Here is a 71,800-nt window from a genome sequence, read left to right as displayed (position 1 = left end):
ATCATAGTGCTCATTCTGGCAAGCACCATCAACGAAGCCGAACTTGTTTTTTGCCAACAGCGCGATGCGCATCGATCTGCTCCAGATGTTGTAGTTCTCTAATCCAACTAGCTGATGATAGATTATCGGAGTACCAGGAGTGTCTGATGGATACAAGAAGAGAGGATGATTAAAATCAATCGTATCTAATTCGTACATTGGAGGCATGGTAATGGAGATTGTCGAATGAAATCCCTAGAAAACTGATTTGGGGAAAGACGATGGAGAAGAGAGTTGTTGTGGAATGAGACCGAGCCAGACTTACTCGATTTAGAAATGGGCCAAGCAGAGTAACCCAACAAGGAACAACCTGGAAACTGATACCATGTTAAAAATAATGCCTCATGTGTATTATTATTCAGCTGAACTTTAATTTATAATACACTGTACAAGCAATAACTTAAGAACTAGAAAATAACTGCTTCTAACAAACTCCTAACAGCCTATCAACTAACTTCTAACAAACTAACTAATCATATGCAGGGGCGTGGCTTGGGCGACGCAAACTGCGCGACCGCGCAGGGCCCCCAAAAAATGGGGGCCCAAAAAAGTATATATATAGTGGCGTTTTCCCAATAAACGCCACTATAGATGGACTTATTGCGACATTTTTTCAAAAAAAACCATTATTATTGCGCAACCTAAAAAATGCCCAAAAAAATATATATATATATAGTGGCGTTTTCCAATAAACACCACTATAGATGGATCTATTATGACTTTTTTTCTTCAAAAAACGCCACTATTGTTGCCCCGAAATCGAATATATCTAAAAAATAGGGCCCCTTTATAAGAATTTATATAGGGCCCCCGAAAACTTAGCCACGACCTTGATCATATGCTATCTTAACAAGCCTATACTTTCGCAATCAATGAAACACCCAAAAATGGTGTAAAAAAAATTATTTTAGGGTTTTGAATCCAAAAAAAATCCCTTAGATCGATTATGGTAATCGGTTGTTTGATCGGATGTAGTGGTTGATCGTTTTCCGTTTGGTCGATTGTTGTAGGAGAAGGGAGAAAAAGGGGAGAAGAGAGAAAAAGGGAGGAGAGAAGATGATGCACTATTATGTTCTTTTTTCTCTCTGTTTTTTTTAATATAAAATATTTTAAAAAAATCAAACATGTCAAAACGTAACCCAAGTAATTTAACGGTAATTTTTAACGACGGTTAATGTACACGCTCCTAAAATGGTAACGTAGAAAAATTTAAGCATCTATTTTCAACAAAAAAAAAATTACAAACTAAAATATTTTTCAAGACAATTTAGATACCTACTTTTATATTAATCCTATAATAATCAATAGCACTAACATGAATCATTTCATTATATCATTTAAAATTTATTTGAAAATGTTTTTTTTATATAAAAAGTGAGAGGAATCGAATTCCTTTAGACTGGGATAATATAAAAAAGGAATAATACTTTGTCCTTGGATTTGGGACGTGTAAAAACGTCGCTTTGCCACGTTTCCACTCTCCAACAAAAGTGTCTTGTACTTCACGTCTGTCCTTTCTTTTTCAAGATACAAGAATGATCACCCCATTTCATTTTTATTCACCTTTTATCCTGAAATTTAAAAAACTTATATTTCTGTCACTTATAACTTCAATTTATTATATTTTAATTATTTACGTTATCAATTAGTTATATTTTAGTTGCTAAGTTAACGGTTAGTTTCGCGATGTAACATGTTAGTAAAGAGAATTAATTTTTAATTTGAACCTTAAATTTTAGATAAATTAATAACTTAACCCTTAAACTTCAAATAAAATACTAACTTTACACTTAAATTTATATTAAATATCTTTAAAATTTCTACAAAATATCAACTTGATTATTGAATTCGCCCAATGCACATACTATTATCGTCGGTTAGCGTAAATTATTGTCATTAACGATCGTTGAATTCTAAAATTTTTAATTTACTTTTTTTAATATCTTAAACGTGAATTTAATGTGTTTTACTAGAAAATGTCTCCACTTGATATATTATGATAAAAAGTAAGATTCGTGTAATGCCCTCCTCTCTTTCTTCACTTTGGATTCTTTATTCCCAAATATTGCATAACTCACAAAACACCATCTCTGAACTCATCGACATTTGAGATATATCAAATGTTTATGAATTATTTTTAATTTGTAGGTTGTTTTTCTATTCCTTGTTTGCTTTCAATTAGTGGTTGAAATTACTTTTTTCCCCAGAGAAATAATAGAGTTTTTTTGAATGTTTATTTGCTTATTTTAGGGACTTTGGTACCTGGAAGTTCTGTTGATTCACAAGGTTAGTAAAGTTTCTCGATTCAAGAAGAAAATCCATATATACAAGAAATTACTCTCTTTTCTTTTATCTATAAAACCAACAATTTTCTTTTAAAAAGCTACCTTTCATTTGAAAAATAAGTGGGTTATAATATATCATCTAATATATATACATATCAAAGTTTTTGTTAACTAAATTATGCAAGATTATATTTGAAACATAACATTGGTGATTAAGATATTTGTTGCTATCTTTTTAAATTTTAGATTCGAACACGACATATATAAATATATAAACATTTATATAAAAATCTTTTGACATACGTTGTTTTGTATTAACCCATATTAATATATAAAAAAATAATACGTACTCCTGAGTTGAATTCAAATTGGGCTGGATAATTCATAGTGAGCTAAGGGCCGGATCGTTCCTAGTGAGCTAATGATACAAATCATTATGTTTTTTTTTTTGACTCGTTAGGTTAGGCAGAAAAATTAGTTGGTCAGTTAAAAAGTTATTTTTTAATCTACGGTAAAAATACAAGATAAATTCATCACGTGAAAATAATTAATTCTGATAAAATATATTTTTTATTAAAATTTATTACGTCGGAGAAAAATTTTGAATAAATAAAATTCGTTGCAAATTGATGCTTCACTATCCTGATTATTTATGGAAGCAAAATTTCTCTGGTAAATTATTTAGAAGGGCAACGCTAAGGGGTCGCAAATATATTAAAACGGATAAAGAAGACGTAGGAATTAAAAAAAGAAAAGAGTCGGGGAGATATGATGTCCTCATATCTGCAACCACAGCCTTTCGTCAATGGAAGTCTCCTATTTTCCTCTTCTAACCTTCAATTTCCTCATCGCTCTCCCACCATCTTCAGGTCAACTTCCCCCTACGTTTTCTCTATTACCCACATCTCCTTTTGCTCCTTATTTTCTTCCATTTAATTTTACTCTCGTGTTACCGGTGGTTTTTTCCTCTTCTATTTTTACGCTCTGGGTTTATCATAATTTTGATTATAATATAACCCGTGAAAGTAGCTGCTTCACTATTTCGATCAAGCTAATACTCTAATGCTTTGTTTAATTGATGCTTCACTATCCTGATTATTATAAAACCGTTGTGTCGATGATTGATGAAAGGGAAACTGTGAAACGGGTTTATGCTAAAATTCGTTGCTAATTGACTATGCTCTTGGACCTCTTGACTTAGCTTTGTGAAATCGATAGTTCCTTTGCCAACGAAGACGTTATTTTCCACTCTTTGCTGAAATAGTTTAGTTAAAAGCAAAAGGTTTAGCATATGCATTGCGCTTCATATAGGTGCTCTAAGATTTCTGACACGAATATTGTTGGGAAACGTTTTTAATTTAACGTGTTAAAACCTCTGTAATTATCCACGTTATGTGATAAAATTTAATGTGATAACTCCCGATTTGTATCTTAGGGCCATTTCAATTCTACAATTTCGATCTATTTTCAGGTGGAGATCTGGAAGAGACCAAGGTTCAAATCTAGTTACCAGTAGAACCAAGGGCCAAGCATTTCAAATCTTGGCCAATCCTAATGTATGCTTCAATCAAGGCTTCTTCATGTATATTGCCAGTATATTTGGTTTTTTGATTATGGTCAAAGATTTGTAGGTATGTGATTATTGATTTGGTGAATAAGTGCTTCATGGTAGTAAAGTTCTCCATGTCTAGATGAGTGTAGAAGTAAAACCTGAAACTGTGGCCTTATCATTGTGTTATGACTTGATTTTTATATCAGTTGTATGGAGATAGAAATGATATTTTATTTTTTTCTGTGCTTGTTGAAAATCGTCTATGACCAAATGTTTTCTAACTACATTTGGCTTTGTTTCTTTGCATCACTCATGGCTGTAAACCATAAATTAATAAATGATTGGTATCAAATAAAAGTTCTAAAGAAGATATAGATTATGCTGTTAATAGCTTAGTCAGGAAAGCACTGATTGTGCCTGTAAATGATGTTAGTTATTCAATCTGTTATATGCAATGTCTAACACATGAGAATCAAGCAATTCAAAATATTAAGTTAGTTTATTAAAACATTATCTGTGTAGTTCAGAATCAGGTAATTTAATGCCATGCCTTGTTACTTGATTTTGTTCACCTTTTATTTTATTGGCAGAAGATTCTTTACTGTATTAAGATCCCTTTAAATGGGTTGGGAGTTGCAACCTATCCACTATACTCATTTTCTCTTGTCATTTATTTTCATGTAATGCAATGAGCTTGCAGTTTGGAGAGAAAAAATAATATTATTTCTTCTTCCACAGTTCTCTTTGTATGCCACATATTCAACTGCTAGTAATTAAAAGAAAACATACTACTTTTTATATCAAATTGTATTTGATCGTTATTTTTTTCCCCTTTTTCCTTCTTTCTTTCTTTTCCATTTTGTATCTAATAGGTATCTTCAGGTAAAGGAGATCCGGGTAATGAAGTCATCATGGTTGACCCTTTGGAAGCAAAACGGTTAGCTGCCAAACAAATGGAACAAATTAAGGCTAACGGGAAAATAAAGGTAAAGGGGATCTTATTGTAATGAGAATTTAGCATATTTTCTCTTGTATATTCATATGGTATTACTAAGAATAAATTGGTGGCATGCAACTCCCCGTTGAATTTCTAATAGAAAATTTTGTATTTAACAAATTTTACTAGAACCTCTGGTCGTCCCTTCATATTCTGCTTGCAAGTGTGATATTCTGAACGTCAACTCTTTCCAAGTGTGGTATTCTGGTGAGCTATGGTTTATCCAAGCTGCTACTTAGGGCCCGTTGTATTTTTGTCAACAATGTAATTTTGTTTTTACAAGTTTATGAGAAGACTGAATGCCGTAGTCATAGGGCATGATTTTGCATCAAAATGCTTTCTTAAAGGTGTTGTCTGGAACTATTCTTGTTCTTTAGAGAAGACGCCAAATCGAAGCAATTAATGGGGCATGGGCAATGATTGGTCTCACAGCAGGCTTAGTTATTGAAGGACAAACAGGCAAAAGTATTCTTGAGCAGGTAAACTGAAGGAAACAGAATAACTCCCCTTTCATTTGGCTGCATTGCCGATACATTACTCATTGATTTTTTTGTTTTAACTCAGCTGGTGGGGTATTTATTGGTGATCATCCACGTTTTCGTGCGATAGCCTTGTGGGCTCTTTGGAAAATTTGGGAGGAGTTGGGGTCGATATTGAAATTATTTTTTTTAACTTCAAACATGTGAGGATTATCAAACAGTTCTTTCATCATGTTGACTTTGTAATTTTTTTTATTTGTATGTCACCAGGTTTCCACGAATCTGTTTATAACAAATGTAATCATTCTTTATAGCAAATGGCATCATTATTTCTTCTAGCGCAAATTACTCCTTGCTTTGTATAATTAGGCATCAGGTTCTTCATACCAGGTTTTCCAGGGTCTTACTGTGTTTTCAGTTAATGGTGATAGTGAGATATACTTGGAGTGATTCTTTTTGTTAGTAAATGATTTTAGACGTAGAATTTTTTTGACCATGTCAGTGTCTGACACGTCCATACGAGACGCTTCTGAAATCCGGTTAAGTTACGTGTTATGTATGCTTTTGAATTCCACGGGGTCATTGTCTCTGGTATATTCTGTTGTATAAGTTCCCAATCACCCTGAAATATAATTGTGGCTGCAGAGCCAGCATATATACAAGATAAATCCAAATTCAAACTTTATGCTCGAAAAAAGGGGAACAAATGTAGTTGGGGTATTTTCACAAGCATCAATGTTGAACCTGTCGGAAAAACTCGGTCTTCTTATCCTCTACTCCTCAACTGCTACCTCGTTCAAGGGCCATACCTGTCAATTTCGTAAAAGTCAATGTTCTTGTACTTCTGAGATATAATCTCTGCTTGAACTTTTCTTGCAGTATTGGTTGCACATCCCACAAGAATAAGAACTGAAGTGCCTGCAAATCCTCGGAATGCAGTCAAGTGTGTTGTTTGCTCAATCACGGAAAGACCAGCAGCTAGGATTGCAAAAAAAATACCGAACCTAGAACTGATATCGGCTAAGAACCTATATACCTGCAAACATGATTCCATGGAAAAATAGGAATGTTGTTAAGTTCGAACTACAGTTTAAATTCAGCTAAAACCCGTTTTCAATACATTACATTAAAATTACTTCAAGACACTAAGCCACTAATGACAGTTTATTTTGAGAAAAGCAAATTACTGTCTTTGGATAAGCTGCGGTACTTTTTCCAGGTCGGACCAGTGGAATTGAAGCACCTTGCCGCTTCAGTTGTTCGCTAACATCATCAGGGTCCAATTGTAGAAAAGTGTAGTAGTAATTGAAGAAGGCTACAACAAGATATTGGTAGGAAGGTAGAGAGAACCTACAAACATTTACAAGGAATTCACTAGAAGCACCCTTATATTTATGACTTACCACTATTTGTGTCAATGCAATCTATTCGGAGAAGACAAAATATTACACGATAACTGGCCGTTTCTCTCAGAAAATATAACGGACTATAGAGCCAAGAAATCTCTGGTATCAATCCAGTATAAATTTTCATTCTTTAAGAACTTCTAAACCGTCAAAATAGTCTTACCTCCAGGATTCAAAGCCATTGCAGCCTTTTTTAGCACAGATATTCCAGTAAATCTTGCCCAAGTACCAGGAAGCGCAAGGGATGACGTAGAAAATATAATTGGTATCACTCCAGGACTGTTTACCTGGTTTGCCATAGCAATTGAATTGAATACAAAAACTAGACACTACATGTCGAAGATAGGGCAGGTACAACACCCAGAGAGAGTGTGAAGAACAAAATTACCATCACAATGTCAGAAACTTCGCTACCAATTAAATAAATGTAAATATTTGAGTTCAATCAAACACTACGAGGTTAGCAACTGAAATTTTAACAAGTTAAAAACTGTCATCAAAGATGATGGAAAGATTAACTAGCTAGATATGAATAAACACCTAATATTCAAAACTGTATTTATCAGAAAGCATGGGGACAGTAGGAAGAGAGAGAAAGAGAGAAAACTTTTCACAGGAAATAGGTACACAACTTCCAGAGAAATGATGACAGTGGTCAGTGGTAAAGGGATGGAGAAACAGCTACTTTCTACAGAAACTAACAAGCAACAGGAAGAACTAGATAGGCCGCTTCACGCTATCTACATTCAGCTAGACATGTTCTGAATAAGCTGCATAATATATGTTTATTTGTACAGCAATACGTGGGGTTACCAGTCTTCAACATCTAAGGTTAACAGAGTGCCTTGTAATTTCATCAAGAAGAAAATTGGTGGGAAGAATGCCAGCAAAGCACCTCTTGCTACTTTTAAGTTGCTGGTAGTACCAGACTCAATAGAATGTGGTTAAGGATCTAACAACTATATCTTTATTTTTTCCGGTTATTTATCATCCAGCCATACAAAATCTTGACAAATATGTTAACATACAATCTCCGAAGCCCAAATTATATGAAACTCAAAGTACACACCTCTATTGAGGATATGCAATTAAAATTAACTGCAAACTCATGGCTAAACAACTTGAAAGCACAGTTACAATAGAAGAATGATAAACACGTGATCTTTGTATATAAGATGCACCTACGGAAACACCTTAAGTTATTTCAAAGCTTTCTTTATAGGAAATCCATTTTCAAAGACATGATCAACATGATAAGAGTACAACATTGTCATTAAGATCACAAGCCTTAAGCAAAACAGGTTTACCTGTACTTCAGCTACCTCTCAATGGACTACAATAGTGAATGATGATGGAGATTATGCCTCAATAAAAGAATATCAACCCTAAGAATTAGTACGAGCACCTAGGGAGCTCGAGTTGGGTTTTGGGTGGACAGTTGAACTAGCTCTGCAAACCTAGTTTCTGAGTGTTGCAACTGGTTTGGGATAAGACAGGTTGAAGGACAGAGGCCAAGAAGAAGCTTCTCTGACCGTTATCAACAGTATCCTATAGTTTGGATCAACAGATTTTCTGGGTCTAAATCTTATAATAACAAGTGAAAATGTGAAATTCATTAGTGGCAAGGGCTCCTCTTCGGTTTGTCCATGGATTTTACTATGCAGACCGACAAACCAATACAAGAGTTTTCTCAGTGTTGGCTCAAATTGAGCCCACAGACCAACCCATTGTATTTTTAAGCTGAACAGTATATCCCACTCTCATAGCATCTAATAAAACACGGATTTTTTAGGCCCAATACCCCCAAGCCGGTCAATTTTTTAGGATATTGGGCCAACAGACGAGTTCCATCAGATATTATTTTTAAATTATCCCGAGGTAGTGGGTTTCACGTGAACTATTATTTTATTGTCATTAAAATGACTCGTCACGCCAAGGTGACGAGTCTACTAAAAATTATTTTTTTAAAATTAAAAAAAAAATTATAAATTAAAAAAAAATTAGGTGGAACTTGTCACCTCGACGTGAAGAGTTCCTTCAAATTCAAAAATGCTAGCCGTTGGTCAATTGGCAAACGAGGCAATGGTCAACAACGGTCACTTGGAACAGTCACCTCGAGGTGATGAGTCCGACAGGGGAAAATTTAAAAAAGAAAATTGAATTTATTTATATTTTACAAAGTACAAAGTAAATAAATAATTACAAGAAACAAATTTTTACACAAAAATTAAAAAGAAAATTTATTTATATTTTCTAAGTTCTTGGCGATGCCGCGGAGTGGTCGAATGATAATGCTACAGGGCTCGTCGAGTACGACGGGGTCGTAGACCTTCATCGTCGTCGCCGTCTGGTCGAGGAGGTGTACTCAACACATTTTGCGATCCATCTTCAAAATGCGGTGATGGATTTATGACATTTGACGCCATCATTGTCGTAACTGCTTCGACTTGGCTGTTACTTTGTTGACCATATAAGATATGGTCTCACTCATCTACAACCGCATGTTATGTCGAAGATGTTTGAGTGTATTGTGGTGCATCCCATGAACCTCCAACCTAATTCGGTCGAGTCTCGACTGAAGTATGAAATAAATGATAGAAACCGAAACTAGTATGAGATGCATAATAGTACCCTTCAACTGTTGATACTGAAGCGGAAAAAGAAAACGACAATGCTTCCTTCTTGGACTTGGCGCATGTAGCCTGATGATGTTTTCATTCTCCCCTCTCTTCCAGTGTCGTGAGATATGGTTTCCCCATTTGCTTCGTAAGTTAAGAGATATGGAGAATGGTCGAAATCTAGGTTCAGCGGTGCAATGTTGTCACGCGGGGGGAGCAATAGTTCACGCTGATTTCATTATGTTTCTCACGCGTATCGATTGTATGGAGTGCATCCATATTAACCATTTGAGTAGGAATCAGCTGGTGCGACACAAACTGTCGCATCACTCTATTAGCGGCGTGCCACTCAACAATCGCTTGGTGTAATAACAACATCACGACACACCATAAGTGAGACCCCTCAAAAAATCACGTCGGTAATAACGGGTTGATCTCGTCGTCAACATACGAAAGCCAGTAGAACTATAAATATTAAATATAAAAGTTAGTATATATAAAGTTAAAAAATTTCAAAAAAATAATAATTTCGTATGTCATACCGCATATCGATCGGCGATATCGATCCTCATCCGTATTTCTCGTGCAGTGACACCTGCCAACTTCATCTCCGATATTTTATGACGTAATGTAAAGTATTTAAAAATAAAAATATTATAAACAAATAAAAAATAAATAAATTTATGAAATTCAAAATAAGTTAAATAAATGAAGTTAAACAATTGCCTTGCAACCCGCGAAAACTGGACCGAGGCTGGTGTAATTGGCGTAAAAAAATGAGAAGAGATACCAAGCTCAGGATTGTAGCAGTACTAGACAGCCTGCAAAGCTCTAGATACATAAAGGCTAGAATCGCCGAGCCCCAATTGGTATTACGACACACAAAGAAATCTTCCAAATATTGCAGATATTGAGTGTGCGCCAAATTACCAGATTTATCCGGTAATAATATTCCTTTGATCACTTGGAGAAGAAATGCTCGGGACGAATAAAATAACCTCCGCCTCGATAGACTCGACAGTCATTTGGAATCTGGACTCCAACCATGTTATCATTACCCTATAGCCCTTGATGACGTCAGATGGTGGCCATTTTCCCAAAACTTGGTAGACCAATGTCGTGGGGTCGTAAATGTCCTGCCTCACCACAGAGGATCCATTCACAGGAACACCGAGTTGGTAAGCGACATCTTCCAAATTAATCGTCGTTTCACCACTTGGGAAATGGAACGTGTATGTCTCGGGCTGTCAACGTTCGATCAGAGCCTCATTCAACGCCAGGTACAACTTGAAGCAATGTAAAAATATGACCGAAAATAGACAAAATTGATGCATATATGTCATCATACGTTGATGCGGCTCTCTGTTATCATCCCTCACTTATAAATATTCCATTCATCGTCATCTGTATGGCTTTGGATCGACGAAACATGGGTGTTATCTAGGCGCAACATATATTCTCGGGTTGTCATTTTTTGGGATTTTCGCACAATGTATGTTTTTTTTAATTTTTTTGAATTCATGGTTTGGTGAAAAACCAAAACTCAAACCCCTATTTATAATCTTACCCTCAACAAATATAAACAGCTAGAAATTTCAAATTTCCAACCAAACTCGTTACCTCGAGGTGACTAGTTTCAAATGACGATTGTTGATCGTTGCCACGTTTGCCCGTTGACCAACGGCTAGAAAATGACTAGTATTTTTGAATTTGAAGAGGTGACGAGTTCCATCTAATTTTTTTTAAATTTATTATTTTTATTTTTTTAAATATTTTTAATGGACTCGTCATCTCGGCGTGATGAGTTATTTTAACGACAATAAAATAATGATCCACATGATGCCCACTACTTGAGACCATTTAAAAATAATATCCGATGAAACTCGTCACCTCGAGTTGACGAGTTCGGAGTACACAATATAAATTGTCATGTTTTCCAAAATAAAGTCTAGATAGTCCCAATACCCTAAATAATTGACCCGCTTGGGGGTATTGGGACAAAAAAAACCAATAAAACATGTTGGGGTTAATAAAAAAAAAGTTTTTCAACATAGTTTATTCAATGATTATTCTTAAAGCAATACATTATAAATTGAACATTTAAATCTTAATATTTGTCACATTTCTTCCTATTCAAGATTGTGAAGCATTTTGTAAACTTTATCCTGTTGGAATTTAAAATTTATTTTATAATTTTGAAAAGGTCCAGACTGAAAAAAATGGTGTTTCGGGAGCAAACGCCATGCACCAATTAAGGAAAGGGTGTCCCAGTTGGATGGCCACAAAATACCTCAATATGTGATTCCCCATGCCCCAATCCCTCTTTATTTATTTAATATGTTGAACAAAATGTGAGAGCAAAGTTAGTAATAATTAAAATGGAGTAAGGGGGAGCAGGTAAGCATCGTGCTCTAAATCAAAGTTTCTGCACTGCATATCCACATAAAGATGAACAGCAAGAGGGGCATGCGTGTTGTGCTTTGTCATCTACTTGTTTCCTTATTTTTATATTTTATTCTAACCACATAAGTATCTCCCTTCCCAATTATTTATGCCAAAGTGGATCCACTTTTGACTTTAAAACAATTTTAAAATATAATAAGCCCACCAAAAGAATCATGCAAGTGGGTATAGCCATAGATTAGAGGTTACATTAATCCAATCCTTATCTTTTTGTGCTTGTGGAGAGTAGGATAAAACGTGAGATGTCAGCCTCTACTTCTTCATGTTATGGGAATTAGTTAACCTATCCAAGACATTCTTTTTGAAGGGTTTAGTTGTACCATATAATTTTTTATTTTTATTAAATATAAAAGATTATTGTCATTTGGAACACTGACAATAAAAGTTTATAAATTGTGTGAAGATTTATTCGTATATATTTTCAATATTTATTTATTTAATTCAAGAATTATGTATTAATTGATAATATTACATTAATTAAAGGGTCGGGGTTTGTCTTATTGTCATTGCATTTCGTCAAAAAGGCATAAATGCAAAGGCTAGAAATTTGGTAAGAAAGTTGAATGGACCGTCCATATGCTGCCTTTTTTTTTTAACGGTTAGGGATTCTACCCAGAGTGGTTGAGGTGTCTATTCAATCCAAGTGGTTCAGGTGGAGCAGGGCCACGTTGCCATTCATCACCTTTCGGTTTATCTGATATATTGTTTTTGGTAACACGTTTAATCTATATATATTCAACCTCACTGTTGACTTATTTTGAAGCAATGCACTTTGGGTTTTCAAGACATAATTAGTTTAATTTTCAACGCGTATTCATCTTAATTAATAATTTGTATACCATGTTGGTTAGAGTCATTTTCCTTCGCGCATGAATCTAGCTAGCTGGGAATGTGAAACCCTAAAACGGGAATCGAAGAACCCTACCCTCTCTTTCCTTTTGGATATTTTTTTCTCTTCCATCGTCGTCACATTCAGAGAAAGTCGTATCTTCAATAATTCCGCATGTTTCGTTACCTTTAACAAATATGAGATGTAATTGTTAGTATTATTATCTTAAATGCATAATAATCTTTGATTTAGAAATTATAGCATACAAATATGAGATGTGATTATAGAATTATTTTCCTTTACAGAAAGTTATGAATTTATAATAAATATGAGATGTCGTTGGCCGTTTGAAATAAAAAGAGAAAAACGTGTTGAACAGAAAAGAATGGCTGCTTTGTTATCAAATATGATTTTGATATTATCACCTCTCCCATCACATGTTTATTAGAACCCCCCCTTCAATAAATGAAGATTATACAAGTGAAAAAGAAGATGGGAAATGAGCTGGCATGTGTGATTATCATTCCAAATGCTCCACGTGCATGGTTTGTTTTATTAGCTTAGTACTAGAAAGTATATACAAATAATTAAAGATGATTAGCGTCTAAAGCTTTTGTTAGTCTTATCGAATTATTGGATAAAATAAACTTATTTGCAAGTTAATAAGACGGACGTGGAGTGGTTGGATTTCTTTTCTTCATTGCTAAAAAGGCCGACATAGAAAGGAGTAAAGGCATGTAAGTTGTGAGAAGAAAACCCCACCGTCCCTTGTTTGTCTTCTTACCCTACACTTGTAATTAAATTAAATGAAAATACCCTCGTATTTATGTTTCCAGAAAGAAACACAACATATATACGATTGCCAAAATCCTCCACATGGAATTAAATACTATAATGAGGAAATGAAATGAAATGAAATAATATAATAAAAAGACATTTTGTGATTACTTGAACAAAGGGTACCCTTATTCTATCAACATCTCCTCCCCCTTCTAATCAACTCTTTACCTCCTCAAAAACAGTTGACCATATTTACATCTCTATCCATCACAATTCCCAAAATACCAACTGTATCCCTTTCTTTTTCAATTTTCATTACCTTGGCTGAATATTTTTTCTCCCAGTATAAATAAATATATTTTGTTTATATCATATTCCCCACTATCAGAATCCATCATCAACTACCTTCACACTACTGGGAAGCCAATCTCCATTGCTTCGATTACAGGATTCGGAATCAAGTTCGAGTCGAATGACTAGAGACTCCTCTGATGTGGGCAATCGTGTTTTCAGCTGTCGTAAACTCGGGACCAATGCTTTCTCCGTCCATTCTTCTAATCCAGTTCGGCCTATCCATACCCCACTTGTAATCTTGTCCAGAGCTTCATCTACAATTTCAATTGTCACCCTGTTGCCAATGATGCTGTAAAACTTTTTCGTTATCAAGCTGGATATATCGCGTCTGATGGGACCAAAATCGACAGGTTTAAAGACAATGGCCTCATCGACAAAATTTAGCAGCTCATGGGATATTGATGATGATGTTGAGTTGGATAACAGCCTATTTGTCGGGCCTTGTTCTTCATCATGATCAACTGTGAGATCACTGGAATTGTGTGATCCATCCGCTGCTTTATCATCCTCCGCATCAGCAGCCTCATTAAGATCAAACAATAGAGAACCAGATTCCTTCCTTGGCTTAGTTGCTCTGTCCTCCTCATGGAGCCAACTGGCTCGGCGCTTTGCAGTTTTCTCACTAAGGGATAACCTTAATTGCCAACCTCCGCTTGCTAAACAGGCAAGCTTCTTTTCAACCAGGGAAATGCCATTAGATGTGAAATTAAGATTACCTGGCATCCAATTAGCAGTGAGGATAAATATAACATTTCCTAGACTGATCTCACGACCATGAGAATCAGCAAGTCGACCTCTCTCCATTGCTCGTTTTATGCTGCCTCTAACTAGCATATCCGCTTCATCAAAATCTTCAAGCATTACTACAGAGAAGGGGTTTCTCCTAACTGCCTCCGCTATTTTATCCACCACAGTTTTACCACGGAAATTCACATTGGATTCCCCATCATCACGTCTTGAACCAAGACATATCACAAATGGATGAACCCCACATACTTGATCTGAGAGGGCCAATGCCATCTTCTTCTTCCCAACCCTGTCAGGGCCAGAAAACAATAGCCAAATGTCGCCCTTTGAACCGGTACCCCTCCATTTTCCATTGCCTACTTTACACTGTGTCACTGTTGTGGCCACTGCAGATGCTGCATCCCGCTGCCACCACACCTTCTCTATTAGACCCTTAAGGAGTTTCTTGAAGGACTCAACATCTAACGTGTTCAACAATTTGTTGCTTTGCGAATCTTGCAACTTGTTCTGTGGTTCAGAAGGTATACCGCCCAAAAAGTCCAGCAGATGCTCTTTATTGGTTCTTTCAGGTGTGGTCTCAATGATCTTTGGTCGTCCAAGAACTAGGTCTGTCTTTACAGGGCTTCCAGGTGGGCTACTTGTCCGTTCCACCGGTTCGCTAGCTACTAGATGTCGGTTTAGTTGCAGTGTCTCCTCAATGTTTTTGCTCAATGGTAATTTGGGTTGGAAAGATTGGTGTCCTAGAAGACTTGAATTGTATAAAGTTGTCACCGAGATAGCAGCAGGAGCGAATCTCTCAGAGCCTAGACTAGGCCGATGAAACTTTGGATGGAGATGCAAGCATGTATCATTCCATTTCTTTTGCAATTCTTGAGTCTTCTGAATCCAGATCACCTCTTGATCCTTACTCTGTATATAACATGACACCGTGTCAATAAAGCTTAGATGGAAGGGGAAAAAGATTTACCAGTGCAAATATTCAACACAGAACATACAAAAAGTGATCTAATAAGACCGGGTTTCTAATTGGCTTGAACTAGTTACCTGCGTCTGATCTATTGTTTTGACATCACTATCATGGGCCTTGGCATTCTGTAACCACTGCGGCAATGCTGGGCAAGTTGAGTCTGACCTAATATCAGAGGAGTGTTGCTCAAACTCCTTGGCTGCTAAAAGTTTTGCAAGATCTTGTTTATAATTCTCCATGCATTGTGGGCAGCACCCAGTTTTCCGAGCAGGGTCGGAATTCTCAGAGTGTTGCCTAGGTTTTGCAGTTGTAGCTGCAAGCCCCTTCAACGGGGAAAGGGACTCAACAGAGCGGCCAAGTAGCCCATTGCTCCCAAGCCTGGAAGATAAGAAGCATATTATTACAAGCTAATCAACAATACCCACTGGATACAAAATTGATTGAAACCAGAAAAAGAGTCCCAAACCAACAGTTCAAATTGCAGCATCTAAGTTGAAAATTTGCATAGGAACCAAATAAGGGCAAGCAACACAAAGTCAACAGGAACATGAATGTAAAAGCCTCTTATCAGAACCCTTTTGCATTATACAAGTCCTAAAGCTGACGGGGATTCTTTTTTTTTTTTTTTTATAAATAAGTTTAGATGAGAATCGACCTTTTCCCCGGAATAAAATCCATTAGTAGCACAGTAGCAGTGGAATATATTAACAGAAATTTCCTGATATCCACTAATAATATTCAAGTTCAAATGAATTTCGAAATTTTGAACCTTAACTTTTCCAAACATCATCTTAGCGAATTTAAACTTTACAATCAAAAACCAAAGGCTCAAAATAAACAAGGTTGTTAAAAAAAATACCTGGAAATCATTCCAGGTGAGGGAGCTTTGGCAGCGATAGGAACAGCCTGCAGATCCCAGTCATTCTCCATTGAAGGATGATAAACTTGACATCTCAAATAAGTTTCACAAGTAGCAGTTCCAATCAACCAAACTCTGGCACTCCCTTCTCCAAATCTCCCCAACAGCTTCCTCATCTCAACCACTGTTGCGCGTCCGGCTTCCGATATAGCCTGCTGCTGCTGTTGAACCCCATCGGAAAGACCGACTGCTTGATTGTTCTCCACTAACCACTTCAAGTCACCCAAATCAAGAATCACCCCTCCACAATCCAAGTTCCCAATCATTGCTCCGACTTTAGTGCCCAACTCCTTGATTTTTGCAACCATTTGGGTTTTGTCCAATGCGAAATCTTTCTCCACACGTACCACCTCAACGTTTCTCAAAACCCCATCCATTTCCTCACTCTCAATCTTCCTCAAAATCTCCTTAACAATCGCTTCCGGTTCCGAATCACCGACCAGAACCGGGTTCATCTTCTTACTCCTCGTCAGAATATCAATTACACGCTTCGCTTCTTCACTTCTTTGCTGCCCGGATGCCCCTTGTTGCAATCTCGGATTCAAGTACAAGTTTCGATTGGGGGGAGGCGAGGCAACGGCGGAAACAGGAGCTACGACTGGTCTGAATCCTAATCCGATTGGACCGGCATTGTTGGCTGAGTTTGAAGTCGTGGAGCTCAGTGATTGTTCAATTGTTGCTTTAACAGCTGGGCTCGAAAAACTGGCCTCGCGCATGACTCTACTAACACTTGGATCATCAAGAATCGAGATTATTAATTGTTCCAATTCCACCTTAACAGCCAAAAGCGGTTGCTGTTGTTGCTCGGGACATCCACGGCGCTGATGGGCTTGAGCACGTTTAAGGGCGGCCATCAAGGCATTGGAAATTGGTGGATCGAGCCCCGGGCTGCCACCGCAATTGGAGCTTTGAGCAGCGGGGAGACGCTCCAACGCGACGCTGAAGCAAAGCTCCAAAGCTCGACACTGCAAAGGATGAGAAGAATTGGGGTGGGATTTGATACATGCTTGGCGAAGGAATCCAGAGGGAGACGCAAGGAGCGTCGCCGCCACATGGAGAGGCGTCGTTTGGCCGTGATTCCGACGGCTTGCTTCGGCTATCGAATGGTTTAACACGCTGGCCGCCTCCGGCGTGAGGGTCTGTTGAATCGTGCTTAATCCAGCTCTCATTTATTCTCCTTTCTTCTTTTTCCTCCTTTTCAGGTATCTATATTCCCAATTTTCTATTATCTAAGAGAAAGAAAGAAAGAAAAGATTGTAGAAATGGACAGATTGATACGAATCACCAAAAGAAAGCTTTTGACAGATAAAAATAAGAAATCATATATAGAGAAGCTTAGAGTTTTGGGTGAATATGTGATCTTTTATCTATCTTTGGGTTTTTCTTCAGAAAAACAAAAGGTGTGTATTAGAAAGAAAATTCAACGCGAAAAGGAAACATCAGATCCCCTCCCTCTTTCTGAAGAAACTCCCCTTCTTTTCTCTTTCTGTTTTCTTTTGCTATCTCTTTCTGTTTGATCCATCAATGGCCAAAAATATCAAGCAAATTTAAGACTCTACCTGGCCGCCATACAATTGGGTAAAAAGTAAAACATGGAAAAAGAGAGAGAAGGGGGAAAAAAGTAAAAAAAAATGTTTTGTTTTTATTCGAAAAAGAAAATAAATTTATAAAAATAAGAGAATTGCAAGGAATTCTGAAAAATGCTTTCCGGGCAAGTGCGAAATCTCATCTGCTCTCCATCCCATCCCTTTCACTTTGTTTCTCTAATATAAAGTATTAATCAAATAATAAACTTGTAACTTTCTCTTGTCTCTATCCATTATATATAATAAAGTGAGACAAACACCTCTTTTTAGAGAATATATAAAATTGTTTTGTTTTGTTTTTTTGTTTTTTACATTTTCCCTTCCTTTTACCTCATGAATATAGGGTAGGTGGATCCTGTATTGACACTTTAGGAATCATTTCTTTAACCTTTTGTGCCTTTGTTATTTATTTTATAATACGGTTTATAGTTTTAAATCCTACTTTTACTTCGTTACATCTTAAGAAACGGGACAAGTGTCGTCTATGATTAATGTTTGAAAATAATTATGATGGAATGGGATAGAAAGACTGAGTTCACGCGCAGTGGTGCGAAGAGTTTGAAAGAAATGTACAAGAAGCGGTAATCCGTTTGTATTTTCAACAAATTTTGTGCTCTTTACACCGCAAAACCATCAACGACTTCTACCTTTTTATACTATTAATATTCTCTTTTAATTAAGTTAATGTGATAATAAAATAATATATATATATTTTAAATATTTTTAATCATTTGACAATCAACGTTCAATCGTTCTACTGCAGCCGTTGGTGTTCGAACCCGTAATCTCGAGAAACAATAATAATTTCTTTAACAACTAAATTAAGTTGATTCACCTTCCCTATATTTTATCAATTATAGTGTCAATCATGCATTTTTGTGAATTTGAAACAACTAAACTCTTAGCAAAAAGTAATCGGAAGAAATGGCATTTTACTTCTTTTCAATCAAGTATATTAAATTCGAATTTGAAGTCGTTATTTTAATTTGAAAAATTACTAAAATACCTCAAATAAAACAATAATCTTTTTTAATTGATTGCATCTTATACATGGAGCAATAATTATGTATAACGTAAAATGACAAGGAAATTGACTAAATTAACAAATGATACAATTTCATCATGATGTCTTTTAACGAGTGCTTTTTACCCATGTTTCAAACTTCACTTATTTTTTAAGAAAATATATATTTAAATATTTTATTCCAAATGTATTAAAAACATTAACTTCATTGATATGATAAATTAAAGAGCATCTTGAAGAATAAAATGCGGTCTAATGAATTGTATGGCCAAGTCATTCTAATTTTGTCAAGGTTCTAAAAGAAACTCTAAACGCCGCTTTTTTTTTTTTTATTATACATCTTTGATGAATAGATGACGATATTAATTTTAAAAGTTTATGGCCGTTACAAGTATTTTTTTTTTGTTTTTTTTTATATCTTTTAGTATCGTTGTTTTCATTTAATTTTATTCTCGATATTAGATCTGATATAGATACGACAGATCAAGATGACATTTATTTTTTATCACGTTTGTCTTTCTTGTTTTGGACCTATAGATTGAATTTGAATGTGTAATTTGTGTTTGTGAATAGTTTTATCATGTCGTTCGAGATATTTTATATTTTTTTAATATTTCCTTGTATGATCATTGTGTGATCTTGAGAGATTAATTCATTATGTCTATGATTATAAAAAAAACTATTTCTTTTATAATCTTTTTTTTTAATAAAATTAACTATTTCTATAAAAAAACTATTTTTCATTTTGCAGTAATTAGGAAGTGGAAATATGAGATAACGAAAAGGCTACCTCAATTGCCCTTTTTTAATCCGAGCTGATCTATTATTATAAATTTTATAATCTTTTTTAAATAATCCTATTTAGATGATTATCATGTGCAACAGAATTTTGATTGAACAATGTTGTCGAAAATAGTTCATATAAATATCAATGTTAACAATAAGCTGTACATAGTAAATTTAATGATAAACTTTTTAAAAAAAATATTTTTTATTATAAAATTTGAAATTTCTTTACAAAATAAAGTTTAAATTTTAATTTTGATACAGATTACACAAGTTTAATATCTAAAATTTTAATTATGAATTTTTTATTTAAAAAATAGATTTGAAGTGTTATTTATTAAATTTTGGCCGCCCTGATGCATGCCAATGCTTTAACAATAATAATTCATTATTTTGTTGAACAAGAACAATCATACATTAAAATAATCCTCAAAAGTTCCTTTCTTACTTTACCATACTATCGTATTTTATCTCTCTCTTTCACTTTAAATATTTTTAATTTTTTGAAAGTGGTTGACATGTTTTTTTATTTATATGTATATCAATGTAGATAGACTTTGAATTTAGTTAAAAAGTTATTTTAGCTTATTATCTTGATAATTATAAAATAATAAATAAAAAACTTGAAAATTCACAATCGGTGTACAAAATATGGATTAAAAACCTTCATTCTCTTATGGAAGTCATAAGGGACTGATGTTAATGATATGATTTGTATATATGAATTTTGATCTTTTATGATAATTATTTTAGGGTAAATTATACGTATAGTATCATAATTACTATTTTTATTTCAGTTTGATCGTTTAACTATTATTTTTTAAATATTAGTCATCTAATGTTACGCTTTATTCAACCGTTATTAAAAAATAACAAAATTGTTGATGTGATAATTTTTTTAAATTTTTTTCAATTATGTCGTAGTATTATCTTTTGGTGACACATCATTATCATTGTTGTTTTTTAAAACGATGGGTGACCAAAATGAAATCAAAATATAACCTTAGGTATGATTTTGAAACAAAAATAATTGGATGATCAAAACAAAGCAAAAGTAATAATTGAAGTATTGAACTTGTAGTTTCCTTTATTTATTTATTTTTTAATCAATGAATTCCAACCCATTAATTAAACTCAAAAAATATAACACAAAGTACAAACCCGAAAAACAAAAGGTTAAGGAGAACATCTATAAAAACACACACCACAAAAAGCTAAAATAGCAAAAAAGAAAGAAAGAAATAAAAACAAAAGAAAAATGTAACAACCCCAACCGGTATCTGACCCGGATACGAATCCGATGTATCACATTGATTTTCAAATCGTTTACTTTTAAAAGATAGTTGAAAATCTAAACTTTTAATTATATAAAAATGGTGGAATTCCTTGATCAACGTATATAAAGAAAATTCAAATTCCAATTGAAAATAAAATACTTAATAATTTACATAAATACAGTAAAGTCCGTTTACAAAATGATCAGAGCATATATACAGTTTAACTTTTAATTACATGCCAACCATATTTAATACAACAAAACACATAATGTTAAATCTTTTCTGATCTGATCTTCGGAAGACTTATGCTATCTTGACTCCTAACTTTAATCTTCTTGTTTCTCCGAACCTACGTGTGAAACACTTACACACTAAGTCGTTGACTTAGTGATGCATATAAAATGTATAATAAAACAATTCATCACTTAATCAAATTTTAAGTATTTCATACAATCATGTAAAAAAACTATATAACACATCATATAACAAAATCACATATGCACACACATATAAATATATCATCATCATCATCATTATCACTATCATTATCATTATCAACATCTGTTTTCATCATCATTATCATTATCATTCAGTGTTCATTTATATTTATTATTTCTTTTAAATAGCTCCTGGCACATCATTGAGAACTTAAGGTATGTGAGTGCATTGAGTTTATGCACAAATTATCACCACAGCTCGTATAAATTACACCGAGGTGTCACATAAAAACGCCCCGAAGGACCACGTAGAATTGTCTCTAAGGATCGCGTAGAACCATAGCTCGTATAATTTTGTCGACTCTTGGATTGTCAATTATACCCTTAGCTCCCATATCACATACTTATGGGCTTTACCTTTTTATACCATTTCATATAGCTTATCATGTAGGCATTTATTCACATATACCATTTTCACATTTCACATATTCATATAATCATATAGTTCAATATCACATAAATATATAAGCACATAGATCCTTATCACATAGCTTATAACACATGTTCATATAATCACGTAGGTCAATAATACATAGCTTATATCATATTCCCATATAATCACATAAATCACATAACACATAGATTATGGTCACATAACATATATCATATTTTCAGGTATCACATAAGTAAATGTCACATAGTTTATTTTACCTTTTCATGTAATAACATAGACCAAGTAGAACAGTACGTATAACACATAGACATATGCTTATATTCCGTCACACATAGAAATCATATCACAACATACTAGTATTCATAAATCATGAAATCCAATTATTGGAAATATACTCATCGCAAGTCTTATTTCCCATATCACCATATATTATAATAGTATGTACTCACCTTGGCCTCACTAGTCAAAGCAAAATACTTATAACCATTGCACACTTTTATAAATTCGAACCGTCCGGAACTTGCCTTCGTTCAATATCTACACAATAATACGATTGGTATTAATATTAGAATTCACGTCACTATAATAAATTCTTAATAACATAATCTAAACGAAACACGTAGTTCACAATTTCAATATGAATAGTGTAACACCCCGACCCGTTATCCGACCCGGATATGAGTTTGAGGCGTCACATTACTTTACAAACTTTGACTTTTAAAGAAAACCGAAGAAATTTTAAACTTTCATTAAAATAACATTGTTACTTTACATAAGTTGACCAAAACAAGACACAACTGATCAGAGCATTTGTAACTAACATATTTCTTACATGCCAACACACTACATACAACAAAATACATACTGTGACTTTACTTCTGATCTGATCGCTGAGTGGAGATATGTTGCTCTGTAAATTTCTATTCTTGATTCTCTTGCTCTTTGGAACCTACGTGTAAAAACACTTACACGCTAAGTCGTATACTTAGTGAGGCATAATTACATAATAAAGAATTACTAAAAATATAAACTTGCAGTCTACTATCCAAATGCAATTACACTATCATATCATCATTTATCATACCACATATGAAACAATGTAAATTTTAATAATATCATATTAAAATACAATCATATACATACTCTTTATGTCATGTTTAAGCGCATATACACTATTGAGAACTCAAGGTATACGAGTACTATGAGGTTGTACACACATATGTTGTCACCACAGCTCAATGAATGTCCCGAATGACCTATCCAAAGGTCATAAAGAACCTCGGCAACTGTCCATAGGTCTCGAAGAACCTAGGTAAAAAGTCTATGTTCATTAGAACATAGGTATATTGTCCATATGTCTCGAAAGACATAGGTAATTCTATCCATATGTTCCGTAGAACATAGGTAAACCCTCGACTCTTGGCATGCCAACTATACCTACAGTTCTCATAACTCATATCATGGCCATTATCTTTTACCTTTTAGCATATTCACACATTCATATCACATATTTCTTTCTTATAACTCTTTATCACATGTTCATATGATCATCTTATCACATATACCTTTTCTCATATTCATATAACCATATCATTTCATTCATATTCATATATCTCATGTTCATTTCTCATCTAATCACATATCACTCGGTTTAATTTATGATCTGACATATTCTCATCCTATAACTTATATAAACATCACTTATACTAGTTCTTATGTCCCATCACACTAGCATATTTTCATATATTTGTAATCACGTAGTTTATTTTTCGTATAATTCATGTCACCTCTCATATGATTTCATATTCATATGTTTAATATTTCATATTCTTTCTTATGTTCTTACCATATCTCTTATTTCATATTCTTAGGTAATCATATATATCATTTTAACTATTTCACATATTTATCACATTTATATATATATATATTTACACAACTCATATAATATATATACTATAACATGTCAATACATCTGCTCATACATACATATAAATCATAACAAACACATCACACACACTTCACATACCTAATATATATCATGTATCTCATTCAATCACATATGACACATACACTCATATATATAAGCTCTAATATGGAAAATAGACTTACCACAATTCACATAGTATATCCCATAATGCATATGGTATGAATTCATATCATGTTTCATAATATTGAATGAATCATGTATCAAGATATTAAATCTAGACTTATCGCAAGTCTAAAACTGAATATACTAACATAATCATGTTATGCATATGCATTCACCTTAGCCTTGTTTGAATTGAATCAATTCTAACCCTTCGATTACTTTGAAGCAAAGTTACGTTCAATATCTACATAATTATACATTGATGCATATCAGTATTCCACTTGATATACGTTAATCATTCATTCCTTAGACCAAAAGAAAGGCCAATTTTATCTCTTAATGAAGGTATGTATCGATGCACCCTACAGTGTATCGATGCATTCCTTAACGTGTACATCGATGCACTACTTATGCATCGGTGCACAATTTATATTCGATGTTTTCTTCTTAATGGGGTGTATTGATGCACTACCTGTGCATCGATGCACTTATTGCATTCGATGTTTAATTATTTGAGAGTGCATCGGTACACATTGAAGATGTATCGATGCACACAACCCATAATTTCCATTTTCAACACGAAATTCACTCTTTTTTCAGCTCAACTCTGATTATTTCACTTCCTTTAATATCCCTAACTTGTATACATATCCTTACACTCATTACTACTCAATAACCACTTATTTAAACTCAAAATCCAATCCTCCACATAGAATTCAAGAATCTCACTCAGATTCCAACATGTTCCAAATCCAATTCTAACTCTTCATCTTCCTTAATTAGGTTGATGACAAATCAAATTCAACTTCTTATTCTAATTATGAACTCTATTTCTAAATTTCATTCAAGAACTCCAAATCTTTAAATCCTTCTACACTCTTCATCTTGTTGTTTTAAAGAAAATTAAGCTTTTCTTAATCTTACTTAGCATCTAATACTCAAAACCAAACTTAAATTTCAGCACATACTCAGCTTAAGAGAAAACTCACCTTTGCTTGGATTCACACGTGAAGAAGAAGAGAAAGGAAGAGAACTCTGTAAACCTCTAAACTTTGTTTCTTTCCTTCCACGTGTATCTATATATACCATTCTTAAATATATTTTTTCTTTGCAAATGGCCATACTATCCTTTCATTCCTCCTTCTTTTTAATTTGATCCTACACCACATTTCTCATATAAGTCTTTAAACCATTCAGTTATTCTAATTAAATCACCAAATTTTGAAACCTTATAATTTAGTCACAACTCGATATTGAGGATGTTACAAATAGTATCGGTACCCCAGGCACATTACCGATACTTCCTTACTTTGGTATCGATAATATACTTCAGTATCGATACCTATTCTACATTTTGGAATTCGTCTTCTAAAATAATGGTATTGATACTTGTACATTGGTATCGATACTCCTGGTATCGATACTCCTGGTATCGATACTACTCCTTAGGTATCGATACTCTTTGAAGGATTCATCAACTTTTACCTTATGGTATCGATACTGTTCATCCAATATCGATACCCAGACCAAGATATCACCTATTTTTGCCTTGAAGTATCAGTATTGTTCTTCCAGTACTGATACCCCTTGCCCATAACTTATTCATTTTAACTCGAAAATCAACTAAAACTTAGCTAAATTTATCATTTTACTCTTCTTTAAAACCTTTAAACTCAACTACACTTATTCAAATCAACTTATCTCACTTTAACTCATCTTAACATCCAATATCTAACTAGAACACTTAAACCCAAAAATCATATCAAATTTTCAACATATCTCAAATCCATATCTAATACTTTAGATTTCTTATTTCAGTTTATGACAAGTCAAATATGACTTCAAAATCCATTTATTAACCTTTTCTCATCAATTCACTTAAAAACCCTTTATACAAAATCTCTCATAACTTGCAATCTTTTAGTTTTTACTTCTCTTTGAGCTTCCTTAAGCTTTCATAATACTCCAAGAATCGAAATCACTCATAAATTACAAGAAATAACCAACTGGAAAAAAATCTTATCTTAATCAAGCACTCATGGTGGAAGAAGAAGAAGAAGAAGAAGAGTTAAGTTCCAGACTTTTCCTTCCTTATCTCATATCCTCCACGTGCATACAATCACAATAAATTTTAAATTCATATCCTTTGTCAAATGACCAATATACCATTCCATCCTTTCATCTTTACTAATCAATCTTACTCAAATAATTTCTAATTAAATCCTCAAACTTTTCAATTTATCAAGATTAACCACAAAATTTTAAAATCTTACAATTTGATCACTATCCAAGTTTTTGAGATGTTACAAAAACCAAAAGACAAAGTTGATATTCTCTTTCTTGGTTCTCTGCAAGTTTTCGATGAACGCTCTAACAAGGAAGTTGTGAACAAAAAATGGAACTTGAAGATCTAACCATCTCAACCACTGAAGCTTCAAGGGGGATCAAGCCATCGCCGGTCTTCTAATGCTTGAAGTTCCACTGCCGAATGAGCTTCTTCCACCCAGTATATGTCGATGAAACCCAAATTCGATTGGGAAGCTAGAAGATAAGCAACAACATTTCCTACCCTGGGAGTGAATGAAAAACAACATGCGTGGAGTGACATAGATCTTTAGAGAGCTTCCCAAGTGTAAGATCTTATTTTCGAACGATCCAAGCCCATTGAAGTTAATTTTTTTTTGATAATCGTCTAAGAATTACCTTCAACAATCACATCCACAAAACCCACGACCACCGCGAGTTCCATCGCGTGTACTACCGCCATTGCCTCCGCCATAAATGTCGAGGTAATATTCTCAACCAAACGTTTGCAAGCTCTCGTTATTAATCCATAATTATTTGACAGTGGTCCCATGACCACGTAATTACTTGACTTTGTAGATATCAGACATCGAAATTGATTTTGACAGTGATCCCATGAGTGGTTTTCCATCGAGTCTGAGCTATGTAAAGAGGCCTAGTAATTCTCTCAGTTGCTCGGGAATAGTCAAAGAGGCGGACTTGAATCGAGGTAACCAATTATTCATTCCTCATCTGACTACCTTAATGATACTGTCGATTTCTTGCAAAGCATAACATCTAAATTGTGGTTAGAATTTCTAAGTGCTTATTCATGTGTTGCTATTAAATACCCAATTAAACCAACTTCGAAAATGTAACAGAGAGACTTGAGTAGGTCATTGATAACCTAACTCACCCCAAACCTCCTTAGCCATGCCACATGCCCTATTACATGCACCTTTGACTCAACCACATCCCCACACCTCTAGCAAATTAAAGTAGACTGTTTTATATTCAACGAGTGAATATATTATTCATAGTTGGAGTAAAATATTAAATGAACTTCTAGATATGTAACTTATTATTATTTTTTTTACATGCACAAGACCGCATCTTCCTGTAGACTATATCAGTAGACTGAATCAGATTGTCTCCAACAATAAGTAAATGAAAACCACTCTAAACACTGAATAAACCCGACTTCTCACCAATTCAAACCCATGTGTGTTCTTGAGGAAATCTGGATAACATAATACTTAAAATTTGATTCACTTCCTCCTGAGAAAAAAATACCATTAACCATATCAATTTCCCACGATCTTGTGCTCTTATCAGTGATATCGAAAACTAATAAAACAACACTGCCACGGTCAGAATTAACAAGACTGGAAGGGTTGTTTGGTAACCAAAAATCATTTCAGACTGAAATGAAAATCTCGTTCTCGACTTTCGATCGCAGTCATTTTTCAAGAAGGCCCTAGCGCTCCAAATAATGTGCTAAATATAAGAGGGGGTTGAACCAAGCTTCAAACACATGAAATCGGTCATGGAGAAATACATAGCTAGAACCAATCTACTAACCAGAGACTTATGATTGAAAATAATCTCCATCCTTGTTTTGCCAGAAGATAAACATTAAATTAAGTCATATCACGAAACCCAAGCCCACAATCTTTTTTCGACTGACAAAGCATTCTCCACGGGCACCAGTGAATTCCTCGCTTGTCTACAGACTTTTGCCACCAAAATTGGGCCATTATACTTTCTAATTTATTGCAAAAATTATTGGGAAGCAGAAAATAATTCATAGAATAAAGAGGAATGACTTGCAATACAAACTTTATAAAAATCTTTTTACCTTCCTATAATAGAACTCGAACACTCCATCCTCTGATTCAGCTATTGAACTTATCTTTCAGATGCATAAACACGCCTCTCTTATTACGTCCTACAATTGCCAGTATCCCAAGTACTTCTCTTATTACCTTTGTTTAATTGCTATTAATTAATTATGATTGCTAAATTGTTAGTAATATATTATTCTCTTCCCGTGAACCAATTATTTTCTTACTTTGTTGCTGTGATAATTGCAAAATGACAAAAGCAGTACCGTGGCTATTTTTTCTCTAAAACGAATAATAAAAAAAAGCAATTAGTTTGAAAAATAAGGCATTTAAAACAGTCCAATTGCCAAAATCTCAATGCTTTTGTTCTGACTTTATGTTTGCAAAGAATCAAAAAAGTTAAAATCTTTTGTTAGTTTTGACGCCAGGAACCACCTTTTCCTGTGATTTTATGAGACAGCTTTTCCCAAACCCATAAAATAAATTTAATTTATTTTAAAATATAAGTATCATTAGTTCATTTGGGCCCAACTTTTTCCTAAATTTCTAAAATCATCATTGCAGTTTTTGACGAAATTTTGATACCCAACATTATTCGTATTTCTAAACTTCTGTTTCGATGCTTTTTTCCCACGGAATCTTCATGTTTTTGCATGAAAACCCCACTATTTTTTACCCTTTTTTTTATAAAAGGTATTTTTGACTCGGTTACAAAATATTACGTATTATTTTAAGAAAAAATGGGGATTAATCACTTTAATCAATAAAACTGTAGCCTTTGAAATATTCTTAAAAAATATTTTAAGTATAATCAGGGATGAACGTAAAAATTTATGTTATGAGATATGAAACCTAAGAAATTATATTAGAAATTCAAGGCTGCAAAATTATAAGATGTCAGAGATTGTAAAATTAAATAATCAATAAAAAATATAAGAAAATTTAAAATTTGTAGAGAATGAGACTATATCCCAGCACTCTTAGCGACCCATCCCCGGTTATAATTATAAGTATGGGTTAAGTTTGAGTATTCTCACATTATTTTTTGATAATATGTTTTTTTACCATAAAAGATTAACATTGAACCACCCAGAGAGAGGTTGGCTAGATGGAAGTTAGGATCGGACGATATGCAGTAGTGCTCGATGAATGCCGCCGTTGCTACATCCATGTCCATTTTTAAAAGAATTCATTTTTTCAATTTTTTTTCAATTTTTTGATGATATTACAGAAAATTACTATAAACATTTTAAATTACGTATTTTTAGATTGGTAAGAATATGATTTAGATTATATTGAAATTGCATATTTTAATGTATGAAGATTTTTTTTATCTTTCAAAATATCCACTGAAACTAGCTTAATAATTAATTTTTGGGTTATGTATATTTATAAGAACACATGTTAGTCATAAAATTTAAATATAATAAAATATATTAAATTTAGATTCAAGCAGGATTACTTGGAAGAATAAATTTGGGCGGAGAATATAAGAGAAGGAAATGATCAATTTAAAATATATATTTTAATGGGTTAGTAAATAAGGATGCAACCAAATTCATAAGGTGATGGTCCAAATCCATTTCTTCATGTTCCCTTGACACATAATGCACATTACTTGACTATTTGTATATTTTATAGAAATCTTATGACATGCGATTACTTGATTATTTAATTTCATATTGAATATTTCAAATAGTGAGATAAATAAAATAAACCAATCATAAATGTCATTTCGTAATAAGGGTTTTACGAGATTAAATGATAGAATATGTCATACTCTCACTTCAATAGAAATGATTTTTTATAAGATTGATAAAATACATTAATACTATAACAAAAAAAAAAAATGATAATATTATAATTTGTAAATACTACCCAATATAAATAATAATCCGCGATAGTTCTTACTAAAGAATCTACCATTTATGCCATGCTACTGTTCTGCATCGCACTTATTGGGATAAATTTAAGTAGAATAAAATAATAGTTTGTGGAGGGGCCTCAATAAATTAACAATGTTTGGACTGATTTTCTACACCATATATAATATCACATGCTCTCTATTTTGTTTACGAAATATACATACATCACTATTATTATCGCGGGTGCTTTATTTTTAATTTGATTCAACATTTTAAATTATTATAATATTAAATTAAGATGCTTACAAAATAATATATATTCAAAATTTTGTGTAATTATTGTACATCCTGTTAATACAGTTGTTTCAACTTAAAATTTTTATGAACCATACTCTCCTTTATCACTAAAACTATCAAATTAATTAAAATTATCATAATCTTTTTAAATATTCGTATTTAAAATATTTAAATTTATAGTTTTTAAAAATATGAAGATAATAACCAAATTAATACTTTTGTTCTCCATTTTAGTTAACATATTCATAACTCATCAATTGACTTCAGTGGTTAATGAGAGAATTATTCTTCTTAGAACTCTTGGGGATACCACCGATTAAAAAAGAAATTGCAAATCTACTACTTATTCCAAATTGTTTAAATTTAATATTGCAACATCAACAAAACATTTTGTATATATTATTGAGAAAGAGGAAATTTCTGGGGAAAGCACCTTTGTTTTGTCTCTTTGCAAACCCACTCCTTAAGCATATGATGCCCTAATAATTCCTTTCAATTAAACAAACAAAAATACTAAAAGGTGACCTCATTTGCCTCCCCCCACATTTGAAACCTTCCTATATCTCTCTCCATTACGTTTGAATCGAACAATCTCTCTCTCTCTCTCTAAAATTAAAATTATTGTATCTTACCGTCATTATCAAAAGATGTTTGCTTGCTTTGTTTTTGGTTCCTTCACAAGAGAAAAGATCGATCCTCCTACTATACCACCCCATCAATAATGTAACACCTATGATTAAAAAAATTATTCTTTTATCATATCTGTCAGTTTAACAAGATGAAATTATAAATCACTTTGGTAATATTAAATGTTTAAATTTCGATATTGTAAATGAAGTAAAATAAATTAGAAAAATTGTCCTTATAATGAAATTCTATAATATCTGATTTAGATTAGTCGACCAATGAATTAAATACTAATAATCTTTTCATTTCCTTTTCTCATCTAATTACTAAATGTCTCGTTTTATTTAATTAATTAAAATATTATAAATAAATTATTTTTCTCAAAAATCACAATCGATGATGTGAATAATAGTAAAAAAGAAGCCACTTCCAAGAGTATAATTGATGGCACATGATGAGACAAAGGGTCCCATAACTCTTTTCACTAGTGCAAGCGAAACCCCGCAAATTAACTTTTCACACGCACATGTATAATGAACGGACGATAACCATGTCATGAAAGGTCAAACTTTAAGCAAACATAACAACTCACAGCAAATGAGAGCTACCACTAGCTTTTTATCTACAAAGTTTTGGTACCTTCGTGCACTCAAAGCAACTAGACTTTTTCAAATGCCCCTTTTTTCTTATTAGACGAAGCACCAATCAAGCAAAAGATAACCATTGATTCCCCCTACCTTTTTACAATAGAAGATGGGTACAATCACTTTTAGAAGAAAAAAGGGTTCAAATTCAATGTTGGTTGTTATTCCAACAAAGGGAAGAAAAGGTTCACATTATATATTAACTAATGGTGTGTCTTATTTGGAAAAAAAATTAGTTTGAATTAGCTAATATGAGATTTAGTTGTTTTCATAAAATTAAAAGACGCATAATCGATTAGCGATTATGGAAATTGACTCTGTTATTTTATCAAATAAAACAACATGATTATTATTTTATTAAAAAATGAGAAAGTTAAAAGATGCCAAATCCCCCACCTCAAAAGCTTTGTTTGAAAGTATATCGCATCTCTCTCTCTATATATATATTTTCTCATTTTTAACTTTTGGAATCCTTAAAGAGTTAGCAACAAGAGGGGGGGGGGAAAGCCCACTTAGAATAAGTTTGAGGGAGAAAAGCTACTTTTTCCCACCACTAATGGTGTGGAAAATTAGGGTTTTGTGGCACTAATCTCTTTCATGCAAGCATATTCAACTTTTAGGAAAAAAATATTCAAGAAAAAGCTTTGTAAGATTGATTGACTGACACTTTCGGATACATCTATGTGCCTACGTGAGGCACTTCAACCATACACATTAAATATATGCACTCAAGGTGTGATAATTGGGTTTAATTAAGGCATAAAGTCTTGTTTCAAAAGACACCCAACTTTCGAAGGGACCTACCTTAATTAGTAAATTGAGTTGGTGATCATAATCTTGGGGATAAATGCTTTACGACCCCCAACCTCAATGAGTGGATAAATTAATAATATCCCTTTATGAACCCAATAATTTTAATATATTGATCTAGAATGCACATATGTTTTCAATTATATTGTGTTTATTGCGACTGTAAACATAAATTATACTATCGTGGTCGTTATGGATGAGGGTGAGAACAAGAATGAGCTGAGTCAAAATTTTTAAATTAGTCGAGTTGACAAGTCTTGTTTCATCATCTTAATTCAGTCTTAAAATTTTGAATTAATTGAGTTAATGAATCACACAACTAATTTAGTGTTCATACACATGTTTGTACTTAGAGTTTTTTTTTCGAGTGATGATGCTTAGGATTGAAATCCTCTCATATAATTTGAACAATAATATTTTTTTTCTCTTTAGTTTCCCCCCATAAAAAGGTAATGAACGAAATCTAAAATTTTTCGAGACCAACGAAATTGACGTTGGGTATGCACATCTAAGATTTCTTTGCCGTTGTATTAATGAATGATTATGAAGATATGATTTTACAAATGGAATGAATGAGTGGTAACGACCATAATGTTACGATTCGTAAAATTAATTTCTAAGGACCTACACATTATTACGAAAAATGCATTGAATACAAAGATGAGTATAGGCTATAGCCCAGTTTCAGCTGCATTCATAAATGCAAATTTGGTTCATCCTTATCTCAACGTTCAATAAATTGAAGCATTAGTTTTAGGTGGTAATTAAATGCCATTGGGATCATTGAGAAAGACAAGAGAATCACCCCTTTGATTTATAAGGATTAATACAAAACAAATCTCGTTTTATCATTTAGTTTTCTATACTATTTTTTTTTTCAATTCATATGTCTAACATTACAAATGCTACTATTTTAAATGTCCTAACCGTAACGATCATTAAAAAAATCCTTTAAGTTACACATATCATATTTGATAATTTGAAGATTTTATTTAAAAATAATTTTTTTAATAAAATCCCCCAGCTCCCTGCCGCCCTTTTCCCCTCCCCTCCCCTCTCCCCTCTCCCCTCTCCCCTCCTCTCCCTCCCTCTCCCTTTACCCAATATTAATATTGGGTGACGACGACCGAAATTATATCAAAGCTAGTGACAGTGACTATGTCATCAAGAGGTTGTGTTGTCAGTGAAGGTTTGATCGAATGAAGGTTCAGTCGAAGACAACGATGACAAACTGCGGTGGCTGGTGTGGGTATAGAGATTGAAATAAAAGTTTTTAAAGTTTTAGGTTTTATTTTAAGATTTCTGGAAGATTTTAGATTTTTTAAAGAAAATATATTTTTTAAGTTTTTTATTTTAAATAAAATTTTCAAAATTATCAGAATACAACTCATATCACTTAACAAAAATTTTTAATGGCCTTTACGGGTGGAGCACTTAAAATAATAATATTGGTAACGCTAGATATTTGAATTGAGCGAAAAACATTTAGATACATAAATGAAAAAAATGATATAGTTTATTCATTTATTTTTATATTAAAACTTGATTTAAATTAGTTTTTCGATGCTATTGTAGTCATTTCCACACACACATATATATATTCGATATAAAACAGTAGCAATTCATTTTGTTTTGTGCATATATTTTCTAAAAACTTATGCCATGTTTTAATAATTGATGAACTAAATCGAAACATATAAAAAATATAGAAAAATAACAACTTTATGAATTAATGATGGTGGCAGCCATCAGGTAAAAATTTATAAAATAGGATTTTAATAATACTAAATTTTTTAATTTTGTAATGATATTGGGGGGTATAACTCCTATAATGCTTCCGCGTCCTTAATGTGTAGACCTCTGTTGGATATTTATCAGCCGAATTGATTCCATAAGTCAAAGATGGAAGTTGTTAATTAATAGAACAAAATTCAACCAAATCGTAATTACAAAATCTACGATATTTTACCCTTGGAAAAGGTTTTGAGGCTGATGCCAAGACACCCAAAAAACATGACAAAAGGAAAAAGCTGTATAACTGTAAACTGTGAGGGCTACAAAATAGATACAGCTCCAAAAAGGTTGCTCACTGGTACAAAGACGAATTCAGGGTAATGAAACTGGACAGGTGAGAAGGCAAACTGACCAAAAATCTATCTACTTGAGATTGTGTGTTTGTTTTTATGAGAGAAAAAAGTGAGACAAATGACACTTCAAAACAAGGAACCCTCCCCAGGTATCACCCAAACCTGTCGATTTGGCCGATCACGTATCACTCTGTGGGCACCAGACTAATCAATATTCTTGTTCATTGGTTTTGCTTAAACATAATTATTTTAACGTCAAATGATATATACTTAAGGATGATTATTTTAACATTGAAACTAAAAATAAAAACAAAGGGGTAGAAAAACATTCTTCTTTTCAACCCCTAAACTCACGTCGGAAGTCACCTTTTATCGTCGACGAAACTCCACCTAACCTCCCCTCCTCCCAGCGACCAAAATCCTCATGAAATCGTTACCGATCGATGGCTTATAAACGACTAATCAACGTTTTAAACCGCTCAAACCCTATGATTAAAATCACGATTTCGACGACCAATCGATGAAAAATACAATGGTGCATAAGTAGGAGGATGGCAGGGACTACGTCAGTGGTGGTGGTCGTGGCTGGAAAGGGCGGAGACAACGGATTATGGTCAGGATTTGGGATTTTGTGACTGTTTTAAAATATAGGAAAAGTTAGTGTTTATTTATTTATAAATATCATAATATTTTTAATATTTTATTTAAAAATTAAATTTTAATCACCAGATTGTGACACGTATCACTTAACAAGGGAAATTAACGTCGTTGACGGCCCGAGCACTTAAACGGGTAATGTTGTAACGTTAGACACTTGGATGAGACGGAAATTAGTTTAGGCATCTATTTGAGAAAAACAGTATAGTTTGGGTACTTATTTTGGTATTAAGTCTCAATTAAAATATAGGATATATTTCATACTAATTTTATTCAATCTATTGAATTTAAAAATTAAATAATTAAAATTTTAAAAGATATTTTCTTTCAAGACACCTCTAATAACTTGCGACCTTTTATCAGCCTACAAGTGAGATTCAATGAGGACCAAATTTCGGCTCTTGCCCCAAGTCTGGCTAAGGTAGGCCCACTATTAAATGGAAGTCGATGTTGGGAGAGGGAGACCAAATTTGGTTGCCGCAAGAGGTATGTTTGATTTCCACCCCAAATGTAAAAAGATAGGTCTCACTCACTTAATGTTTGCGGATGATCTCCTTATCTTCTGTAAAGGAAATGTGGAATCTGTTGTAGGAGTCATAAGTGTCCTAGACAAATTCTATGAAATGTCTGGCCTAAAACTAAATGCTACCAAATGTGAATTTTATGCTCCTGGTATATCAATACGCACAATGGAGACTATTAGCAAAATTACAGGGTTTAAAAAAGGATGCTTTCCTGTGAGATACTTAGGAGTTCCTTTGGTAACAAGGAAACTATCTGAAAGAGACTGTGATGTTCTCATTGCTAATATCAAGTCCAGGCTTCACCACTGGTCAGCAAAACATTTGTCTTATGCAGGCAGACTTGAACTTGTCCGAACTGTCTTGTTTAGTGTTGCTAATTATTGGTGCAGACAACTAATCTTACCCCAATATATTATTAAAAGGATCGAGCAACTCTGTTCTCGATTCTTCTGGAAAGGATCAGATAAAGCAGCCACCGGAGCTAAAGTAAGCTGGGGAACGATCTGCCAATCGAAATCAGAAGGCGGCCTTGGTTTAAAGGATATTAACACATGGAATAAGGCATGTATGATTCAGCTAATTAGGAATATCCTAGCAGGAGGGGCTCATTATGGGTAGCATGGCTCAATACCTACGTGTTACACGATAAAAACTTATGGAACATGGAAGGGGGAACAAACACTAGTTGGAGCTTTCAAAAACTGCTAAAACTAAGAAGAGAAGCCCATACTGTTATTTCTTCAGGAGCTACGTCAATTCGAGAAATTTGGGAAGCTATTCGAGTTAAAGGGAACAAAGTCCATTGGCATAACCTTATATGGTTCCCACTTCACATCCCCAAACACATCATGATTGTATGGATGACTTTCCTCGATAGACTACCAACTAAAAATAGACTCCAGCATATGAGAATTGCAAACGACGAATTATGTGTTTTGTGCAAAGAGGCTCGGGAGACAAGAAACCACCTATTCATTGAATGTCCACCTGCAGATTCTCTTTGGAAGGCAATTCTGTTGCTCTCCGGCTTGAAGAGACCTTCTCTGACCTGGGACAACATGATAACGTGGGCATGTAATTCCTGGAAAGGTGAGTCCCTTCTGACTACTGTTTTAAAAATAGCATGGTCTGCTCTTATTTATTCTCTTTGGGAGGAAAGAAATGCAAGGTTGTTCAAAGGAAACTCAAGAAGTGCTGCACAGATTCTTTCAGCTATCAAGGATATTGTTCGTATACAACTACAAAGCAGGAAAATAAATAGACTTGATAGAGTAAACATCTCTTTTTGCAATAAATGGGGTATTGAATAATCTATATCCTGATTGTAATCTGTTTGTAAGCAGGTTGTTCTTACTTTCACTATGGGTAAGACTGATGTTTGTCTTGTAGCTAAACACTTCTATTATGGTAATAACATTTATTTATTTATCCAAAAAAAAACCCTTGGGCTTGGACAGAAATTGTCAATTGTCCAATATCTCCTTATTAATATTATTATTATTGTTAGAGGTAAGCGTTCGATCGAGCCGAGTCGTGTTGAATTAAAAAAATTTGAGTTATTCTAATTGAATAGTCCTATTATAAAATTTGTAGTTGACTTGAAATTTTTTTCGAGTTGAATTCAGTCGAGTCGATTTTTTGAGTTTCTATTTAAATTTAATTGTAAATATTTATAATATTATAATATCATTTGATTTCAACTTTAGTAAATTTTTATAACCCTATATACAACACAAATATATTTATTCATATTTTTTCCATATTTGATATACATATATCATACAAAGTCGAAGGACTCGACTCAAATTTTAAAATAAATCACTAATTACTAAAATTTTGAGTTATTCGAAATGTATTTTACAGCTCAATTTGAACATGAATTTTTTTTCGAGTCGAATCGAGTTTATAATATTGCAAGTTGAAGTCAATTCGAGTCGAGTTTTTTCAAGTCGAATCAAGTCGAAAAAATTGATTTTTTAAATCGAGTCGAGTTTGACTCACCCTAATTATTGGTACTATTAAATAACAGGTCCACAAATTCATAATTCTGTAAATAAACATAAATGGCTACATCAACATGTATTTTATCCGGAAAAAAATATAGAACATGCATATTATATATACAATCTGTACTTTTTTCTAAAATCCAAACACAAATGTCTATGACACGAAGTTGACATTTTTCCATTGTTAGTTAAAACAATGCTCAAAGTTTCTCTCAGCATGGATATTACTCTGATCGGCTATAAATAAAAAATAATGTTTATTGTTTTGAAATTAGAATAAATGATTTGAATATAAATCTAAAAATTAAATATATATATATATAATCTCGAGACAAGTATATACCCCTTTGTAAGGGATTAGACTCACGTTCCTTCCGTTCAAGAAATCCATATTTGTCAAAGACATAAATGTTAGAAATAGACTAACCATTTTCAAAGAAACCAACTCTTATAAAGTCTTCACCGATATGCATGCATGTGCATTAATGCTTTACCCTCTCAATAACTAATTTTGGGCAAAAATGGCTCACCCTAATGTGAAAACAATGACGAAAGGACCACGATAATCCCATAAATACAGAATAAAAATAAATAAAAGACAACACGTGCTTTTTATCACCCATCGTAGTCTACTAGTGCTAGTTGTGTGAAATAGATAGATTGCGTATTATTTTTCCTTGGAATTCAAATATATGCAGGTCCATGGCATAGCTTGAATCGTTTAATGGTTAACATAATCGAGTAGTTTGACTGCAAAAACATTGATTGAGAAAATTTTAAATGAAATTTGAATCTTGTGCTTATCCGATATCAAAAGTAATGGTATTAATTAAATTAATTTAAATTGAAAAGGAAAACAATGAATATTCCTGAAAATTCTACTCTCAAACATCTCATTTTGTTTCTATCGCAGTTGGACAGAGATAAGATGAAACAACTGGTTGATAGTTGCAAAGCTGTAGGAGCATAAAGACGTAGAAAGCAAGGCAGCATCAAAGAAGAGAATCAACTCAAAAAGAAAGAAGATGGAAACATTATTGTTGCTGGTGAAGGATAAACTCTATTAACGTTATCTTTAGAACAGAACATAGCAACATGTTGGTACAAGTTTTATCACAACGAATACAAGGGAATCAACTCGATAGTTTAATAGAGGGGGGATCAATAAAAGAGACAAGGATAAATTGAACCCTAAAAAAGAAAACCGGAAGAAATATACTACAAGAGCGTGAGGATCAAATAAAAATTATCATAAAAATTGTAAACTAAACAAAAAAAAGTACATGTGTAAAATAAAATTTAGAAAGATGGAAAGAAAAAATAATGGAAGAAAGAATATAAAAATATGAAAGAGAACCGCTCGTATTATTACTAACAATAACTAATTAAATTTATTGTTTTTAATTAAAAAATTAATATATAAATACACACTCTTAATCAATACAAATTAGTTCGACTGCCAAGCATTGATATAAGCTTAAAGCTTAAACACAAATATAGTTCAGATCTTTCAAGCCTAAACACGAACGTTAAAAGGGCCTACTCTTCATAGCCATCAGGCCCTAGAAATGGTATTACCTCATTAAGTTAGCCTAAACTATAAGAAACCTTCCCAGGCATTTTTATTTGTATTCAACTCTAAGACAAAGAAGTTGCCATGTCATTAAAAATATTTATAGGTGTGGATTTAAAAATATTTTTGAGGGTAAGTATAAATGTTAAAATCAAGTTTTTTTAATGAGGTGGACACAAATAAAATTCCAGGGAACACCATTAGTAAAATATGTAATTAACAGAAGAAAATTCAGATTTCGGGATGTGTACGTGCTCACCGTCAGCAACCTATAGATTCGTTACTAGATGTTTATGTTGCCTTATGTTATGTGAATTTGAATATTGATATTTAAATTAGCACACTTCTCTATTTAATAAAAAAAAGCAAAGAATTTTGATATATTGTAGTTCCAAAGTCTAAAATTAAAATTGGATGATAGTGGTACTTAAATTAGAATTTTGATATATTGTAGTTCCAAAGTCAAAGATACTCATCGAACATGATAACATTTCTTTATGTATTACTTAAATTAGTCAAAAAATAAATAAATAAAAAAGCAGGAAATATCTAACGCCAATAACACAATTCGGGTAATGCATAGCACAGGTGAGCCTTAAACTAACCTCAAGTAATACCTAAACACATGGAAACTTATCATCATCAATCATGCTAAGTCCAATTATATAATCACATAAGATAAAACTATATATTTCTCGTAGGGTATATAATCACATACGTTTCACATGAAACTTTATTCACGTATATTATTTATAAGCATCATTCCAAAGTACGAAAATTTTAGAAGGTTGGCGAAATAAAACTACAAAAAAGCAATTATTAATTTAAACTAATAAAAATCTAAAATTTATTCTTTTTACATAAAGCCGCTAATTTTATTAAAAATAGAAAATATCCAAAATTACAACAAAAATTTATAAACATAACTGTAAACATAAACTAAATTATAATTATGATATTTTATTATAATCATTGACACAAAAACTAATCAATTCTCGAACAAAATAAAGATACGAACAAATCTGACTGCATCGATAAATGAACCGCAAAAGGGGATGAAGCTACTGAATACCATCAATAAATCGCAAATCATAGTCAAACGACGTGATAAAACTATACACGAACGCAAAACATGTATCCAAATCAATCCGAGGATCCAAAGTAGGGAAGATTAATATGATAACAAATAAGCGGTATCTTGATCAGTCGTGGCGATGTCAAGTCCAACCCTGATAAAAAAAGATAAACGAAAAAACATCAAAAGACAATAAGCTACCAAAAGGTAGAGAAAAGCATGCCACAAAGGCAAATATAAATATGTCATAAAGGTAAAGAATATGTCACAAAGACATAATTATTCTTATTAAAAACTAAAAAAAGACAACCGATGAAAGACAAACAACATCAAAACCGGTGTCGCTGCCAGTTAAACAAAATAAAAAAATTAGATTGATCAATAAAATTGACATAAATTGTAAAGGAAAGAGAGAGAGAGGAGAATAAAGAAAGCGGCTAAAAAATTAAAAATTCTAAAAAATAAAAAATTATTTTTCATTCATTAATCTATTAACCATCATTCTATGAAAAAACGACTTGCTAATTTAAACTAAATATAAATTATGTGATGCCATATGTTAATAAATTTAGTTATATATTTTTTTAAATGATTATTAACACATATTTTGGGGAGTTGAAAGTTTTTAAAATATTGGATAATTCCATTTCAATTACCCAAGAAGCAGAAAATTGCTACATTTTACAAGAAACAATAAACAGGGATACATAAACACCAACCAACAAAGTCAAAACTGTAAACACAATAAGAGTAGCAAAATAGTCGAACTCCCACTAAGCGATACCCCAACTAGCACAAAGAGCTTCATTACATGGGTCAGAACTGCGACTAATGCATCCCATCAACCGAATCCGAACGACAATTTTGATATCTTGCAGTAACGCATCCATTAGGCGAGCACAACCCCCATATAGTCTGTAGTTCCTTTCCCTCCAGATGCAATAGACATGGCATGCCCAGGCAAGTTGAAGAATTCTCATAATAAGGGACTTGCCCTTAAGGCAACAGATTGCCCAAGATAGTTCACTATCCCAACCTCTAACGCCTCTATACAGACCACACAAAGCTAGAGTAGCTCCCCATAAGCCTCTAGTAAAATTACAACCAAAGAACAGGTGATCTCTACACTCAGCTGCAACACCACACATTAGACACATATCATTCTCAATATTTAAGCCCATACTAAGGAGCCTAGCACGAGTAGGGAGGCGATTAAGGATGGCCATCCACACTATAATGCTGTGCTTAGGGATACGCCCAGGAAACCAAACAAGATGCTGCCAAGGGACTTTGGGTGTACAAGTCATCCCAAATGCTTCTAACACTTAGGTTATAAATTGGGCCAGCAAAGAGATGAATAACAGTAGGTCTAATTTTCAATATGTACTTGAAAGACTAGCTTACATTCAAAGGGATTCTCATCTGTTAGAAGTCTTCATCCTCGATCACATAGGTACGCATCCAGGCCACCCAGAGAGAGCCCTCATTGGCTAATATTTTTTTGATAAGGTGAATAGCGCAGGCTTTATTACATTCGCCTACATCTTGGACGCCTAGGCCACCTTATGACTTCAATGTACATACTTTTTTCCAGCTGACACGAGCGCCTCCAGCAGGTAAGTCGGACCTTTTCCAGAAGAATCTGGAACAGAGCTGCTCAATATAATTGATTATCTTTTTAGGAAGCGCGAGCTGTCTGCACCAGAAATTTGCCATGTTGAATAGAACAACACGGATCAATTGAAGCCTCCCTACAAAGCTAAGATGTTTGTTGGCCCATAAATTCAGCTTTGCTCTTATCTTGTCAATTAAGCTTTGACAGTCCTTAACCGTGAGTTTTCTAGTAACCAGCGGAACACCCAGGTAACGGACAAGGAGATTACCCAGTTTGAAACCTGTTAACTCCTTGATAGCAGCACAATGTTCAGAAGAAATCCCAGCATAGAAAATTTCACACTTACTAGCATTTAGTTTTAGTCCAGACATGGAATAAAAATAGTCAAGAACAGTTTGTACACCAATTATAGAGTCCAGAGAGCCCTTGCAAAATATTAGCAAATCATCAGCGAAGCAAAGGTGAGTGAGCCCAACCTTTTTGCACTTAGGGTGATAGCTGAACACTCCCTTCTTAGCAGCTACATTAAGAAGGCTTGATAAGATGTTCATGGCTAAGACAAAAATATAAGGAGAAAGGGGGTCACCCTGTCTAACACCCCGGGCCCCTTTGAAATAGCCGGCAAGAGTACCATTAAAGACAATGGAGTAGCTTGGATTAGTAATACAAGCCAAAATCCAGCCTATGAATTTCTCCGGCAATCCGAGAGCATGCAGAACAATTCTAACAAAATCCCAGTTTAAGGAATCGAAAGCCTTCTGCAAGTCAATTTTGAGAGCACATCTTGGAGAAATTTTCTTTCTAGTATAACCCCGAACAAGTTCTTGGGCAAGTAAAGTATTATCAAATACGTTTCTCCCTTTCAAAAAAATAGATTGGTTCATTGAAATCATGCTAGGAAAGACAACAGACAGTCGGTTCACAAGAATTCTAGTAACAATCTTATATATGATAGAACAACAAGAAATAGGCCTAAAGTGTTTGACTATACTGGGATTAAGAACCTTTGGGACAAGCACAACAGCTGTAACATTGAAGGAATGGAGCATGAATGAGTTAGTAAAGCAATACCTGATTGTTGCCAAGAAGTCATTTCCCATAATATGCCATGACTGTTTAAAAAAGAATGAGATGTAACCATCAGGACCGAGGGATTTATTGTTCCCTTCTCCCCATAAAGCATCTTTGATCTCAACATCAGAAATCTCTCTGATTAAAGTCTCAGAAGCACCCTCAGGAAGGGAATAGCCCAGAAGCTCCTTTACAGTGGAGACATTGCAGCAATTGACCTCGGAATCAATCACCCCCAATTACTTTTTAAAGAAGTTGATAGCCTCATTAGACATATCATCAAAGGTTCTAAGTCTAACACCTTCTTGATTAAAAATGACTCTAATGGTGTTGTTCATCCTATTGCTAGCCACCATGGAGTGAAAAAATCGGGTACCCTGATCACCTTCTCGAATCTAGTCAGCCTTTGCTTTTTGTTTATAGAAGAGAAGCTCTAACTGTTCAAGGTCTCTTAACTCCTCCTCAATCTTAAGTTCATCAATCATGAGACTGCCAGCAGTAACAACATCCAAATTAGCAAGCTGAATAGCCCTCAATTCATCTCTTTTAGAAAGAACACGCCTCGAAATATCAGAAAAATAAGCTCTATTAAGAAGCTTAAGATAACTCTTCAACCGCTTTAGTTTTACGAACAGAACATGGGTTGGGTTCCCAATAGCTGGAGCTTGCCACGAATCCCTAACATTGGATAAAAAGTCTGGGTGCAGAGCCCAGAAATTAAAGAACTTGAAAGGCTTCGGTTTATTAGTAGCAGCTTCCTTATACAGCCAGAGGCTGGACTGTGATCAGACTCCCCGGGCGCTTGAAACTCAACTTCAGAGGATGGGAAAGTCTCAGACCAGCAGTGATTAACCAGAACACGATCTAGTTTACGGGCAAGGAAGGAGTTTTGCTGCTTGTTAGACCAAGTATAAAGAGGGCCAATAAATTGGTGATCAAAGATTTCCAGGTCCTCAACACACTTATGAAACTCGAGGACGTCACTACTAGTGCTAGAGCTGATAGGATTAGAACTTTCCTCCATTTTTAAAATGAAATTGAAATCGCCCCCTACCAACCAGGCTGCATCACCCATAAAACTAACAATACTACCAAGTTGCGACCAGAACTGCCTGCGGATTATGCCATCATTGGAACCATACACTATAGTAATGAAAAAAGGCAAACCATTGAAGGTGCCTTTGAAGGTGATATACTGCTAAAAAATAGAACAAATGGAACATACCAAACCTCATTGCCATAAAACCCATATTCAACCATTCTCGGCATGGGAGTAATTACAACAGTAATTCCAGCCCTCAAACTTCTTAGACAAAATATCAGCAGCATTAACCTCCTTGACTCTAGTCTCCAGAAGACAGAGAATATTAATGTGAAGCCTTTTTGCCCATTTTAGCACAATGCTTTGCTTTAGGGGACCATTGAATCCCCTAATATTCCATAAGTATATTAACATGATAAAATTATAGAGGATAAGACATCACCCCTTTCCTTTTCTCTTTTGACCTTTTCAACATGTTCTTTCTTTTTTAATTTCAATTCTTGCACAATCTTTGTAACACTCAAAGCAGCCCCTCTTTGTTTCTTACCAGAGTCAACATGAGGGATCCCAATCAAACTGTCATGGTCAATCGAGCTTAGAATGTCAAATTTATTTTTAGACCCACCTCCCACAGATTTATCAACTTTAGCAGGCCTGCCCCTGTCTCTCTTTGCATGAGGATCAATAGCCTGTACAGGGAGTTCAGGATGTTTAGACCCCTGGCTAATCCCCATAACATTCCCAGGAGAAATCTCAGCAGGCGCTGAATTATCAACCAATCTTCTGCTATAAACCCCAACTAGAACCTCATTAGCAACCGAGATCCCAGGACAACCCCCTCAGGATTTGAAGCAGCAACTGGGAGACTGACACAAGCCTCATCAACAGTCAAAGCATTACCAGGATCGGAAGTCTTATTAGCACTAGCAGAAATAGAAGTGCCATTCAAGCATGCGGTAGCAGTCGAGGAACCATCCTTCAAACCTACAGATCCCAAAGTGTTCAAAGTCTCACCCTCAGAAGTAGCTTGAGTAGGCCCTTTGACTCTATAGATTTGCTCAACTTTTTTCCCTTGAGGATAATACTTCATTGAATGGCCAAAGCGGCCACAGTCAACACAAGAGTTAGGCAGCCAAGGAACAGAGACTTTGACCTTGGCTACTGTCTCATCACATAATATCACATCTATGTAGTTTGGGATTTGAGACCCAGCCGAAACCTCTACACAGATTCTCGCATACTCCAACCTTTTCCTATTAGCAAAGTTTTTAAAATATACAATTCATTACTAATAAAAAAATTCAGATTAATATTTATTTAAATTTAAATATAAATTGAGTGATTTTAACGAATATATATTATTTTGTATTTATCTTAAATTAATAAAAAAATGTTACGCGTAAAGATTTCTCTTAAAAGGCCTGCGGTAGAATCAACGATTATCGACAGCGTGTTCTTACACTCCTTCGAAACCTGCTAAGTTGTCTAATGGATTTCCTATGTTACCCCCACCGTGGAAAGAACTGCTAAAAGCCTTGGCTGAGGCTTGAGAGGCAGAATCAATATTATTTATTGTTTAATCTATTGCATATACATTGTAATAAATTTAAAACATTTAAATAAATTTATTAAATACATATTTAAATTTAGGTTTAAGAATTACTTTATCCCTATAATAAACCCAATTTATTATTTTTGTCCCTATATTATTTTTGCATTAATTTAATATTTGAAATTATTTAATTGCATTCATATTTAGAATATTTATACTATTTAAGATTTTTAGTTAAAGTTTAGGGTTTAAGATGATACAATTAAACAATTTCGAGGGTTAAAATGATATAAAAATATCATAAAGATAAAAATTATTAATTGAATCTACCACGTGAACAAAAATATCATTTAAGCTTTAATTTTATTTTCATTTAACCTAAATCAATGGTTTTGGGTTATGAAAGCCCATATGTCAATTATGGGTGTCCGGGAGGGTATACATGTATTTCCTCCTCCTATATAGTCGAAACAAACAAATCAAGGAAAGACTAAAGAGTAGTAACGCATTTTCAAAAAAATAAACTGAAAAAACTACCTCCTCTCTTCTTCATTTTTAGTAATGGAAAAAGAAGAGGAAGAAGAGGCTCCGACAATTATGAATTCGCCGTCGGAGGAAGGTGATCCATCGATGTCGGAAGGAGAGTCCTCGATGGCTTTGGTCTCGGATCGTTCCTCCATGATGGATTCGATAAGATCTCTCGGTTTGTCGGGTTTAGCCTGTGTTAAGATAGATAAGGAAGAGCTCACACGAAAGCATTTGTTGCCTCAATATCTACGCCTTGCAATGCTAGATTCCATTAGGAAACAAGACACAGACGGCGGTGGCCACCATTTCCCTTAAGGGGCTCTGCCGATGTCCCCTGTTCCGAATCCCCTATGGTTGTTTTTATTAACCCCCGTAGCGGCGGAAGCGTTGGCCCAGATCTTAAAGAACGCCTTCAGCAATTAATCAGCGAAGAACAAGTATTAAATCGGCTTTTAATTTTTTGGGGGTCATTTTTATGAGCTCATACGACCTTTTCTTTTGCATGTATATTATATATTTTGATTTTTTTTTAAATTGAAATGTAGGTATTCGACATTCAAGATGTGAAACCGCATGAATTTGTAAGGTATGGGTTGGCTTGCCTTGAGAAGTGGGCTAACAATGGAGATTTTTGTGCCAGAGAGCACGGCAGAGATTTAGAGTTTTGATATGTTCTCACCAGAATTTTTCAACGTGTAAAATTGCTTTTTCTCTTGAACGGTTTTATTTTTTGTTTTTTAAGAATCCTCAGATTTGGATAACTTTTTATTTTTCTGTACAAAGTATATGATTTTACTTTCATGCATAATGACTGTGTTAACAATTGGTATTCTAAACTTGTATTTAATTCACTGGTTTGATATTGATCAATTTATGATTTAGTTTTTCCATTTTAATCAATTTTCTAGTTAGTGAAGAACAAATAGAAAAAAATAATTAACAATTCGAACATCCCAAACTGATATGAATGAGTAGGTTGCCGGGGGTGATGGAACTGTTGGTTGGGTACTTGGATGTTTGGGTGAACTAAATCATAAGTTCCTCCAGTAGCTATTGTTCCACTCGGTACAGGCAATGACTTGTCTAGAAGTTTTGGTTAGGTATGATATTTCTTTCAATTTTGAAATTTGATCATGTTATCGACTGTTTTCTTATCTTGCTTTCTTGACCCGTGTTCTGAATCTTAACTGCAGGGAGGTTCAATTCCTTTTGCCTGGAAATCAGGAATTAAACATACTTTGCTCAGAGCTGCTGCCGTTCCAATTTCCAATATAGATAGGTAAGCATACTGTATTACCTGATGATTAGTGCTATGTTTTACTTCCGTGGCATACTAATGGTTTTAGGTGAGGAGTCGTATTTTTTACTTGCTTATAATTGAGAATGTGTATTTCTAACTACTTCCCAATAACATGGCCAATTGTTTCTTTGACTATGCAGTCGGCATTTTGTGATGCAAATGCCTGGTGGTGGAGTTGTTGATCCTCCCCATTCTTTGCATGCTACAGAAGTGTGTTGTCCTGTTAAGGTAATGAATCTCTCTGCTTTAATCCCTCTGTTCTATTTAATCAACTTTTCTTGGGTGACTGTATTTTAGCTGTGAACACTTCTGCTTAATCTGAGTCTTGTGAAGGTGAATAAAGTTTGGTATTCTTTAGCTTAGGAAACTTGATAGCATAATTATAGAGACTTTAAAAGAAAGACTTGATAGCATAATTATAGAGACTTGAAAATAAAGACTACTTATTAGGTCATAGATCAAAATATGCTACAAAAATTTAACCCTGTATAACTCATTGTTTAATGAACTGTGACATCGTATATCTAAAATTGTTTCTCTTTCTACGTATTCATCTTGGTATACCATCTGATTATGATTCTATTATCTTATCATGTGTGATTTTAGATTCAAACGGGAAAAATCTTGTCTGTGGCTGCAGAGTGTGGATATTGAGGAGGATGTTCCCGACAAAGTGAATGGCTATGAAGGAGTATTCTATTATTATTTTAGCATAGCTATAGTGTGAGTTTAACTTTTATCTCTTGGTTATTTTCATTTCAGGTATGGAGATTTTCCCTTAGTAGGGACTTGTACTTTCTTCTAAGAAGTTTAATGGATGAACTAACTTTTATAGTGACTCAGTGTGCTTTATTTTGATAAGTTTGCTTCTTTTTTGTTCCCCATTTTACGTTTAGGAATGGATGCACAAGTTGCTTATGGATTCATCATTTACGTAATGAGAAACCTTATCTTGCACACGGTCCTATTACAAATAAGGTATTTGGATTTCTTTAACGTATTTGACTGCCATCTACAGCAGATTATAGTATCCAGATCATAGTAGTGTCTAAGGATGGCATAGTTGGAGGAGGGATATAAATTGATTGTCCTCAATATATTATTTCTAATGACAAAATATTTTCACTTCAATGGTGATATATATTTTAAAGATTTATTGCCACATACTTATTTGACAAGGATGATGAAAGGCTAGAAGTGAAATGAATCTATAATTATTTGAAAAGGAATGAGGGGATGCATGAAAAGCTAGACGTAAATTTAATTTAAAACACAACACTAGTGGGAAAGTCTTGTATATTTAGGAGCATTTACTTGATGTTAAGGTGTCGTGACTTAGCACTAGATAGAAAGAGTGCCTGAAACCCTTATGGGCTAGGTGCATTTGATTAGGCACATTGTTGGTGTGCCTAGCCACAGTTCTCTGTAAGGAAGCAGGCACAAAATAAAGCTTGACTGATTGAAAGTCTCTACTTCTTAATTTGTGGTAATTCAATAACAAACTTGGCACCATAAGGAAATTGTGTGCTTTGGCAAACAAACAGAAAAGAAATTGTGTATGTTCTCAATGATAAAAGTGAACCGCCCTTTTACAGTTTATTAACAAACTATATATCTTAACCTTATTTATACGGAGTGAAACTTCATTTAGACAAATGCTTTTTTGCTCCTTACACCTCGGCAGGTACGGAAGCAGGATTTTATATTTGGGGAAAACTTCTAAAATTATAGGGAAGGAAGAACTTATAAAATTCTAGGGGAGGGAGAGAAAACATATTTTCAATAGATAATAAAAAGAAAATATCTAAAGTATATGATAATTTGAAATTTTTTAAGGGACGAGTGCCCTTAGCCTCCCTTGGTCCATCCCTGCACCTCATGCAGTATAAAGTTCCACTGTAGAACTATAGCTGTATGCAATGTTAGGGATGCATGCTTGGATGTTTAGATTTCTTTTCTCTTCTGATTTGTCTGGTAAACAGCTTAAATATAAATTTGGTTTCTCCTGCACCTTTTCTTTATTCTCCCATGATTTCTGTTAGGTGTAAAATGTAATTATTATCTCACTAAATTTAAGTTAGATTGTAGTTTGGGGCTTGGTATTCAAAATTCAAATTATTAGCTTATCTAGCACAGTCACTGATTTCCTTTTTTTGTTGTTGCTAAAACTAGTAATAAATTGTAATTGGTTCATCCTTTTGGTAGATTATCTATTCCGGTTACAGTAGCACTCAGGGTTGGTTTCTCACACCTTGTACAAGTGATCCAAGTTTAAGGTTAGATATTATGATATATTTTTACCTTTCATCTCATCCTATATGGACATATTCTAACTTTTTATGTATTAACAATATGTATATTGCTCTTCATATTGGGGTGAGCTTTGTGCCTAGCTACAAGCCTACAATGAGCTTCACGAGGATAGCTTCGCTGGTGGTGTTTTGTATAACGCCAGCGCCATTGCCTTGAAACGTGAACGACTCTGGCAGCTTCAGCATGCCTCCCAACCAGTCTATGATCGTCATTTAAAGCTCCATCGCGACCGCTGAAGCTAATCAATTAAACCCGACGGAGTTGAAGCAAGTGAAAAGCATTTCACCGAGGAAACCAGTTCTGCTAACGGTTGAAGGAAAAAAGTACAAAATATAGGGTTCAGCCAATAAATCATCTCAGAGATTATCTGGTTTTGAACGTATTTCATGATCGTTTCAAAGGATTCTGTTCGATCTAGTGGCTTCTCCGACTCCACTAAGTTGGCCCGAAGATACCCTGGTTGAACTTGGCTTAAAACTAGGAAGCTTTCGATATTTTAAAGATATTCAGCGATGAAATCTACCATTTAATGGGCTTGTTTTTATTTTTCGTTCTTTTGGATTTAAGAAATTAATATAATCCTTTTTATTTATATCATAATGCATGCTTTTTCTTAATATTTGTTAGGTTATCATTCACTTTTCTTTTCTATTTTCTCTTTCTTTCAATAATTTATCTATTTTTTAATAAAAATTATAAATATTTTCTATTTGTTCTCGTACCACCTTTTTTTCTCTTTATTTGACGTTTTAGTGTATAATTTGTTACTTTTGAAACTTTAGTGTGAAAAATAAAAAATTATTCAAACATTAAGTCATTTGTGTAGTTTACCCTTTATAATTTTATATATTTACTTTACAAAATCAACAATCTGTTAAAGTTTTAACAACAATTAAAACGTGACAACGTCTTAATTAAATAAAAACGAAAATAACCAGATATCATATTTTTTGAATTAAATGATAAAGTGTATAATTCTTAAACGAAAATAATTAATCCTGTAATTTCCCCTTAAAGATAAAAAGGAGGACAAAATGCATTAATGGAAAGGCAATAAACACTAGTTTCCACGCTTTTAATTTGGACATAATATAGCTTCATAATTAATTTCTTTTGAAGCCATTTTTTTTAAAGGCTTTGGAAGCCATTTTAGCTTATGGTTGTAGGGGTAGTTTTGCTAGAATTGGTTAAAAGAGTGACTAAAATAATTTTAGAAACACTGTAAAAAATAATTAAGTCAACTATTGACATCATCCAAGAGATAATCATTAGATTTGCAAGTCTTAGAGATGAGATCAAGTTAGCAACTAAAGAATAAATGTCATTCTTTTATCTTTGGATTATTAATTAGATGTAAACCTTCTCATGCTGATTATCAATTTAAACCCAGAAGGGGATAGATATTAAGTAATTTAATTTGAACGAAACATAAATATAACAAAGTTAAACTGAAAAATAACTCGAAGCAAAAAATGTTCCAAAAAAGTGTCTGGAGGAGTTCCGATAAGCAACAAACTTCGCACCAACGGCAACGACTCTTCAAAGGCTGCCCATAGCTCCATCGCGCCCATCACCCAAGTTCTAACAACTATTTCTCCAAGAATAGGTATACCAAATGTTAGGCCCAAAAAATAATAATAGTAATAATAACCAGAAATTTCAGGAGGTCAACTTTTTCCACGGATCAAATTACAATAAGATCATCATGCTAAAGCAGACACCATTAGGATGGATCGTATAGCTGCAATGCTTCTGATTCTCCATGCCAAGAGTTAGCCGCTTCCAGAGTTGAGGGCATTACTCAACCTGAAATCATTGCTAATAAGTTAAACTGCTTTAGGAAGAGGGAGGATTGAAAAAGGTTCACAGTTTAATTAGGCTAGAGATAATTAAATCCCCAGTGACCACATCAAATTTGCCAAGAAATTTCAAGGATAACATGTGATGCCAAACTTACCAGTCCAAACCTTCAAAGAGACCTTCCCCTTTTATCGCTGATGTTTTGAAAATAGCCCATTGTCGGTTTTTTATCTTGTGCAACTCCAAAGACTGTGTAATTGCAGCAGCATCAAGTGCACCTGGAAGATCCTGTGTCAACAATGTGACTTGTATAATTACAAGAAACTTTCATAAACTAAAACTATCGACGTGGCTTATAAACTTTTCTAAGCAAATTAAAATGTTGCTCCTCTTTCCTCCGCCAAATTTCTTAAGGCCGTATTTGGGACTTTAAATTTGGAATAATGGATTTGGATTATATATTTAGTACCAACACTTGAGCAATAGAGCACACATTCAGAATGATATTCACAACTAATTTACACATTATGCACCAATTCATCCCCAAAATATCTAGCAAACAAAATCCAAATTATCTCAAGTAAGAATAAGAAACTGCATATTATTCCCTTTAGGGATAAGGGCTTCTAATTCCTTTCCCATAAGCAGCTCTCGCTCAATGTCAGTTGTCAAACATTAGAAAAACACCTTAAAAAAATGAAGGGTCTGCGCTACTCCAACAAGAAAAAAGAAAAGCACCAACCTGCTTATTTGCAAAAATCAGAACAGCTGCTCCTCTTAGCTCCTCCTCCTGTAAAAGATTCAATCTTGACAAGTCAAATATACAAAACAAGCATTGACAAGTAAACAAGGAGATCGTACACACCAAGCAGGAGATGTTGGTTACGGGCGTATAAATAAGTCATCTTATCGATACTGAAAGGGAAATAGAAAAGGTTTGATTTATTTCTTTTTCATGGGAGACTACAAACAGACAAAAGTCCTCTGAACTTGCATTCCAATAAATAAAAAAAATACACAAAAGGGAAAGATAATACAGGGGGACTACAACAATCTGAAATGACTATTAAAAATTTAAGACAAGTTGTAGGGAAATAACATTCTAGGGAGCAGAAAAAATGTTTTTACGCATCATTCTTTCTTGTCGTCAAACTTCTAAACTACAACAATTACTACAGTGGAAAATTATATAAACTTTACAGCCAGCAAATGATTTATATGTCATCTTCACAGCATGGAACATTTATAAGACATACCTCAACGAGGGTTTAGGACGTTTTAAATATGAAAACTAATAAAATACTGTCATATGAAGAACTGCATCTTGATGTGTTTACCTCCAAGATTGCATGAAATCCTTCTTTAGCTATCACCAGCCTATCTGTGTCACTTGAATCAACAACATAGATTATAGCTTGGGTATTTGGAAAGTAGCATCTCCAATATGGCCTGTAGAGCAAAATGGAATAATAAATTTAGGGGTTTGCAGTCTTTGATATTCTCTCTCTCTAAGTATAGTGTGACTAAGATAACTAAGTATAATTTGTGTCTTTTTAAAGATTTCCATTTTTAGAAATAACGCTGAGGAGAGTATGGAAATTGAAAAAAAGATAATGAACCTAATTGAATTGGGGATAAAAAAAGGGTTATGGGGTTTTCCAGCAACCAATTCTGTTAAAATTCTGTTAATGATAATAATCACTTCCCTAATAACCTCTAGCATAGTATTTATAGTAAAATTCTTACTAATAGTCTTATTTAATTAGAACTCTAACTAAGAGCCCTATCCTAATCACATAACTATTTAAAATAACACAAACGATAAACTAAAAAAACAAACAAACGAAAAACCTGATAACAGAAAGCTGATCCTAATAATCAAATAATTAAATAAAACTTGGATTAACATGCATTAGATGGATTCTTTATTATGCACACCCCTTAACTATATGAACTGACTAAAATTTATAAGCAGCCAATGGCCAGGTGTAGACTCACAAAGACAAGCTTTACATACAGCTTCCACAATCTAAACATCTTAGAGAAGAGAGTTGCCAGAAGAAAATAAATAAATAACGAACTTAAAAGTAAAGAAAAATGGTTCATGTCCAGGAAAGTTACCTGATACTTGTCTGTCCGCCTGCATTGATAAATGGTAAAGATGTCATTTAGAAAAGAAGTCGATAGCACTTATGTTAAAATAAAAAAGCCTCAAATGATAAAAGAAAATTTGCGAAATAATATATATTATTTTTTCAGTCCAGCACTTACAGATTCAAATTCCACAACCTAATATTTTTGTGATTGGAAAGACAAAGGAAAGCCCCATATCATGAAATACTAAGAACGGATATATAAAGATATAAGAAACCATGAAGGCTCAAATTCTGAGAATCCTACCTGTTGATAAATCTATAAGATTGAAAACTGAGGTGCTATCTAACATGATTTTACTAAATATGTGTTGTGAATTTCTCCATCTCTTTACCCTATGCAATCGAATCAATACATTATTAAGAAAATTCACTCCACATGTTAAAGATCTAGATCAAGGAGAAGTGTTTGACATACCTAAATCCCAAACTTGAAATTTGATATTATTGTACTGTACTGTTTCGACATTAAATCCAATCGCTGCACCATCAATAAGAAAGTAAGCCATATATCAATTCTTAAATATAAAAGAAACCCGTTGATCTACTTAATTGCAAACACTAACTTCTCCGTAACACATGAAATGCTCAATAAATCCATTTCAAACGAACAAAAGAGAAAATATAGAAAATTGAAGGAAAAAAATTGAAGAAGACTAACTTGGAATTGTCGAGACAACTTCACCCATCTGGAGTCGATCTGCAACCAAAACCATCGAATTATAAAATAAAAAAGGGCAATTGCTCATTTAATAAATCCCGATAAAAACAAAATGGGAATCACTAAAATTATAATAAGGAAGAGAAATAATACATAGAATGGTGGTTTTGCCGGCATTGTCAAGGCCGAGAACGAGGATCCGAGCCTCCTTGTTACCAAACAGGGAAGAGAACATTTTTGTAAACAAAATACCCATATCGTTAAATATAGAAAAAAGGGGTCTCTCAGAACATAAATCTTGGATTCGATCTGCGAAGCAGCACCCCTTCTTCTTTTTCTCCCTGTAAAAAAGGAGAGGGCCTGCTTGCAAGAGGACTTGAGATCCCAAGAGCATGGTTTTCAGAATTGGATTGGTTAGAGAATCGATTTATTGGTTTAATCGGTCGAATCGGTCTGATCGATCGGAAGAATCGGACGATGTTATAATTATTTAAAAAATTAAATAAAAATACTAAAAATATTTAATAAAAAATAATTTTTTATATCACAAGTCATATTCAAAGTAAGTCATAACATATATAAGTTAAAAACCATAAAATCAAATGAAACAAAATGATTCAAATTAACTACAACATAATATTTAAGGTAAAACATATTAAATAATAAATATAATTATATAACTATAATTAAAAAATAAATTTGGGATTAAAAAAATCATAACAAAATGATATTATTTGGTTTAATTTTTTTAAAAAACAATCTCACATGGCTAAGAAACATAGAAGAGCATCCCAAAAGTCTAAAGAGTAAAAATATGAAAACAAAACAATTTCACATTGCTAAGAAACATAGAAGCGCATCACAACTAACTTCTATAAATAATAGAGGTAATTTGACATTTAAAATCACGGAGCCTTTTGATGAGCATTGAGTGAACTATTCTTTCACTTCAATCAAGCTCGAATTTTAGGCTTCGATCGAGCTTCAAATTTTTTTTTGAGTTCAAGCATTTTTGAGTTCAAGTTTCAATATTATATTTCGAGTTTGAATTGAACTTGATAATTTTTAGTTTGTGAGTTTGAGTTGAGTTGAGCTTACTTTTAAAGTTTTCAAGTTCGAGTCGAGCTCAGCAATACTCGAGTTCGACTTGGCTCGTTTAACAAACGACGTTGTTTGGTTTAATTTTTTTTTAAAAAAAAAACAAAAATCTCGGTTTTTTCCGGTTTTTTCCGGTTTTCAGCCGGTCCGGTTCGAACGGTTCAACAGTTCTGACCGGTTCACTAATAACGGTTCAACCGATTTAGATTAAACCGGATTAAACAACAATTTTCGATTGAACCGGTTGATCCGATCCGATTTTCAAAATAGAGCCCGAGAGGGGTGAAATTAAGAATTCTGTGCGGTATGGAACAGCTACAGGAAATACATGATTGGGCCACGTATCCCTTTTTAGAAAGTCTTTGGACTTTGTATTTTGCTGATGCGGTTACATCTAGACTGCAGTCCTTGAATTTGGGGTTTGGCCATTTTTTAGTTACGAGTTACAACTAGAGGTGTTCAAAATCGGATACTCTTATCCGGTTCTTCAAATAGTATATATGTTGGTTTGTGACTTGACCCGTTAAGTTTTAATATCTGGTAGTCGGTTGTCCGTATTTAGGTTACAAGTATCTGATTTATTTTTTTTAATTTAATATTTTTAAAAAATATATAGAAAATACATAAAAAATTTAAAGGTTCATTATACACAATTCATATACAAAAATTAGTGATTTGAAGTTAATTTTAAGGATAAATATTCGATATATATATTAAAGTTTATTTCCAAAAAAAAATAAAGTTATTAATATCGATCGTGGTTTTTTTCGAATATCCTATTGACAAATTAATAAAAACTTTTGTAAAATTTAAAAGTACATAATACAAATTTAAGAGAAAATTAGGGATTTAAATTTAATTTAAGGTAAAAATATTAAGCTACCTAAAATAAAAATATAATTCAAACTACATATATACATATTATCGGGTCGGGTTGGGTACCCGCCTGACCCGACCCAACCACCCGGGAAAAATCACGGGTCGAATACTTTTTTTAAGAGAATTACCAATTTTTTTAGGTTTGTGTTGGTGGGTCAACGGGCCGGGTCAACGGGTAGGGTATTTTTTAACACCCGTAGTTAAAACAACCTATTTAATTTTTGGGTAAAGTACACAAATAGTCCCTCAACTATAGTTTTATTTTGTTGAATCCTCATATTATTAAAAGTTATAAAATAATTTATTGACTATAAGACACTATTTTATTGAGTCTCCCAACTATTAAAAATTAAAAAATGATCATACAACTATTCATATATTTCAAACTCGTATTTTCTGTAAAAAAAAATTGATTGTTGTCTGAGTTGGATGTTAACATGCTTATTGAGATATGATAAAATCATATTTTATGATGTTTATTGGCACCACATTACTTTCAAGCACCGACTCAACAACAAAATGTTTAAATCACTGGCTCGACAACATAATGTAAATGGAGAGTCGACCCACAAATTATAACTCAAACAATTCTGAGATCATATTTTATGACATCTCAATCAATCTATTAATGAATAACTCATACGACCCATAATTTTTTAAACGAAAAGACCAATTTGGAATATTTGAATAATTGAGTGACCATTTTTTTAAATTTTAATAGTTGTAGACTCAACAAAATAGTGTCCTATAGTTGAAGGAGTACTTTGTAACTTTTAATAGTCGAGGGACTCAACAAAGTAATATCTTATTGTCAAAGAACAATTTATGTACTTTACCTTTTATTTTTCAAATAATTATAACGATTAGATTTATTTCTATTAATTTTTTTTTGATTATTTATAATTTTAATCCTAATCCTACCAAGAGGGGAATGGAAGAGAGACTCCAGGGGAAGGAAGGAGGTGCTCTTAATGAATATATAACTCATCTTAAGGGAATATGAGAGAATAAAGATGAACATTCTGATTAATTGTCAAATATAGTGAGTTATTATATTTTGTCACGATTAAAGTATAGAAGGGAGAAAATATATTTTTTTATATAATTATATATGTTTAAATATATCAGAAACAAGCCTTTAGTAGCAACTTCTTCACACTACCAAATAAAATCCTACTTTCTTCCACACATTGCAAAGGAAGCGATCCTTGAGTTGAGTCCCCATATAAGGAGCTCCCTCGAGAAAATCAGGCCTGGGAATCCCAACTCCAAGATCAATGGCATCGCATGTTCCATTGGTGCCCAGTGTGTGGTAAAAGGAGGTCCCATTGTGCCAAGCTGCAAAATAGCGGTTGTATTATCCTGTTGTGGCCACCAGTTCATTGTAATATACATCGACATCAAGGGGAGAATCTGGCATTGCATCCAAATGCTGAATATACGATGAATGCCTGTATGTTGTCTCCTAAAACACCAATATAGATCTTAAAACAGCAGATGAAGAGTGTATAAACCAGTGAACTTGTTAAAGACTGGCACACAAAATCAGGAAATGAATACATCACCAAAAATCACCACAAGTGCAACGACCTTCTCTAAAATGGTGAAACCTGTTTATATCCCTAACAACGATTTCCCTCTGCGTAATGCTAGATGTTTGTTTCATAAAAGAATGGCAATCCCCACAAATCCGGAGATTCTTCATTATTCGTATCGGGGCACCAGTAGGTAGTGCCAGCAGCCCATAACTAAGCGCCAGTTTCTCACTGTGGTGTTTCAAAAGTTGTTGCTTTTTACTCTCTTCCACATCATGAAGGTCATGTTCAGTCTCTACTTCATAACCAAGGATCTTCACTTCCTCCACCAACTTATCTAATTTGGAATAAATTTCAGTAATTCTTGGGTGATTGATCTCTCCAACCATAAATGCATGGACCTTATCCTTGATTGCTATCCAACTCTTGCCCCTTTCGTTTCTCACCATGTTTTCTTTAAGAAATTTCCTTGCTCTCACAACTTCCTCCCACTTTTTGTTAGCTGCATAAATATTGGAGAGCAGAATATAGTTTCCAGCATTATCAGGTTCCATCTCAAACAAATTCTTAGCTGCTACCTCAGCTAATTCAAGATTCCCATGGAACCTACAACAAGCTAAAAGAGATCCCCACATAGAAACAGTGGCAACAAAGGGCATTCTCTGTATCAAATCATAAGCTTCAGAAATCATTCCAGCTCGACCAAGGGTATCAACCATGCATGAATAGTGAATGACACTAGGTGATATATTGTGCTTTCTTACCATGAGATCAAAGTAGCTCTTTGCTTCATCGACCAAACCCATATGGCTACATGCAAATAACACAGAAATATATGTCACTTCATTAGGGGAAAGACCCATCTGCTGCATTTTTTCAAATGAAACCATTGCCTCCAAGGCACGAGCATGTTTAGAGAAGCCAGAAATCATCGTGTTCCAAGAAACAACATTTTTCTCTTCTATACCCGTGAATACAGTGTAAGCGTCTTCGACGCTGCCACATTTAGCATACATGTCTATGAGGGATGAAGCTATGAATATGTTTGAACCAAATCCAGTTTTAGATATAATGGCATGCACCTGTTTTCCTTCAATCAAAGCAGCTAGTCCAGAACAACCACATATAACGGAAGAGAGTAAAAACTGATCATGTTCTACTCCCATTATTTGAACTCTACGAAACAACAGTAAAGCCTCCTCAAATAACTCATTTTGAACGTACCCCACCGCCATACAACTCCATGTAACAACACTCCTCTCCAGCATGCTCTCGAAAACCCAACTAGCATCCTTTACCAAACCAGACTTTGCATAAACATCAACCAATGCAGTTCCCACGAACATATTTGAATCAACGGCAGCCTTTGTAGCAAAGCCATGCAGTTGTTTGCACACAGAAACTGCACAAATTGCAACAGAGGCGCAAAGAACACTTGAAATGGTGAATTCACTAAACGAGCTTCCATTCCTTTGCATAAGCTTGAAAAGATTTAATGCTTCATGGGCTTCCCCGTTTTGGGCGTACGAACCGATCAAGGTATTCCAAGAAACCAAGCTTCGTGCGGGCATTCCATCGAACACTTTGCGGGCGCTGCACAAAAGGCCAGATTTACAATACATGTTAATGAGAATGTTGGATGTTGTAGTGTCTTCTTGCAACTCGAAACGGATTGCCCGTGCATGGCATGCTTTCCCATGGATGGCTGCTTTGTTTCTTGCACACGACTGTAGAACAGCATGCAAATATGAAACCCACGTATTACACATTGTACTCCATGAAAGATCTTCTGGAGTCGTTGTCTCAAGTTGAACAGCAGCAGAAAATCCAAATGCAGAAAAATTCTTATCTCAGAATTTCTGCTGTAAGTGACGATCCATAAATATATTTTAGGATAGACAGATATGCATTGATTGTAATTTTTTTTGTATGAAGCAGGTATTAATAAAATTTCAGTATCAATAAAATTTCAAAATAGATACATCAGTATATTAATAAAATTTATTGTAATCTGTTCATCTAACAGATTAAAATATGGTTTAAAATGCTATGAAATTAACTCTTGACTCGGATTTTCCTGCCTGATGTATTTACGTACTCACCAACAGTATGTAAATTTTGTTTTTTAGATTTAAAAATTAAATTTCAAATCTAATAATTTATATAATTTTTAAAAATAATAATAAATTTAAAAAGAAATTTTTCTATAAATTTGAATTAATATTTATTCTTCAAAACCATCACACATAGTAAGGTGAGCGTTCGATCGAGTCTAGTCAAAAAATTTTGAGTTATTTGAGTTGACAAGTCTTATTTTATAACTCAGAGTTAACTTAAAAAATTTTCGAGTCGAGTCGAGCTGAATTTTTGAGTTTCTTTTTAAATTTAATTGTAAATATTTATAATATTATAACCTTATTTGATTCTAATTTAAATAGTATTTTATAACCATATACAATGCATATGTTTTTTTGTATTTTTTTCATATGAGATTTACATATATCATACAAAGTCGAGAGGCTCAACTTAAACTTCGACTTAAAATTGAAAATAAATTTACTAATTATTAAAAATTTTGAGTTATTCGAGTTGTATTTTACAACTCGATTTGAACTTGAAATTTGTTCGAGCCGAGTTTATGAAATTACAACTCGAAGACAATTCGAATCGGGTAAAAAAAAATCAAAATTTTGAGTCGAGTCGAATTTTGCTCACCCTTAAGTCACACACCAACAAAAATGCTCCAACATAGAACGCACAACAACCATTAGTTGGGTGCAAATTCGGATATCAGATCCGATCCGAACAAAAAAAATCGGATATATGAAAATTTCATACACCTAAAATAGTGATCTGTATTCGATCCGAAAAAATTATATATCCAAATTTTCGGATATACAAATATCCAAGTCCGAATTTAAAATTTAATTTGACAAAAAAATTAATTTTACATTTTGAATTTTGTGATATAATGTAACTTATTCGATACTTCTACTATACCTTTTATATATATTTAATTACTCACACACAATAAATAATTAAATATCCTAATTTTTTTACTTCTTCCTCCATTTTTTTTTATAATTTATGTTAATTTTATTTATCAATCTAATTTTTTTCTTCTTTAATTTTGTTTAATCGACGGTGACACCAGTTTTGATACTGATTGTCGCCAGCCGGTTGTCTTTTTTTAAAGTTTTTTAATATGAGTACTTATGTCTTTGTGACATGTTCTCTACCTTTATGACAAGCTTATTTCTGCCTTTTGGTAGCTTACAATTTTTTTGCCGTTGTTTTCATTTATCTTTTTTTCTTCTTAAGTTCGAATTTGACATCGCCACGACTAATCAAAATGGTGCTTATTTGTTATCATGTTGATCTTCGCTGCTTTGGACCCTCAAATTGATTTGGATACGTGTTTTGCGTTCGTGGATAGTTTTATCACGTCGCTTGACTCTGATTTGCGATTTGTCGGTGGTCTTATGTAGCTTCACGCCTTTTGTGGTTCGTTTACCGATGCAATCAGATTTATTCTTATCTTTATTTTTTTCAAGCATTAGTTAGATTTTTTTAATATTTTCTTTTTTGGTCATTGTGTGATCTAAGTAATTAGTTTTTGTGTTAATGGTTATAGGAAAATGTCCTAATTATAATTTAGTTTATGCTTACGATTATGCTTATAAATATTAATTATAATTCTGTATATTTTTTATTTTTAATAAAACTAGCGACTTTCTATAAAAAAATCCTAATTTTTATTGGGTTATAATTTTAATGAGTTAGTGAGTTACTCATTTATTGGACTAAAGGGTATCTATAATCTAAATGCTCAATATATTTTTAGATTTTTGAATAATCCGAAATTAAAATTTATTCGATCCGTATCCAAATCGATTATCTGATTTTTTTTAGATATCTAATCCAAATCATTCAAAAATAAAAAAACAAATCAAATATCTGAATTTTCAGATCAAATCTTTTTGCACACCGTAATTTCCGAAAATGGGGACAGTGTAGTAATGGCAATAACTTTATTAAAATAATAATAATGGCAATAGCCTCTCTTATCATATTGTTTAAATAGTAATGTAGTTTCTTTTTCCTTTTTCATGATATTTTCCTGATCAAAGCTCGCTGGGACTGGGTTTAGTTCTTATTTATTCTGACGTATTGATGAAAGGCTCACTTCGACTGGATCAACTCATTGAAAGAATCTAAACAAGCATAAATAATTAAGGCCAGGCCCTTAAATCATCAAGAACATTACAGAAGCAACTCTCATGAATTCAAGAAGTGATCTAGTAGCATATTTATTTTTCTTGTATCATATTATATCATTATATTTTTATTATATAAAAATATTTAAATGTTTATTTTTAAAAATTAATCATAAAGAATTTATCCTGACAATAGCTAACAATTAAGAAAATAGAATAAATATTATAAATATATGCATAAGGTTAAACAGTGGACCATGCATTTAAATTCATTCTTTTAAATTTCAATGAAATAGAAAAGGTATTAATAAAAATTCTTTGATTAAGAAGGGGATTTCGTATGATATGGATAGAAATAAGGAAAATTTCAAAATTTAATTAAGAATTATAGAATTGATGGATTTAGCAAGGTAAAACATTTGGGTAGACTGTAAATTTGGGGGGGATGCATGCTTGTTTTGCAAGCAACAACTTGTTTGTTTTCTTGTTTGTGAGTAGCAGTGGACGGAGATGACCACTTCAACTAGTCTTTCTACTATATGGTTTACCGACCAAAAAGTAAGTAAAAATTTTGCGTAAATTTTCAATTCCCAAACATAACTAAAACCTAGCCCTTAGTTCCTTACAGTTGGAGATTGTTGGTTCAAAGGCAACCTTGAAATGGCTTTGCTTATTCAAAGCTGAAACTTTAGTTCACACGCATGAAAGAAAATTACTGTAAGAAAATTACCATGCATATGCATAACAAGTAACTTGTTTAGGTCTCCTAGTCTATGTAGCTAGATGCATGTGAATACATGCATTTATTTTTCATGCAAATCCAACATTGAATATCTTTTGATTGTTGATTGAATCTTAATTTCATTAACAATATTGCTTTTATAATAATTAAAATATAATTAAACATAAATTTTCTCAAGCTTAAGGATTAACGGTGTTCTAATCATGTCATATTGATATTTTTTTTGGGGAGTTGAAAGAACTAACAAGAATGTTGTAACACCCCTAATCCCGGGTTAGAAGTATTGGGCTAACCCGAGATGGACTTTGGTTTAATTCCTTAGCTTGTAGGAAGCCTTGACCCAAATTGAAAAGGATCTGAGCTTGAGGTAAGCTCAATAATGAATAAAAAGGGTGTTTTTAATTTGCAGTCAGAATTAAAGGGACCAAGAAAGCAATTATACCCTTGTTCAAAAATAAACCTTGAAATCCTTTAATTGAAGCTGATTTCACATCTGTTTTCCCTTTCTCATTTTCTCAACTCTCCTTTGTCATTTTCTTCTTCCAATGCTTCACCTTCATTCTTAGAAAACCTGAGCAAAGGTGGGAGCTTTAGTTTATCTCCAGTTTATCCCTTTAAACCAAGGTAAGAACCACACTATTCTCTTCTTAAGATTCATTTCAAGCCCACTCTTGTAAGGTTTGGTGATGGATGCCAAAAATGGGTTTTGAAAGGGTTTAAGAAATCCAGAGAATCCAACTCTTTTTCATTGTTTCCTAGCTATAAAAAGAGTTTCTAAACCTTTCTTAGCCTTCACTTTCAACTAGTAATCTTTTTTTTGAATCTTGTTTAGTGAGGGAGGTTAAAGAAAGCTCCAAAGCTAAATGAAAGGAGAAACTCACCCTTGGTTGAGCATTAGGTGTTTTTAGCAGTTTAGCATCAAAGGTAACTCACTTTTGACTCAACTATACCATTTGTAAGTCATTTAGATGAAATATAGTAGGTTGCATGAGCTTAAAGCACTCCCGTGGTAGATTTCACATTTTAGAGTTATAAATATGTTTAAAGCCCTATTTATGCTCCTTTGTATCTTCATAAAACATTAATAATGTTTGGGGACCTCACTAAGGTCTCTGGGATATTAGAACATGAGTCTTTGCACCTATTTTATGCTCTTTACAGGTTGAGTTTCGATACTAGAGAGATAATATCAAAACTTGTTATTCTTCTTGGGAAACTCGTGAGTTTATGGGTAAGAGTATCGATACTCTTTCAAGAGTATCAATACTTTGGGTCATAATTTCGAAACTCTCAAAAAGTATCAAAACTAGGCGGTTCAAAATGTTTAAAAGTATAGATACTTGTAGAAAGTATCGAAACTTTTGTAGGAGTATCGATACACTTGGGCTAGTATCGATACTTTCAGTATGTTTTGGACAACAAGGCCCCTTTTAAAGGGAATTAGACTTCAAGTACCCCAACATTTCAGTATATACTCAAATAAGACTTCAAGCGAGAACAATAATTCATATTAAAGCAGTAGAAACAGAAATAGATAGGTTTACATAAAATTAGCCTTGTTTGACATTTGGGAAACAATCAGGACACCCGAGTTCCTTTTAGTAGAAATACGAAAGTCAGTAGATCCAAGTCAGTTCCATGACACTATAGCAGTGGATTGGGCAGAAGAGGGCCCAAGAATCGACGGAGTAAGTCGATGGATGTACGTTTCGATGTAAAATTCTGGCACATAGGAGTACCCGATGGTGCTTCGGTAATGTTGGAGGGGTGAGTGAGCTACAAGATGCAAAATTCTTCAGCCTAACCATGATGCCAACCACAGATTAACAGTCCAGTAGTTGTATACTCATACCTGTGCCACTTGCTATTTCATTTAGTGGTATCAGAGCGTCTAGGTTTAGTTGTTTATAGGACCCGTGAGCTAGAGTCAGTTAGTGTCTGTATATGTACATACCTCTAGAGACAATCTAGAGTACTTAAATGACGATAATAAAAATCTGTCATTTTTTAATTTTAGATAAATCCTATGACAGAGACGAGAGTCATGCCTCACCACTACCCAATATCAGTGATTTATTTATCCCAGATACCTACGATCGTCAGGATCCAACATATGTAGGGGTAGAGTAGGCTACCTTCTTCACGGACCTTACCTTCGTACTTAGGCAGATAGTTAGGTCTCTCCCTATTTCTTTAGCTACACCACCTCCCCCACCAGTACCCCCAGCTCAGCCAATGCTTACTCCCTAGGAGTCCCTAGTAAAGCAACTCCGTCGATATAAGACCACCGTGTTCTTCGATTTTGAGGATAATAAACCTATCGCAATGGACCAATGGCTCAGAGCGATGCTCCGTACCCTTCGACAGTTACATCTCACCCTAGTGGGTAACTTGGAGTGTGCCACCTCCCTACTTAAGGGTGATGCGATAGAGTGGTGGGAGACGATAAAGTTGGCGATGGAGACAGAGATGTCTACTTGGGAGTAGTTCCTCACCCAGTTCACAGAGAAATACATCAGGCAAATTCATATCGATGACCTGATGGAGCAGTTCCTACACTTGAATAAGGGTGATCACTCAGTGGCAGAGTACGAGCGAGAGTTTCTCCAGCTTTGTAAATATACCGCAAAGATAATCCTGACTAAGGAGCATCACTGCTATCATTTTAGAGAGGGCCTTCATTTTGACCCATCTTGCAACATATCCTCCTAGAGTTTTTGCTCAACTGTCCCACCAGGTGAAGAAAATTGAGAGAGCCTTAGATAGATAGGTTAAATAGTCTAGTGAGGCTGCAGGACAGATCAGGAGAACTGTAACATCCTCAATACTGGGTTAGTGATTAAAGTGTAAGATTTTAAAATTTCAGTGATCAAATTAAATAAATTGAAAAGTGAAGGAATTAATTAAAAGATGTTGGTGTAGGATGAATTAATAAGTGAATGATAATTAAAAGGGTAAAAGGGTTATTGAGCAAAGATAATAATTAAATATTAGATATTGGGTATTATAATACCCAAGGGAAAGAAACAAGAGTTTCCAGATAACTCTTGATTCTTCTTTTTTCTTCATTTTCTTCTTCAACGTGAAGCACCCAAACCTAAGGTAAGTTTGATTTCTTTTGGTTAATCCTTCAAATTAAAGTATGGGTTTGATTTATGAAGCTTTAGGAAAAATTATGGAGATGAAAAATATTATAGAAACTCAAAGATTGGTGAGTTATGAAGGATTAAAGATAAGAAGTGGATAAGTGAAATCTTGAATAAGGATGTATAAATGGATTTAGAAGTTAAATTTGACTTGTCATGAGTGGAAGTAAATGATATGAAGTGTTGGAACTAGATTTAGAACATGTTGAAATTTGAGTAAGATTCTTGAATTCGGTATTAATGATTGGATTTGTAAGGTTAAGAGGTATTAAATGGGTATTAATCAGTTTAAGTAGGCGTATAAAAGTTAGAAATATTAAAGGAGGTGAAAGATGAAGAGTTGAGATGAAAAGAGTGAATTTCGTGCTTGCAATGAGATTTCTGGGTTGTGTGCATCGATGCATCTTCAGTGTGCATCGATGCACTCTCAAATAAACAAACATCGAATGCAATTAATGCATCGATAAATAAGGAGTGCATCGATGCATCCCCTTAAAATGCAAACATCGAATGTCATTTATGCACCGATGCACAGGTAGTGCATCGATGCACCGATAGGGAATGCATCGATACATTGTATAGTGCATCGATGCATACCTTCATTAAAAGATGGAAATAACTTTTCTTTTAGCCTAAGAAATGATAGTTTAGAATATATTAATTAGTATACTAATAAGTATCAACGAATTACTATGTAGACACAGAGCTTAATCAAGTTCACGAACAATTGCCCAGTAAGATCGATCGAGGAAAAAGCAAGGAAATATAGGTGAGTGCATATGTATAGTATGATTATATAAATATACTCAAGTCTAGACTTGTGATAAGTCTAGATTTTATATCTTGATACATGATCATATTTGTATTATGAGACATGACATGAATTCATATAAAATGCATTATGTGACATGAATGTGCAAGAAAAGTTATATGAGCTATGTGAAAATGTAAGAATTTACATGTCTACGCGATATAAACTACGTGAAATGTAAAAGCCCATGTTATGTAGATGAGAACTATAGGTATAGTTGTCATGCCAAGGGTAGAGGGTCTACGCGGTCCTTCGGGACAAAATTCTACGTGGTCATTCGGGATCTATATATATTCTTTGGAACATGTGTGAAGTCTTGGGAGACACATACTTGATCCCTAGTATATGTATATGATTCTTAAGGAATTCTATGTGGTCCTTATGTACATTATTATATGGCACTACGGTGCAATTCTACGCGGCACTTCAGTGCATTTATACGAGCTGTGGTGACAGCATAGTGCACAACCTCACAATACTCACATACCTTAGGTTCTCAATATGATGTCATGGGCCAATAAATTTATTAATACAAATTCATGAATGTTGAAGTTATATGCTTACAGGTAAGGATAATGGTGATGTAAACTACATGGATTAAGTATACGCTTTCATCCCATTTCATATCATTATGACATTTTCATTACATTTCATTGTTATTATTATTACATTGCCTCACTAAGTCGATGAATTAGCGTGTGAGTGTTTCACACGTAGGATCCGAGAAAGTAGACGAATCAGGTTAAGCAACTGGACAACATTACTCCTGCAACCATCAGATCAGAAGTAACTTAATCAGTAGGTCATTTTGTTATGTAAATGGAAGTTGGCATGTAATTAAAGGGTTAAGTTGTGTATGCTCTGAATATTTTGGTAAACTTATATTACCATATGTATATTATCGTATTTTCTTAATATAAGTTCAAGTATTTTGCTATTATTTGTTAAGAGTTATGTTTTAAAAGTCAATGTAATATCTCTGACTCATATCCGGGTCGGGTACGGGTTGGGGTGTTACAAGAACCACTGAGCCAGCGAGGTGAATGTAGACCCCAATCAAGAGGGCTAGATATAGTCAAGGCTCATTGAGATCCATAACAACAAAGTCTCGGAAGACTGGACAGAGTTTGGGTCGTGGGGGTAGGTTCAACTAGAGGAGGAGACCATTGAACTTAGTTTCTGAGAGTGTTGTTAGTGAGTTGATTGGAGGGTTTATCTTTTCCCCATATTCTAGGTGTAGAAAAAGGAACCCAGGGTCTTGCCAGCTGGGTTTTAGAGGTTGCTACAGTTACGACTCTATGGATCATTTTGCCAGAGACTACCCAGGAGCTCAGGATGTAACATCAGCAGCGAATCGACTCTTCCAGTGCAGAGAGGTTGAGGGTCGATTAGGGATGGTAGTTATGTATCAAGACAGTAGAGTCATGGGACTGCTAGATTAGTGGTTGATTCAGAGCCTAGAGTGGCATCCAGACAGTATGCGATGCGATCTAGGGAGGAGTACGATGCGATAAATGTCATATCAGGTACCTTTACGGTCTTTTATTTACTAGTTACCACATTGATAGACCCCGATTCCACCCATTCTTACATTTTCTCTAACTTAGTTCAAGAAATAAAAATCGAGCAGATAACCTAGAGATAGGTGTTCGAGTATCTAGCCCACTAGATTTAGATGTCTTGGTGGAAAAAATTTCAGACGATGATGCCCAACGAAGATTCAGGATCAAACCTTTCCAGCGGACTTGATGGAGATACCCTTTAGGGAGTTCGACTTGATATTATCATCATGTATTGATTAACTGAGCATGATGCCAGTTTGAGGTGTAAAGCCAGGCGACTTAAGCTCAGAGTCGTCAAATGAACCAAGTTGGTGATGACCAATGAGAGATCCCATCAGACGAGGATTGTATCAGTTATACAAGCCCAAAAGATGACATTCAGTGGGTGTGAGGCCTTCATGGCTCATGTAGTCGACACCCTTATCTCAGTACCCATACTCAAGGATATCCAAATAGTGTAAGATTTCCCCGATGTGTTCCCAGAAGGGTTACTAGGTTTACCACCTGAGCGTGAATAGGAGTTCGACATTGAAGTAATGACAGGTTTAGCCCCAGTATCCATTGCTCCCTATTCCATGGCACCGACTAAACTAAATGAGTTAAAAGCTTAGATTCAAGAGTTACTAGAGAAGGGTTTCATTCGACCGAACATCTCTCCTTGAGAGCACTGATCCTATTCGTTAAGAAGAAATATAGGTGGATGAGGTTGTGCATCAACTACAGGCAGTTAAATAAGTTGACCATCTAGAACCGTTACCTACTCCCTAGGATATACAACCTCTTCGACCAGCTCAGAGGGGCATGTGTCTTCTCAAAGATTGATCTACGATCATACGGCTATAAGTTGAAAGTCAAGGATGATGATATGATGAAGACAACTTTCAAAACGAGTTATGATCATTAAGAGTTCTTAGTGATATCGTTTGGACTCACCAACGCCCCAACAACATTCATGGACCTAATGAATCACGTTTTTCACCCATTCTTGGACTAATTTGTGGTGGTGTTTATAGACGACATCCTAGTGTACTCTCGATCATAGGATGAGCATGATCAATATCTCCGTATTATTCTTCATACACTCAGAGACATATAGTTGTATGCCAAATTTGGGAAGTACGAGTTTTGACTATCGGATGTGGCATTCTTGGGTCATATCATTTTAGCCGATGACATCAGAGTCGACCCTCGGAAAATTCAGGCTATAGTTGATAAAAGATTATAAAAGAGCTTCGAGCAGTTAAAGGTTATATTGACCCAAGCCACAGTGTTGACCAAACAAGATTCAGGTAAGGACTTCACAATTTTCAACGATTCTTCTTTGAATGTACTTGGATGCATCTTGATGCAAGAAGGTAAAGTTATGGTATACGTGTCCCATCAACTTAAGCCTTCTGATCGTAATTAACCTACACATGGCCTTAAACTAGTAACAGTAGTGTTCTCTTTAAAGATTTAGCGACACTACATTTTTTGTTAGAAGTTCCATATTTTCACCGATCATAATAGCCTCAATTATCTTCTCTCTCAGAAAGAGTTGAACCTCAGACAACGTAGATAAGTTGAATTGCTTAAGGACTACGACTGTGTAATTGATTATCATCTGGAAAGGCAATTATGGTGGTAGACGTCTTGAGCAGAAAAACAATGACTGAGTTGTGAGCCCTCCTAGTACGTTTGAGTTTATCCAGTGATGATGGATTATTAGCCGAGCTACGAGTTGAACCAGAGTTAGTAGGGGAAGTCAAGAGGTTACATAGTTCAGATGATCGATTAAAATCTCGGTCCGAGCAGGTTCGTTAGTGAGAGGCCCCAGGTTTTGAGATTCGTGATGGAGAAGTGTTATATCATACTCGCAGACGCTCAGTTGCATAGTAAGATTCTCCACGAAGTGTCTGAGTTCGTAGAGATATGTCTTGTAATGCCTCAAATTTTGGTTAGTGACCAAAATGTAAGTTTTGATAGTTTAGTAGCCAAAGTATAAAATTAGGAAAAGTTTAGGGACCCAAGTCTAATTTTCCCAAAAATAATTTTTATTCTATAAATAGATAGCTTAATTTTGATAGTGGGGTTTTATTAAAATCATATTCTTGATCCAGAATTTATATTAAAAACTAGAAAGAGTTAAAGCCGGTAAGAAATTGGTAAACCAAATCGTATAGAAATTTAGGGAAAATTGAAGGATAATAAATTAGGCTTAAAAAAATATTATTTACACATGTTAAAATGATGAAAAATAATATGGATCATTGGATTTGAGAACTTATTTCCATGTTTAATTTGAATTGTTGGATCAAAGTGACAAGACTGTAATTTTTGGAAAATTGCTTGGTAAAATTGGAAAAGGGTAAAATATTTTGTTAATATTTGACTTTGGAAAGATGATAAGGTTATGTGGCTTGATGTTATTTTAAATATAAAGTTTCATTAATGGTAAAATATACATTTCACATTAAATGAATTTTTAATTCATTTAAGCTTAATATAAGGTAAATTAACATGAAATTCATTAGAAATTTCATGAAAAACTTAGCCATTTTCAGCCCCTTGGCCATGCACCACCTATCAAGGTAAGAGAAAATTTATTTCTCATTTTTTAGCATTTTCTTTTAGATTTTGGATCATGCCGTGAAATAGAAAATTGTTCTATTCGAAAAACCCTATCATTTGGTACCATTATTGCTTGCTAATTTGGCTTGTGTTGAAAGATCACAAATTTTAGGGTTTGTGATCACATTAAGTTTTATGGAATTGATGAAGTATTTTGATGTTTTTGAGGTTGTAGAATTAATTCCAAGCATGATTTATGATTAAAATCAACTATAAATGCCTATATAAGCTATGGGTAATTTCGACCTAACCCTAATCTTGGAGGAAGTTTATGTTATGATGAAATTTGATTAGGGATTTGATTGTAGAGATTGTATAAGGTTGAATCTAGTTGATTTCATGCTTGAATCGAATCAAAATCGAGTAAAATCATGGAAACCCTAGTCTTGGGCACATAAACCATTCGATCTTGAGGAAGATGATGGGGAAAAAATTGAAAAATTTCATGTGGCTTAGAAATGATATTAGAAAGGTTCTACAAGCCTTAGACAATTTTTGGGCCAATCTGTAATTTTGTGAAAGTTGAGGGACCAATTCGAAAATTATGAAAAAGTTGTGGGTTATTGCATAATTGTTAAATAATTATTTTAATATGCTGGAAATTTCTATTTGGGGACTGAAATTGAAGTTAGAATGTGAAATTTAGCTATTTTGGAAAGTTGATAAAGTTTGAGTGCTAAATGGTAAATATTGAGAAAGTTAGTGGATTAAATAGTAAATAAGGCACTGTTGAGGTAATTGGGATGAAAGTTTAATGCTGGAAATTATTGGGCTTATTTGGG

At 33.8% G+C, this 71,800-nt stretch overlaps 7 protein-coding genes and 1 pseudogene across 8 annotated transcripts; 4 read left to right on the top strand and 4 right to left on the bottom strand.

Moving 5' to 3' along the window:
* The first annotated feature begins 3,072 nt into the window (after window positions 1-3,072).
* LOC120166601 lies at window positions 3,073-5,685 on the top strand. Its single transcript, XM_039175835.1, has 5 exons — window positions 3,073-3,193; window positions 3,796-3,880; window positions 4,749-4,862; window positions 5,251-5,352; window positions 5,438-5,685. The coding sequence occupies exons 1-5, from the start codon at window positions 3,093-3,095 to the stop codon at window positions 5,480-5,482; spliced, it is 447 nt and encodes a 148-aa protein (XP_039031766.1). The 5' UTR covers window positions 3,073-3,092; the 3' UTR covers window positions 5,483-5,685.
* A 1,211-nt stretch (window positions 5,686-6,896) lies between these two features.
* On the bottom strand, window positions 6,897-17,838 carry LOC120166600 (protein SUPPRESSOR OF MAX2 1-like). Of its 2 annotated transcripts, XM_039175834.1 has the most exons (6): window positions 17,771-17,838; window positions 16,376-17,666; window positions 15,594-15,894; window positions 13,840-15,458; window positions 13,687-13,744; window positions 6,897-6,912 (listed from the first exon to the last, which is right to left on the bottom strand). In XM_039175834.1, the coding sequence occupies exons 2-6, from the start codon at window positions 17,602-17,604 to the stop codon at window positions 6,907-6,909; spliced, it is 3,213 nt and encodes a 1,070-aa protein (XP_039031765.1). In that variant the 5' UTR covers window positions 17,605-17,666; window positions 17,771-17,838; the 3' UTR covers window positions 6,897-6,906. The 2 variants fall into 2 exon arrangements, with proteins under 2 accessions (XP_039031765.1, XP_039031764.1); XM_039175833.1 differs by lacking the exon at window positions 6,897-6,912 and having other exon boundaries at window positions 13,572-13,744.
* Window positions 17,839-35,642: 17,804 nt separating this feature from the next.
* On the top strand, window positions 35,643-36,347 carry LOC120166518. Its single transcript, XM_039175777.1, has one exon. The coding sequence runs from the start codon at window positions 35,643-35,645 to the stop codon at window positions 36,345-36,347; it is 705 nt and encodes a 234-aa protein (XP_039031708.1).
* A 44-nt stretch (window positions 36,348-36,391) lies between these two features.
* Window positions 36,392-38,705, top strand: LOC120166517. The gene is made up of 3 exons (XM_039175776.1): window positions 36,392-36,955; window positions 37,073-37,105; window positions 38,649-38,705. The coding sequence occupies exons 1-3, from the start codon at window positions 36,392-36,394 to the stop codon at window positions 38,703-38,705; spliced, it is 654 nt and encodes a 217-aa protein (XP_039031707.1).
* A 2,451-nt stretch (window positions 38,706-41,156) lies between these two features.
* LOC120166515 lies at window positions 41,157-46,216 on the bottom strand. Its single transcript, XM_039175775.1, has 9 exons — window positions 46,201-46,216; window positions 45,572-45,656; window positions 44,918-45,364; window positions 44,616-44,834; window positions 44,351-44,499; window positions 43,835-44,212; window positions 43,474-43,766; window positions 41,968-43,287; window positions 41,157-41,660 (listed from the first exon to the last, which is right to left on the bottom strand). The coding sequence occupies exons 1-9, from the start codon at window positions 46,214-46,216 to the stop codon at window positions 41,157-41,159; spliced, it is 3,411 nt and encodes a 1,136-aa protein (XP_039031706.1).
* Window positions 46,217-46,260: 44 nt separating this feature from the next.
* LOC120166514 lies at window positions 46,261-48,218 on the top strand (annotated as a pseudogene).
* Window positions 48,219-51,289: 3,071 nt separating this feature from the next.
* On the bottom strand, window positions 51,290-54,802 carry LOC120166421 (ADP-ribosylation factor 1-like). The gene is made up of 8 exons (XM_039175673.1): window positions 54,572-54,802; window positions 54,419-54,457; window positions 54,176-54,238; window positions 53,726-53,744; window positions 52,942-53,053; window positions 52,347-52,394; window positions 51,762-51,892; window positions 51,290-51,610 (listed from the first exon to the last, which is right to left on the bottom strand). The coding sequence occupies exons 1-8, from the start codon at window positions 54,672-54,674 to the stop codon at window positions 51,577-51,579; spliced, it is 549 nt and encodes a 182-aa protein (XP_039031604.1). The 5' UTR covers window positions 54,675-54,802; the 3' UTR covers window positions 51,290-51,576.
* Window positions 54,803-57,755: 2,953 nt separating this feature from the next.
* On the bottom strand, window positions 57,756-59,739 carry LOC120166438 (pentatricopeptide repeat-containing protein At5g04780, mitochondrial-like). The gene is made up of 2 exons (XM_039175694.1): window positions 58,695-59,739; window positions 57,756-58,592 (listed from the first exon to the last, which is right to left on the bottom strand). The coding sequence occupies exons 1-2, from the start codon at window positions 59,697-59,699 to the stop codon at window positions 57,957-57,959; spliced, it is 1,641 nt and encodes a 546-aa protein (XP_039031625.1). The 5' UTR covers window positions 59,700-59,739; the 3' UTR covers window positions 57,756-57,956.
* Window positions 59,740-71,800: the final 12,061 nt, after the last annotated feature.

The sequence above is a fragment of the Hibiscus syriacus genome, unplaced genomic scaffold (genome assembly GCF_006381635.1).
Source record: "Hibiscus syriacus cultivar Baekdansim isolate YM2019G1 unplaced genomic scaffold, ASM638163v2 tig00111640_pilon, whole genome shotgun sequence".
In the NCBI taxonomy this organism is placed as follows: domain Eukaryota; kingdom Viridiplantae; phylum Streptophyta; class Magnoliopsida; order Malvales; family Malvaceae; genus Hibiscus; species Hibiscus syriacus.
This window is presented reverse-complemented; position numbering and strand designations above follow the sequence as displayed.

Excerpts from the sequence above, each read along its gene's own strand:
- LOC120166601 (XM_039175835.1), top strand. The coding sequence starts at position 3,093 with ATGATGTCCTCATATCTGCAACCACAGCCTTTCGTCAATGGAAGTCTC. Across the intron at positions 3,194-3,795 it reads CGCTCTCCCACCATCTTCAG|GTGGAGATCTGGAAGAGACC; the intron begins GTCAACTTCCCC and ends ATCTATTTTCAG. Across the intron at positions 4,863-5,250 it reads AGGCTAACGGGAAAATAAAG|AGAAGACGCCAAATCGAAGC; the intron begins GTAAAGGGGATC and ends CTTGTTCTTTAG.
- LOC120166600 (XM_039175834.1), bottom strand. The coding sequence starts at position 17,604 with ATGAGAGCTGGATTAAGCACGATTCAACAGACCCTCACGCCGGAGGCG. Across the intron at positions 15,895-16,375 it reads TCACCTGGAATGATTTCCAG|GCTTGGGAGCAATGGGCTAC; the intron begins GTATTTTTTTTA and ends CTTATCTTCCAG. Across the intron at positions 15,459-15,593 it reads AAACAATAGATCAGACGCAG|AGTAAGGATCAAGAGGTGAT; the intron begins GTAACTAGTTCA and ends TGTTATATACAG.
- LOC120166518 (XM_039175777.1), top strand. The coding sequence starts at position 35,643 with ATGGAAGTCGATGTTGGGAGAGGGAGACCAAATTTGGTTGCCGCAAGA.
- LOC120166517 (XM_039175776.1), top strand. The coding sequence starts at position 36,392 with ATGGAAGGGGGAACAAACACTAGTTGGAGCTTTCAAAAACTGCTAAAA. Across the intron at positions 36,956-37,072 it reads TTTCAGCTATCAAGGATATT|GTTGTTCTTACTTTCACTAT; the intron begins GTTCGTATACAA and ends GTTTGTAAGCAG. Across the intron at positions 37,106-38,648 it reads TCACTATGGGTAAGACTGAT|TTGGACAGAGATAAGATGAA; the intron begins GTTTGTCTTGTA and ends TTTCTATCGCAG.
- LOC120166515 (XM_039175775.1), bottom strand. Across the intron at positions 44,500-44,615 it reads TTGAGTGTTACAAAGATTGT|GGGATTCAATGGTCCCCTAA; the intron begins GCAAGAATTGAA and ends ATGGAATATTAG. Across the intron at positions 41,661-41,967 it reads CTCGTGTCAGCTGGAAAAAA|CATCTTGTTTGGTTTCCTGG; the intron begins GTATGTACATTG and ends GTCCCTTGGCAG.
- LOC120166421 (XM_039175673.1), bottom strand. The coding sequence starts at position 54,674 with ATGGGTATTTTGTTTACAAAAATGTTCTCTTCCCTGTTTGGTAACAAG. Across the intron at positions 52,395-52,941 it reads GATTTCATGCAATCTTGGAG|GAGGAGGAGCTAAGAGGAGC; the intron begins GTAAACACATCA and ends AATCTTTTACAG. Across the intron at positions 51,893-52,346 it reads TGATTTTTGCAAATAAGCAG|GATCTTCCAGGTGCACTTGA; the intron begins GTTGGTGCTTTT and ends TTGTTGACACAG.
- LOC120166438 (XM_039175694.1), bottom strand. The coding sequence starts at position 59,699 with ATGTGTAATACGTGGGTTTCATATTTGCATGCTGTTCTACAGTCGTGT. Across the intron at positions 58,593-58,694 it reads AGAGCTACTTTGATCTCATG|AGAATGCCCTTTGTTGCCAC; the intron begins GTAAGAAAGCAC and ends GATTTGATACAG.